The following is a 71,509-nucleotide window of genomic DNA, read 5'->3' on the forward strand; positions in this document are numbered from 1 at the left end:
GAAAATCATTTTTCTCAACTTTTATTCTTCACCGCTCAACCAAAATCATTTCCAAAAGCAGAGGACCACTTTCATAATGTTTTTTAGATTAAAAGCAGAGGAGCACAATAGGAGATTACATGGGGCAGAGTGGGCTTGTTGAGAGGAAATGGCCCATGTTAGAAGCTCCTCTGAACTTTGAACCTTCCTGCCACATACAGTACGTCAACCTTCCTCTGAACTCTGAAGTCTCAACCCGCCATCTCCCTCTGCCATACGTTTCCTTGCGCGTTGCTGCCCTCTCCTTGCACCGGATCTGGTGATGGACGCCATGGAAGACCCCAACCTGGAGCCTGCGATTGGATGGCTTTCCGATACAATCCTTGCAAATCTCGCAGCCGGCGGCAAGCTGGATTCATGGATTCGCCAGGCGGGCCTCGGCAACGACGTCGGGAAGCTCAAGTCCGAAGTCGAGGAGGTGGAGATGGTGGTTTCTGCTGTGCAGGGGAGGGCGACTGGGAACAAGCCGCTGACCCGATCTCTCGCTCGTATCAAGGAGCTGCTCTACGACGCCGACGACGTGGTCGACGAGCTCGACGGCCACAGGCTCCAGCACGAGCTCGAACCTGGTAATTTCGGTGATAAATTTAGATCCAAGTATCTGCTGATTTTCTTGCTAATTGGAAGTTCCAATTCATGAGCACAACGACTATGCTAAATATCTTGTCCACCTTTTCTTCTGCCTCAGAGACGCTGCTCGAAATGGATGGACAAGGAACGCAGCAAGTTGAGAGATCTAGAGAAAATACTGCTGATGTACAGAGCAGCAGCAATGGCCGGTTACGTTCCAAGGAATGGAATCACTTTGACATCACACAGTTTGAACAAAACGGAGGGCCTGCCAGAGCAAAATGTAAGTACTGCAAAACAGAGCTCATGTGCACAACCAAAAAGGGAACATCAGTTTTGCGCAATCATCTCAAGAGCAAAGGTTGTAGCCACAAACGTGGAGCAACTCACCCTTCTTCAAGGTGCCTAGATTTTTTTTCTACATCGCACCAGCACACTTTTGCGAGTCTTTTTTTAATACGCATGTGCATAAGAGTATATTAATGGTCTCACTGCTAATCCATGATCTATTTCTCCTTGCAGCACTGCTGATGCTACCACGATTCCTACGCATGTTGCAGCTGGTAATTTGTCTAGCAGAAAAAGGATGAGAATCAATCAGGAGTCAACACACATCAATGCAGCTAACCCAAACGGTTGGAGTAAGGATGCATTGAACATATAAAGGATGAGGGAATGCGCCCAACTAGCGTCTATGGCCACGTCTCCTTTTTTGCATCTATAAATAGTGGGAGGAAGGGATAAGCCACGAGCGCTGCGTTCGGCTGGATAAGCCCCGAGCGCTACAAGACATCACTAGTCAGCTGCAAGGCAGGCGAGAGGCTATCACAGGGCTTCTGGAGATACTTGGGCCAGACTCGAGTGTTGCAAGTTCAATTCACTGTCAGAATACTATCTTAGATCCATGCTGAATAACATCAAGTCTTGTTCAAGGAAAAGTGTATGGGAGAGCAGCAGAGAAGAGATCCATCAAAAAGTCGATAGAAGAACACAAATCAACTACCGGTGTAACTGTTCTGCCTATTGTAGGCATCGGAGGAGTTGGTAAGACAGCTCTCGCTCAGCTTGTATAAATTGATCCAGCTTTGGAAAGTCAATTTTACCACAAGATATGCCTCTGGGTCTCTAACAACTTTGATGAAATGAGACTCACAAGAGAGATGTTAGATTACGTCTCACACGAAACACATGATGGCCTATGCAGCTTTCCCAAGCTTCAGGAGGCCTTGAAGGGTCGTATTAAATCAAAGAGGGTTCTACTTATTTTAGATGATGTTTGGGATGACAAGGATCAATGCCGATGGAACCAACTATTAGCTCCTTTCAAATCTGACAATGCAAAGGGCAACATGATAATCGTGACAACAAGAAAACCTTCTGTTGCAAAGAGTAGAGGTACAACTAGACCAATTATCTTAGGTGGTTTGGGAAAGGACCATTTTTGGCAAGTGTTTAAATCTTGCACGTTTGCTAATGAGATTTACAAAGTGCAAGCAAATCTAACTAACTTAGGACAGGAAATAGCACAAAAATTAAAAGGAAATCCATTAGCAGCACAAACCGCTGGGGTAATATTAAGACATTGTCTTACTGTGGATCATTGGAATAACATTCTAAAGACCGAAGCTTGGAAATCCCTGGAACACACTGGTGGCATCATGTCTAGTTTGAAGCTTTCCTATGATGAGTTGCCCTACCATGTGCAGCAATGCTTCTCGCATTGTTCTACATTCCCCTACAACTATCAATTTCTTGCTGAGGAGATAGTTTGTTTTTGGATTTCACTGGGATACGTGAAGCGTGACTATTCAGGTAAGAGTTTGCAGGAGATAGGACAGTACTATCTAACTGACTTGGTGAACTTGGGTTTGTTTGAAAGAACAAGATCATCTCCTGGTAGTCAAACTTGGTATGCTATGTGTGGCCTGATGCATGAATTTGGGAGGCTAGTTTCAAGAACTGAGTGTGCAACTTTGGATGGTTTGTTGTGCAATGAATTTTTTCCAAATGTACGTCACCTGTCCATAGTAACTAGTTTTGTATATATCCGAGGGATAAGCAGACTGGAAACATACCGCGTAGTGAGAAGTTTGAATCTTTTCTTGCAAAATATAGTCGCATCAGTGAGAAAGTTGAAGACATTGCTGTTAATTGGGGAGTATGACTCCTTTTACTTCAAAGCATTCCAAGATGTGTTTGGAAAAGCACATAATCTGCATCTACTGCAAATGTCTGCAACATCAACTGATTTTGATTCCTTCATGTGTAGCTTGGTAAATCCTACACGTCTTCGCTATATAAAACTTCAGGATTGTCATACTGATTAACAAAAGATTTTGCCTCATGTTTTGAGCAAGTTTTTCCATTTTCAAGTATTGGATTTTGCTTTGTTTCTGTCATTGCATACGGTTAGTATAGACAACTGGAGAGAAAGGATAACATTTCCATCTCTGGAAATGCTTCGGTTTCTCAAAAGGTTGAAGTTGAGCAACATGCAAAGAGTAAGGGAAGTACCGCTTCCATCATTGGAGGAGCTGATTTTAGAGGGAATGCAAGATTTACAGAGATGTTCTTGCACTTGTTTGGGGGATATGAAGTCTAGTTTAAGGGTGCTGTAGATCCAGAGATGCCCTGCACTTCATGTGTTTGATCTGTTTCAGAAATGTCATAACTATGAACCTGAGCATAAGCCCTGGTTGCCTAGTTTGAGGAAACTCATTATGTGTGATTGTCCTCATTTTCATGTACAGGTCCCCCTTCCACCTTCAGCCACATTTTTCGAACTATTAATCAGTGGAGTTTCAACAATTATGACAATGGAGGGATCTTCCATGGGAATATTCAAAATTGACGGAAATGGACTTTTGAATGAGGTGACGTCACTCAGTGACAAAATTTTGGCATTCCATAATCTTAAGCATATCAAATACTTGGAGATATCATCATGCATCAGCCTAAGGTCCATTTCATTCATAGGCTTAAGTCAGCTAATCTCTTTAAAGAGTTTGAAAATAGTGGAATGCGGAGAACTTTTCTCTTCAGATGATGTGACAGAGCAGACCCATGAAGACATGATAAATGTTTGTGGTGTTGCTCTTCGGTCTCTTGAAAGTCTCTATATTAAAGAATGTGGAATAACGGGGAAGTGGCTATCTCTGATGTTGCGACTTTCGCCAATCCTGAAGGAATTAGATTTAATTGGCTGCCCACAGCTGAAACGGTTAAACTTTCTCCCATATTTCATGACTTTGTCATTAGGTTATGCAGATGCAATCGTGCTCATTCCATTGAATCTCAGAAAGAGAATTGGTGGATGCCCTCATCTAATATTTGATGGGAGTAGGGAAGGCTTTGCTGGATTTACCTCCCTTGAGGATGAAGTAGAGGAAGACTGCCAAGAGAACGACAGATGTCTCGTCCCGCAATCACTTGAACATCTTGATTGGTTTGATTATCCCCGAAAAGCTCTGCGGCCCTGCATTGTGGGTAATCTCACCTATCTCAAAAAGTTAGAAGTAACCAGCAAAAGTTTGGAATATCTACAGCTGGATTCCTGTACGGCCTTGGAAGATTTGGAAATTAGATGTTGTGAATGGCTCGTCGCATTAGAGGGCATGCAATCGCTTGGAACCCTCAGGTCGTTGGTACTATATGGAAACTCAAGATTGGAATCACTACAGCTGCATTCCTGTACGGCGTTGCTAGATTTGGAAAGTCGTGATTGCGATCAGCTCGTCACATTAGAGGGCATGCAATTGCTTGGAACCCTCAGATCTTTGGAATTATCTAAAAACTCAGGATTGGAATCTCTACACCTGAATTCATGCACGGCGCTAGTACGTTTGGAAATTTGTTGGTGTAGTTCGCTCGTGGCATTAGAAGGCTTGCGATCCCTGGTGAACCTCAAGCATTTGGTAATACTCGGGCCAACTGAGGGGATTTCAAGTCATAGCTATGAATTATTCCCTGCACTGGAAAGTCTTATGATCAATGACTTGTCTCTCCTTAACACGTTATTCTGCAAGGGCCTCACCCGCCTATACATTGCTTCTTCGGAAGCAAGGATACAGAGACTAACAAGTGAGCAAGAGAGCACGCTTCTGCTCCTCAGGTCCCTGCAAGAGCTCCAATTTGAGGATTGGTGGTATCTTATAGATCTTCCTGCGGGGCTGCGCGGCCTTCCTTCCCTCAAGAGGCTGGAGATCATAGGTTGTAAGCGCATCTCAGGGCTTCCGAAGGAGGGCCTCCCACCTTCGCTGGAAGAACTGGTAATCGACCAATGCAGCGTCGAGTTTTCAAAAGGATGCAGATCGCTAGCAACAAGCAAGCTAGAGGTCAAAATTGATGGGGACTATGTAGACTGATTACAGAATATCTTTCTAAGGTATGCTTCTACCATATACCCAGTCATTTTTTACTAAACACAAAAATTGTAAATTTATATGCAATTGGAGGGATTGCCCAAGTCATCCCTGTCCTGGGTCACCTGTTACAGTACTTATATTTTAAGTGGAGGAAATGCTTAACGTATTTTTCTTGTGATATGAACAGGTTTTCTTGTGATCTTTCATAAGGTGCCTCCCCACCCCACCGAGGGAAAAGAAAGAATCCATTGCCCGCTTGTCTGTCTAATGCGCTTGTTCTGTTCCAGCCTTTTCAATATGACCATTCAGAATTTTTTTGGTGATTGCTGAATGAATCCATTATCTCACTCTCAGGAACCTCCTGTGCAGGTTCCAGTGGGCCAAACAATAAAACTGGATTCCGCTGTAAGAGATTGTAGTCTGAAACCCGTGAGTGGAACTGTATAAGTAAATTATTCTGCAGTGATGCTGTATTTTTAAGAATGGATGCAGATCTGGTTGAGCGCTTCCAATTTTTTTAGGCCGGCCGTGTTGTCCGGGGTTGATACCACAACATAAAAAACAGGATGATTCTAGCACTGTTTGTCCTGCAAATTTAAATCTCTGTTCATGGATGATCTATACTCGATTTTCTCGGAATTTCTTGAAAATGATTCTGAGCACCTTCAGATGTTTGGAGTCCAATAGAATGTTTGGGGTGTACAATACAATCACAACAGATGGATTTTTCTAGCTCCGTTTGTGCAGAAATTTTTAACAGTCCGCACTGAAGGTATTAATCCTTGATTTGTTTTTTCAGGAATTGTTTCAGTCCGCACTAAAGGTTCTCAGTGAAATCATAGTCAGTCCACTCAGGGCCCTATTCTTTATAACTGTGAATTCCTTCAGAAAAATCGAGCACTCTGTATGTTTTGCAGTCCGGTGGTGTTTCCACGGTGTGCAACAAACAGAGGATGCATGTTTCCAGATGTGTTTCTGGTGAAGTTTTTTTGTTGTTGAGAAACTCGAGTAAACGAATTACTCAAGTGGGGGAATACATTCAGACTGCATCAACTGTCGTAACCTATCAGGGCATCCGCGATGATCATCTGGTCTCCTCTTTGTCTGGCCTCGGCAACAAGTTCATGAGCCGAAGAATTACATTCAGACAAGAACACCAGCCCCCCTGTAATCCCTGGCCACCACACCCGCTCAGCACTGGCCACTGTCAGGGAGAAACGACGCATCAGTGTTGATTTTAACAGTTCCCCTATCCGGTGCACTCCATTGGTTGATCGCCTTTGCAGACTGCAAGTTCAGATTAGCACATTTCCACTCCTCGTACCTTGTCAGCAAAATCGCTGAGCTCCTGATTGGTTCCCTGCCACTTCCATGGCTGCAGTCATCTCCACAGCAGGAGCTGCAGGACTTTAGCACGCATGTCATCGGATACAGAATCCAACAGTACCTGCAGCCAATTGCATCCAGTGAACCGGAAGTCTTTTTCAGGTGGAAGATTCCACACTTCTTCCATAGCATATTTTAAGGCTCTACTTTTTCTGCATCCATTGATTGCGTGGAAGTCATCCTCCTCTCCATTACCACAAATATTACAGGCACCATCATGGACAATAGTTCGTCTGTACTTATTCTTTTTGGTAGCAAGAGGATTCGCAGCAACCCTCCACCCGAAGATTCTGACCTTAGGCGGGACATCAACTCTCCAAATGAGGTCCCAAATACTCCGGTCTGAGGACACTAGCTAGCCAAATCCATCGAGTCCTCCTCCTCCCGCGTCGTCCCCGCGGACGACCGGGGGGAAACCCTAGGGCGTCGTCGGCCGGTTCCCCTCCCCTCGTCTTCCTCCCTCGCCGCCGCCCGTGCGCGCCGGCGGGCGAAGCCCGTTTGGTGCTGGCGGCGGCGGGGCCTCGTCTCTCCCTGCTCGGGCGGCGGCGGCGCGGGGCGCCCTGCTCGGACAGCGGCGCTGCGCTTTCGGGGGGCACGGCGGCGTGGCTGCTTGGCCCGGCGGCGGGGCTGCTGGTCCGGGGTGGCGGCGTGGAGGGCCTCGAGGTGGTGGGCGCACCCGTGGCGGCGGCGGATCTGACGCGGCGGCGGCGGTGATGGTGGTTGCGGACGAGCCGGTTTCCGGCCAGATCCGGTTGGATCTGTCGCCGGGGACCCGGCTGGTGGCGCAGGGCGGAGGCCGGGGATCGCCCTGGGCACGGATTCGGGAGGGGACGGCGGCGGTTGCCGGCCTGCTCCCTGGCTCTGGCGCTGGGCCATCGGCGGGCGGCTCGGAGTAGTCCCTCGGGGTCCCGGCGTGGATGTGGGGTTCCACGGCGTGGTGGTGGCCCATGGCGGTGGTCTGGGTCGTTTCAAGGCGGCGGCTGGACTTCTTTGGCGTCTGCCTGTCGGGGAGCGCCCTTAACGACCTTCGATTCCTCTCCTCGTCGTTCAGGCGCTACCTTCATTGGAGGGTTGGCCCTCTTCCAGCGGCGCCCACCGCCCGTCTCGCGCCCGGCGACAGGACCGAGCTCGTCTCGCGCCCGGCAGCAGGACCGGACTCGTCTCGCGCCCGGCAGCAGGATCTGACTCGTCTCGCGCCCGGTTGCTGGACCGAGCTCGTCTCGCGCCCGGCAGCAGGACGGGTCAATGGTGGCCAGGTTTGGCCGGACTTCGGGTCTCGACGCTGGGGATTGCTCAGGAGTGCGAAAGGCGGTTCCTTTCCATTCGTCTCTTTGGTTGGGGTAGCGGTGGGTGACGGGTGAGGTGGCGTCAAGGTCATGGATGCTGGGGCGGCGGCCCTGGTGGTGGTGTCGCGGTGCTCCTGGGCAAAGCTCGTGACATGGTGCTGCCTGGTGGCCATGGCCGTGTGGGCGGCGTGGTAGCCAGGGTGCGGCGTTCGGTGGCGGTGAATATTGGTCGGGGTGAAAACTTGTTCTATCTTCGGACTGACCGGCGACGGCGAAGCTCGTTCCCTTCTTGAAGGCGTCGCCGCGACTCTCGCTGCCCATCGTGTTGCTCCAGGGGAAACCCTGATCCTTGGGTCGGGCGGTGGCGGCACTTCGGTGTCGTAACCTTTCTGTTGGCACCGCCTTGGAGCCCACGGAGCGTCGTATGTAGCTTCTTCTCTTCGCGGTGGCGTGTTCACGGTTGTGGTCCCCGATGGCTATAGTAGTGCTAGGGGTGGTGTTGCTGCGCTCAGCGTCTTTGTATCCTGCCTTGGGTGTGTGCGTGTGTGTTGGTGATGTGTGCTGTACTGGATTGTTGATGATCTGTGCTTTATATATAAAACGGGGCGAAAGCCTTTTTTGACAATACTCTGGTCTATTGCGCTTCTCAAATAACTTGACGGTTCAAGCCGGGTTTGATTTTGAAAGGACGCAGCGAGCTTGTAAGCACTCCTTACAAAGAAAACACAATTCTTTTCATAAGGCCACTATTCCATTCTTTCCTGTCCAGGAGCATGAGCTGGTTCACTCATCTTAATCTCCCCCCCCCCCCCCCCCCCCTCCCACATACCATATAATACCCTTTCTCAGCAGCTCCGGCGCGGCCTCGTTTCATGTATTTGGAAAAAAATATATGTTAATCATGTATTTAAAAAAATCAGTATATATAAAAGTAATATTTCTGATGTATACAAAATATGTATAATGTATAAAAAGTAGACATAAAACATATACTTAAAAAGTTAAATCATGTATTTGAAAAACTTTAATATAAAAAGAACAAATGAAAAAGAAGAAAAACAAAACCAGAAAAACGAAAGAAAGAAATAAAGAAAACAAAGAACGAATAAAAGAACCAAAGAAAAAAGAAAACGGAAAAACCAAAAAAAGGTATAAACCGAAGAAAAAAGCTGCAAAACCGCTCCTCGATGCGGCCATTAATGTGCCAACCCACAAGCAACAAGCGGGGCTGGCACAGTAGTTGTGGGGCTGTTAGAATGTTGTTTGTCTAAAAATTGGTAAAATTGTCTATTTGTCTCTTGAGAATGCCGGCCAATCACAGGTCACCGTAGCGATTGGGCGAGATTTTGCTAGTTTGTTTAGTCACCAATTATTTGTCGTTTTCTTTTGTTTTTTATTTTCCTTTCTCTTTTCTTCTCTCTCTTACTTCAAGAAAGTTTTAAAATACAATAAAATTTATAAAATTTAATAAAATTTCGAATTTGTGAGAATGGTTTCTAATATTGGGCAATATTTTAAAAAATAGGCAAATCTTTTTACAATTTGAGAAAACTTTTGAAAACACAAACATTTTTTAAAATTTGAGAATCATTTTAAATATCGGGAAAACATATTTTTATGGCATTTGTTTTCCAAAAATCAGTACATTTCAAATTCTATGACTTTTTAACCTTTTACTGTAGCTCATATTTTCAGGTTGAAATAATTTAAAACCTAAAAAACAGAAGAAAATTCTCTTGTCCTGATCACGAGTGTGGGCTGGTCGACATCACCGGCTCTTGTGCGATACCTCGAAACTTTAATGCAACTAGCGTCATATAGGAGACCCCCTACTTGGGTAGCTTCCGTGAGAATTTTCTAAAGTGTTGACGATAATTAACAGTGCAACAATACTCTGGGCCCCGGACAGCTGCCCTTGCTCCCCCCAAGGCCATGGGTTTAGATGCAGCTCCCCGCAAAAAAAAAAAGGTTTAGGTGCAGCTCTCGAACAATGTAAATAGTAAATTGTCTTTTAAGCGTAAACAAGTATTAATCTGATTAACTATTTGCACATATTTCTATATTGCGTGATTGCAAAAGTAAAAACAATAAAAGGTAAAAAGTGAATCAGCTGTATTTTTGCCAACTTTCGAAATGAATAGACTATATAACACCCATATAGGCCAGATTAGCTCGTTCCAAAAAGAGCTTAATTATTTACATAAATATATCTATGTACACAACATACCCCTAAAAAATGTATGTATACAAAATTTTAAATAAAGATTTTAGTTTCTTAATACATATTTAGAAAGAAATACTTCAATTTTAAAAATATTCGATTATTTCAGGATTAAGTATTCCTTTTTAGGAAACAAAATTCATACATTTGAAATGTTTTATGTACTTTTGAAAAATGATCATGTATTAAAAAATATTCATGCTTTAAAAAATGTTCTTATGTTAGCTACATATTAAAAAAACTTTCATGTGCTTTAAAAATGATGATGTGTTCTGGAAAGATATCATGTATTTTGGAAAGATTTTTGCTATGTGTACAACACATTGTACCCGATAAATGTATGATATTGTAGCCGTTCATGGTGATCACTATGCAGTTTATATTTATTGGGCTTTTTTTGCGGGGTTATTTTTATCATATGCAAAGTAGTTCAGTTTAGGGGGGAAAGTATTCCATGTACTAGGAAAAACGAAATATGAAAAAGGCAGATTAACTGGTGGGAAAAAGGGGAAAATATTGTGAAAGAAGAAAGGAAAGAAGGGAGAAATAGGCCAGCCCATCTCGCGGAGTTGTGCATCATATTGTTGCAAAAGGTTACACTAGGGAAAAAAAGATTTCCCCAACTTTTGTTCTTCACCGCTCAACCGAAATATTTTCCGAGAACAAGGGAACACCTTTATAATGTTTATGCGGAAATACTTGACCTCACCCGGCCGATAACTAGGCGCACGTAGATCGCCTCTGTGACTGTCTAGTCAGATTTTGATCGTGCGTCGCACAACAACCCTGCCCCATGTACTGGTTTGAAACACCCCCGTTGTGACAAGACATGCGATAGCAACAAGGGGTCTGTTGTAGACCGGCAAATCGATCGGGTCTTCTTCCTCCAGCCTCCTCCCAATCTCATCTCCCCTCCACGCCCGATCGATCGCCACCAGCCCTTGCACATGCGTGCGCTCCACCCAACACGACTTTTTTTTAAGGGAAAGAGGATACATAGCGAAAGTGTCATTCCGCTTGCAGGCTCAAATGGTCCTCATGAATAGTAAAATAAAAAATGTAATTTTTTTGACAATAAATATTGACGAATTTTCTATATATTTGCAAAATCATTACTCCAAAATGCTTGAAAAAACATTTCTAAATAGGCGAAAGTTAAACCTAAATTTTCTCTTGCGGTGAAAAGTGTAAATCCTATTTGAGGGGAGCCTTGATGTATGATGATTTAGGTCTATGGGAGCGATGGTGGTGATAGTCTACCATGGAGAATAGACTCGATCATGGAGTTACTCTTGCGGCGGAAGGTTCCACCTGCCATTGGCCATCCATGCTAATTGATGTGAGTCATAAATCAAATAGTATTCATTTTTTCCTTGAGCCATATTTATTGTGTTATAGGCAAGTGCCATAATTATTACCGTTACAATGCACATGCATATGTAATAGGAGTAGTAAAAGTACTCATATATTAAATATTCGAGTATTTCAGGATTAAAGTGTTCATTTTTAGAAAAAAAATCCATACATTTGAAAAAAAATCAGGTATTTTTTGAAAAAAATGCTCATGTATTAAAAAATACTTATGCTTTACAAAAAACTTATGTTAGTATTGTATTTGAAAAGAACAGTCATGTGCTTTAAAATTTGTTGATGTGTTATGGAAAGAGTTCCCTTATTTTTGAAAGAGTTTTGCTATGCGTACAACATATTGTATACGATATATGTATGATAAGTTGATAACGCATGTCAGTCATTCGTGGTGATCACGCGAAAGAACAAAGGAGAGAAGGGGGAAATAGGCCAGCACATGCCACGAAGGGGATGATGGGGTGTTCGTTATATTGTGAAAGGAAAAAAACGTGTTTTTTTCGTTTCCGAAAGGCACGGCCGTGACTCTCGCTAAAGCACAACCATGCCTCTCGCGGAAGAAAAACCGTGACTTTTACGAAAGGAAAAAAAAAGAAAACACGTTTTTTCGCGTAAATTTTTTTTATCGAAAAGCTAAGGAAGACCGGGGAAAATCAAAATGTCGAAAAAACCCGAAAAAAACAGTTTAAAAAGCCGTAAACACGTGCGGAAAAATAAAAAAAATCTGGAAGGAGCGTCCAGAGCGCAACACGTAGCAAATGGCTGAGAGCGCGTCAAGTGCCGCTGATCGTTGCTAGGCTCCCAAAGGAGCGCTTGTTAACTAGTTGCTCTCCCTGCCTGCCACATACGTCAACCTTGCTTATCCTCTGAGGTCTGAACCCGTCATCTCCCTCTGCCATACGTTTCCTTGCGTGTCCTTGCTTCCAGCTCCTTGCGCCGGATCTGGTGATGGACGCCATGGAAGACCCCACCCTGGAGCCTGCGATTGGATGGCTTGCCGATACCATCCTTGCAAATCTCGCAGCCGGCGGCAAGCTGAATTCATGGATCCGTCAAGCTGGCCTCGGCAACGACATCGGAAAGCTCCAGTCCGAGGTCGAGGAGGTGGAGATGGTGGTTTCTGCTGTGTAGGGGAGGGCGACCGGGAACAAGCCGCTGACCCGATCCCTCGCTCGTATCAAGGAGCTGCTCTACGACGCCGACGATGTGGTCGACGAGCTGGACTACTGCATGCTCCAGCAGGAGCTCCAGCCAGGTAATTTTGGTAACACATTTTTTAGATCCAAGTATCTGCTGAATTGCTTCCGATTTTTTTTCTGGAGCACAACGACTATGCTAAATATCTGGTGCACCTTTTGTTCTGCCTCAGAGACGCTGCTCGAAACGGATGGATCGCAGCAAGTTAAAAATTCCAGAGAAAATGCTGATGATGTACAGAGTAGCAGCAATGGCAGGTTACGGTCCAAGGAATGGGTTCACTTTGACATCATAGACACTGAACAAAATGGAGGGCCTTCCAAAGCAAGATGCAAGTACTGTCAAACAAAGATTATGTGCCCAACCACAATGGGGACATCAGTTTTGCGCAATCATCTCAAGAGCAAAAGTTGTACCAAGAAACGTGGAGCATCTGACCCTTCTTCAAGGTACCTAAATTATTTAGTGCCCTGCACGGCACATTTTTTAGAGCCTTCTTTCATACATCTGCTTAAGTGTGCATTAAGGCTCACCCAATCCATGATTTGTATCTTATTGCAGCACCGCCAATGCTACTACATTAAGTCCCATGCCTGTTGCAACTGGCAGCAGAAAAAGGATGAGAACCGGTCAGGAGTCAACAAACGTTGCCGCAGCTAACCCAAACAGGTGGAACAAGGACACATTTCCCGAAAGGATACAAGACATCACTAGTCAGATGCAAGTCAAACGAGAGGCGATCACAAAGCTTCTCAAGATACTTGGGCCAGACTCAGGTGGTGCAAGTTCAAATCATTGTCAGAGTACAAGCTCAGATCCACGCCGAAGAACATCAAGTCTTATTCAAGGGAAAGTGTATGGGAGAGCTGCAGAGAAGAGTTCCATCAAAAAGTCGATCGAAGAACACAAATCAACTGCCGGTGTAACTGTTTTGCCTATTGTAGGCATAGGAGGAGTTGGGAAAACAGCTCTTGCTCAGGTTGTGTACAATGATCCAGCTTTGGAAAGTGAATTTGATCACAAGATATGGATTTGGGTGCCGAACAATTTTGATGAAATGAGACTCACGAGGGAGATGTTAGATTGTGTCTCCCAAGAAGATTGCATATGCATCTTTCCCAAGCTTCAAGAGGTCTTGAAGGGTCATATTAAATCAAAGAGGATTCTACTTATTTTAGATGATGTCTGGGAAGGCATGGATGACGGCCGATGGAACAAATTGTTGGCTCCTTTCAATTCTAATGGTGCAAATGGCAATATGATTATTCTGACAACTAGAAAACCGTTTGTTGCAAAAAAGAGAGGTACAACTGGACCAATTTACTTACATGGTTTGAAAAATGATGATTTCTGGCTATTGTTTAAGGCATGTGCATTTGGTTATGAGAATTACGAAGAGCAAGCAAGTCTAAGTAACATGGACAGAAAATAGCACAAAACTTAAAAAGAAACCCATTAGCAGCACAAACTGCTGGGTCACTATTAAGAGATCAACTTACTGTGGATCATTGGAGTAACATTTTGAAGACAGAAGATTGGAAATCCTTGCAACACGCTGGTGGCATCATGTCTGCTCTGAAGCTTTCCTACGATGACCTACCATACCTTGTACAACAATGTTTCTCATATTGTTCCATATTCCCCTACAACTATTAATTTACTGCTGAGAAACTAGTTTGTCTTTGGATTTCACAAGGATTTTTGAAGCGTGATCATTCAAGCAGCAGTTTGGAGGAGATGGGACAGTACTATCTGACTGATTTGGTGAACCTGGGATTGTTTGAGCAGGTTAAAAGTCAAACTTACTACACTATGTGTGGCCTGATGCATGATTTTGCACGGCTAGTTTCAAGAACTGAGTGTGGAGCTTTGGATGGTTTGCAGCACAATGACATTTTCCCAACTGTACGCCATTTATCTATAGTAACCAATTTTGTATATCGGAGGGATGGCCAGACTGGGAACATACCTCGTAGTGAGAAGTTTCAATTTTTCTTGCAAAATATAGTCACATCCGTGAAAAAGTTGAGGACATTGGTGTTGATCGCGAAATATGACTCCTTTTTCTTCAACGCATTCCAAGATGTGTTTGAAAAATCACATAATCTATGTCTGCTGCAAATGTCTGCAACATCTATTGATTTTAAATCTTTCTTATGTAGCTTGGTAAATCCTACACGTCTCCGGCATCTAAAACTTGAGGATGATAATGCTGAGCAACAGCCTTTGCCTCATGTTTTGAGCAAGTTTTTCCATCTTCAGGTATTGGATGTTGCTTTCTTTATGTCATTGCATACAGTTCATCTAGAGGATTGCGGAGAAGGGGGGGTACTTTCATCTCTGGAAATGCTTTGGTTTCTTAAAAGGTTGAAGTTGAGAAACATGCGGAGTGCAACAAAAGTATCGTTTCCATCATTGGAGGAGCTTGTTTTATATAAAATGTCAGATTTACAGACATGTTACTGTACTTCCGTGGATGATATGAAATCTAGTTTAAGGCTGCTGGAGATACAGAGTTGCCCTGCACTTGAGGTGTTTGATCTATTTTAGAAAGGTCATAACTACAAAATTGAGTATAAGTCATGGTTGCCCAATCTGAGGAAACTCATTATGCGCAATTGTCCTCATCTGCAAGTACAGACCCCCCTTCCGCCTTCAGCCATATTTTTCTAAACTATCAATTAACGAGGTTTCACCAATTATGACAATGGAGGGATCTTCCACGGAAAAATTAGAGATTAGCGGATATAAACTTTTGTGTGATACACTCGATGACAAAATTTTGGCATTCCATAATCTTAAGGATATCAAATACTTGGAGATATTGAATTGCGAAAGCCTAACATCCATTTCATTCAAAGGCTTAAGTCAGCTCATCTCCTTAAAGAGTTTGAAAATAGTGCACTGCAGAGAACTTTTCTCTTCGGATGATGTGCCAAAGCATACCCATGACGACATGATAACTGCAAATGATGATATTCTCCCGGCTCTAGAAAGTCTTGATATTATAAGATGTGGAATAACGGGGAAGTGGCTATCTCTGATGCTGCTTCATTCGCCAACCCTGAAGGACTTGTATTTATATGATTGTCCGCAGTTGAAACAGTTGAAGATAGAAGAGGCTTTTGAGGCTTCGTCATCAGGGTATCTACATGGTGCGCCATCAGGATATGCAGATGGAGTCGTGCACATTCCACTGAATCTCAGAAAGATAAAAATTGGTGGATGCCCTCATCTAATATTTGACGGGAGTAGGGAAGGCTTTACTGGATTTACCTCCTCCTCACAGGTAGAGAATGGAAGATGTCTCCTCCCGCAATCAGTTGGACATCTTGATTGGTCTGATTATCCCCGAAAAGCTCTGCGGCCCTGCTTTGTGGGTAATTTCACCTGTCTCAGAAAGTTACAAGTAACCAGCAAAAGTTTGGAATATCTACAGCTGGATTCTTGTACGGCCTTGGAAGAATTGGAAATTGACGGTTGCGATCAACTCATCACATTAGAGGGCAAGCGATCGCTTGGAATGCTCAGGTCTTTGAAATTATCTTTTAACTCAAGATTCAAATCCCTATGGCTGCATTCCTGCACGTCGCTGGAACGTTGGAAATTTGGTCCTGCGGTTCACTCGTCACACTAGAGGGCTTGCAATCCCTCGTGAACCTTAAGCATTTGGAAATACGCACATTGAAGAGTTACGATTCAGTTGAGGGAATTCCAAGTCATAGCTATGAGTTATTCTTCCCTACACTGGAAAGTCTTGAGATCGATGAGTTGTCTCCCCTTAACACGTCATTCTGCAAGGGCCTCACCTGCCTCCAAAGCCTAACGCTTACTTGGTTGGATGCAACGAGACTAACAGATGAGCAAGAGAGAGCACTTCTGCTGCTCAGGTCCCTGCAAGAGCTCTGCTTTCACGCTTGTACGCATCTCATACATCTTCCCACGGGGCTGCGGGGCCTCCCTTCCCTCAAGACGTTGAAGATCATAAGTTGTGAAGATATCTCATGGCTTCCAAATGAGGGCCTCCCACCTTTGCTGGAAGAACTGGTAATCGATGGTTGCAGCGTCGAGTTATCAAAACAATGCAGATTGCTAGCAACAAGCAAGCTGGAGGTCAAAATTGATGGGGACTATGTGAACTGATTACAGAGTATCTTTCTAAGGTATACTTCTACCATATACCCAGTTATTTTTTCGACTAACCACCAAAATCATACAATTGTGTGCTACTGGAGGTTGTATAGATAGACTTGTAGAGAATGTATAGATAGAAATACGTGGCAACATGTCACGTATGTGTTGTAGCGCATACAATGTATTTGGTGCGGCAGGTTGTTAGCTAGATAGATCTTATCTTGGTATAGCTTGGAGTAGATGTCAAGTTTAGCAACAACCTGCGCCTTCTTGTAATCTGTCATGACTATATAACATGTATGCGTCCCGCCGAACAGCATACGCTTCTAGCCTTTCATTCTTTCATGGTAATCAGAGCAATCCTCGAGCTCATCCATGGCGACGTCTTCAAGTTCCTTCTGCTCCTCGCCATTCGTGCACGCCTCCACCGAGAAGCTCACCAAGGGCAATCACGCTCTGTGGCGGGCGACCGTGCTCTCCGCCATCCGGGGAGCCCAGATGGTGAAGTACCTCGACGTTGAGCAGCCACCGCCGCCCATGCAGATCGACGTGACCTCCTCCGACGGCAAGACCACGGCGAAGGCGCCGAACCCTGACTTCCAGACTTGGTATACGCAAGACCAACAAGTTTTCTCGTATCTTCTGACGACTCTCCCTCGTGAGATAGCCATCCAGGTTGCGTCCTATCATACCTCGGCGGAGTTGTGGAACACGGTTGAGGGGATGCTTGCATCTCGCACCCGCTCCCAGACCACCAACGTCCGGATCGCCCTCGCCAACTTCCAGAAGGGCAACCTATCCATCACCGACTATGTCGGGAAGATCAGAACCCTCTGCGATGAACTGATCGCTGCAGGGAAGAGGGTGGACGAGGAAGATATTGTCTCCCACATCCTAGCCAGACTTGACGAAGAGTTCGACCCTGTGGCTTTTGCCATGTGCTCCAGGGTAGAACCAGTCACCGCGGCTGAGCTGTTTTCTCAGCTGCTCAGCTTCAAGACGAGGCTGAATCTTCGTGGCGGCGGATCGCAGTCATCTGCCAACGCTGCCACCCGAGGCTGCAGACAAGGCGGCGGCGGCGGTGGTGACCGCGGCCGCAGACAAGCCGACAATGGTGGTGACCGCGGCGGCCGTGGCTACTCCAAGCCAGGAGGCCGCAACGGTGGACATGGCGGCGGGCACGGCGGCAACAACGGCAGCGGTGGAGGCAACTACAACAAGCATGCCTCCGCTCCCAGGGTTCAGTGCCAAATCTGCGGGAAGATGGGCCATCCGGCATGGAAATACTGGAAACGCTATGATGAATCCTACCAAGGTGTGGAGGAGAAAATGGCCAATCTTGCAGCTCCACAGTATGTGGTGGACACCAACTGGTATCTCGACAGTGGTGCCACCGACCATATCACCCGTGACCTGGAGAAGCTGAGCGTGCGCGACCGCTACAACGACAACGAGCAGATCCACACCGCAAGCTGTTCAGGTATGGTTATTGAACACGTTGGTCATTCGGCTATTCACACCCTAGATCATGATCTCTATTTAAACAATATACTTCATGTACCCGAAGCCAACAAAAGTCTCATCTCTGCTAGTCGTCTCGCCGTTGACAATAATACCTTTGTTGAAATTCATCCCTATTCTTTTTTTTGTAAACGAACAGGGAACGAGGAAGGTACTCCTTCAAGGAAAGGGTAGACGAGGTCTCTACCCAGTAATGCACACGGGCACCAACATCAACAAGCAAGTACTAAGTGCCACCAAGATATCTCCGGACAGGTGGCATCGACGCTTAGGACATCCATCTTCAGTTATTGTTAGCAAAGTCATTAGTCAGAATAATCTCCCGTGTGCCAGTGATTTCAATAAAGAGTCTATATCTGACTCCTGTCAAAGAGGCAAAATTCACCAACTTCCTTATCCAAATTCAATAAGTAATCAAAGTTCCCTCTAGAACTTGTGTTTTCCGATGTTTGGGGTCCTGCTATTGAAACAGTAGGAAGAAAGCAATATTATGTGAGTTTCATAGATGATTTCAGTAAATTTACATGGATATATCTTATCAAACACAAGTCTGAGGTGTTTCAGAAATTCCATGATTTTCAGAATCTTGTAGAAAGACAGTTTGATCACAAGATTCTTGCTCTCCAAATAGATTGGGGTGGGGAGTATGTGAAACTAAACTCCTTTTTCACCCGCATAGGCATATCTCACCATGTCTCTTGTCCTCATGCCCATCAACAGAATGGGTTGGCTGAGAGGAAACATCGACACATAGTTGAGGTAGGCTTGTCACTTCTTGCCCAAGCTTCTATGCCTTTGAAGTTTTGGGATGAAGCCTTCATTGCCGCAACCTATTTGATAAATAGGACTCCTAGCAAGGTTATCAACTTCGAAACACCTTTTGAACGACTCTTTCATGAAAAACCCAACTATTCTATTCTTCGTATTTTTGGGTGTGCTTGCTGGCCCAATCTTCGACCCTACAATAATCATAAACTCCAATTCCGATCGAAACAATGTGCTTTCCTTGGGTACATCAATCTCCACAAAGGTTTTAAGTGCCTTGATATCTCCACCGGACGTGTTTATATCTCTAGGGACGTTGTATTTGATGAAAACGTTTTTCCCTTTGCTACACTTCATCCTACCGCCGGTGCACATTTACGTGCTAAGATCCTTTTGCTTTCCCCAGACCTATTAAATCCTACTGATCAAGGGGGTGAAAACACTGCTGATGATCATTTGTTTAATAACCCTAACCATAATGGAGACAACGGTGGAAAAAACGGCGCTCCAAACTGTGATTTTATGCAGCAACAGAGAACTCCTGGCGGCGTGGGACACAAGGCAGATATGCCTGCGGGCGTTAATCCCGCGAGATATGGTGTCAGCATGTAGGCTGACGCGGCGACGGATCCCCAGGCGGATCCCCTGACGCCGCCTGCCTGCCCTGGAGACCGGTCGGATGGGCCGGCTGATGATTGGTCGGGAGGACCCGATGTCCCCTCGCCCTCCTCTGGTGCGCGCCACGCGTCAGGCTTTGGTACGAGAGGGACAGGCGCGCCTTCGTCGTCACGTGCAGCGGGCGGCGTGTCGCCTGGTCCACCTACGCGCTCCTCGAGTCCAGGCAACACGTCACCTATGCCCGTGCGTGATCCGAGCGTGGCAGTCGAGGAGGATTTGCCCGCTAACGCTTCATTGGATGGAGGCGGGCCGGGATCTTCTGCGGCTGTTGATCCAGTACATGGAGACACACCAACACGTATGACTACACGTGCACAAAGAGGTATTTTCAAACCATCAAAGTTTAAAGATGGAACAATAAGGTATGACAAGAATTTCAAGTTTGCAAATTTTGCCTCCACTGGTGAACCACAAAGTTTAACAGAGGCGTTGAGTAATCGTGATAGAAAAAATGCTATGACTATAGAATATGATGCACTCATGAGAAACAAGACTTGGCACTTAGTTCGCTCGAAGCAAGGGAGGAATGTAATAGATTGTAAGTGGGTGTACAAGGTCAAAAGAAAATCTGATGGCACAATAGACAGGTACAAGGCTAAACTAGTGGCTAAAGGTTTCAAGCAACGCTATGGTATTGATTATGAAGATACATTTAGTCCAGTTGTTAAGGCTGCTACTATCAGACTTGTTCTGTCTATTGCTGTTTCCAGGGGTTGGAGTCTTTGTCAATTGGATGTTCAGAATGCGTTTCTACATGGCGTTCTCGAGGAAGAGGTTTATATGCGGCAGCCACCTGAATTTGAGGATGGCTCAAAACCGCACCATATATGTAAGTTGGACAAGGCCTTGTATGGTCTAAACCAGGCACCCAGAGCCTGGTATTCAAAACTGAGCATGAAGCTGCAACAGCTTGGTTTTCGAGCCTCTACAGGAGATACTTCACTGTTCTTCTTCAAGAAAGGGAAGGTGATCATTTATATGTTAATTTATGTTGATGATATAATTGTTGCCAGTTCATCTCAAGATGCTACCTTGGCCTTGTTAAGAAACTTGAGAAGTGAGTTTGCACTCAAGGACCTGAGAGAGTTGCATTATTTTCTAGGCATTGAAGTTAGAAATATGCATGACGGTATTATGTTGACTCAAGAAAAATATGCCAAAGATATAATCAAGCGTGTTGGCATGAAGGATTGTAAGCCTTCCACTACACCTATGTCAACTATTGATAAGTTGTCATCGCATGAAGGAAAAATACTAAGTTCAGAAGAAGGGACTAAGTATAGGAGCATAGTTGGTGCACTTCAGTACTTAACTCTGACTAGACCTGATATATCTTTTGCTGTAAACAAAGTTTGTCAGTTCTTACATGCTCCTACTTTTGTACATTGGACAACAGTAAAAAGGATATTAAGATATATTCAGGGAAGTTCTGGAATAGGGCTAAAATTGTGTAGATCTCCATTAACTGCAATAAGTGCATTCTCTGATGCAGACTGGGATGGTTGCCCAGATGACAGGAGGTCTACTGGAGGTTTTGCCGTTTTTCTTGGGCCTAATCTTATATCTTGGAATGCAAAGAAACAAGCAACCGTGTCACGTTCCAGTACTGAAGCAGAATACAAGTCACTGGCTAATGCAACCACTGAGGTAATGTGGATAGAAACCCTACTTGATGAATTGGGTTGGAAGATCACATGTGTCACAACTTTGGTGTGACAATCTGGATGCAACTTATCTTTCTGCAAATCCTGTATTTCATGCAAGAACAAAGCATATAGAAATTGACTATCATTTTGTTCGTGAAAGAGTAGCACAAAAACTACTAGAAATACAATTCATTCCAACAGAGAGATCAAGTTGCTGATGGCTTCACTAAGCCTCTACAAGTTCGGCAGTTCCAAGCCTTCAAGAACAATCTGAACCTTGACATGGTAAGATTAAGGGAGGATGTTAAACGATAGGCTTGTAGAGAATGTATAGATAGAAATACGTGACAACATGTCATGTATGTGTTGTAACGCATACAATGTATTTGGTGCGGTAGGTTGTTAGCTAGATAGATCTTATCTTGGTATAGCTTGGAGTAGAGGTCAAGTTTAGCAACAACCTGCGCCTTCTTGTAATCTGTCATGACTATATAACATGTATGCGTCCCTGCCGAACAGCATACGCTTCTAGCCTTTCATTCTTTCACACACGCCATCCATGTTCGTCACCTCTTACACTACTTATATTTGAAGGGGGGAAAATGCTTAACGTATTTTTCTTGTGACAGGTTGAACAGGTTGGTTCGCTCAAGCAGTTGAACACCACCGAGGAAAAAGAAAGAATCCGTTGTCTGCTTGTGTGTCTAATGCACTTGTTATGTTCCAGCCTTTTCCATATCGCCTCTCTGAATTTCTTGCTGCTTGCTGAATGAATCCATGGCCTCGCTCTCGGGAACCTCCTGTACAGCAGGTTCCAGTGGGCCAAAACATAAAACTAGATTCCGCTGTAATTATAAGAGGTTGTAGTCTGAAACCCGTTAGTGAAACTTTATAAGTAAATTATTGTGCAGTGATGTTGTATTTTTAAGAACGGATGCAGATTTGGTCCAACTGTCGATTGAACCGAAATGCAATGCAATTCAATCGAGGCCTTGCAAGTCTTGATTAAGAAAGAAATAACTTTTAACAAATCTAAGTCAAGAATTCTGAGACGGAGGTAATATGTAGTACATGATTGAACACATGATAAGTCCCTTGATTAACAAGCGTAATGACTACTGTCATATTGTTAAAAGGGATTGCCCAAAACGTGAACCCCAGTAATTATCTCTTTTGCTTTTAGTTGGAATCCCAGTTATATTACTTAGCGTAATTCGATATTTATGAGTAGGTATTTTCCATGTACGTTTCCTTTTATCCTTCACCCGCGAACCTCACTCATCGCCTCTGTCTCGTTCCCTTTTCGCCGTGTTCGGCGGCCGCCATGGATTCGATCTGCCGTCGAAGCCCACGGGTTCGAGGCCAGCGCCGCCGCCGCAGCCGCGAAGCATGGCGCCCCTCCTCGCCGCCAGCCGCCTCTGCTTTTCCTGGGCGGCGCCTCCGGCGGCCCCGCCGTAGGGCCGCAGCGCGGGCGAGGGTGGCGTGCGGCTCGTAGCGAGGAAGAGAGGAAAGGGGCGTGCGACCGCCGTGCTGGGGCCGCGCCTCCTCCCCGGCGGCGACGCCTAGGATCTCCGAGGTTCGACCTCTCCTCTCCTCTGCACCACCTTCTTCCCCTCCGGCGGCCTGGGGTGCATATATTGATATTAACAATTGTTAATCCTGCCATCGGTGTGAAGCCTAGCATCTAGTGATGAGTCCCACTGTCAATTAATTAAACAAGTACGCGATGCGATCTTGGGTGCTGAACGGGAGCACATGCCACTCGCTAGTCCCAACAAGCATCTACGCAGATCTATAGGTAGGTTAAATTTTGTGTTAGCATGTACTAGTACAATTGCTCGTTGAAGATTGCATTGGCATGTGCCTTCGTAGTAGATCGACAAATAGTGAAACTTCAGGCCTGACGAATCTTGATTAAGAATACTAGAACATGTGAAACGATCGAGGTCGCTAAGTAAACTTCCATTATCTATCTATATAAGCAGGACATAGGGGCTTGAAATCTGCATCTCAGATCCATCCACACACAAATGATCAGAGGAGAAGAAAGATGCTGGAACGGTACTGATGGAGGCCACTGAGGTGAGGATTGGCAAATCCGTGCTGAATGAGTGCTTGGGTACGCCAAATTCGCCATCATGTATTTGGTAGCTGGATTTTCTCACCCAACAAACATAATACAGGAGGATGTTAGGATTGGAAAACCCTAAAAATATTATATGTGGGCACATAAAAGTAAAAACATAGTAGAAATAAAAAAAATTCATACAAATATTAAAAGGCAAGTGCGAACCTGTTAGCAAATATTATCTGACATAAATCAGAATCCATGAAATGGGGCCGGTCAATTCAGATTCTTGCAAGTTTGAGTACAAGCCAGAGATATGGAACTCCTAATTTTGTAAAACTAATATGTTTCAGAATTGTTATGATTTCATCCAATCCAGTATGTAGGTTTTTTTTAGGACATTGGCGTAGTCTTCAGGATGATTCTTTGAACATCAATTCTCGTGAAGACTTGTTGCCTCACATACAAATAACTACATTTTATTAATTATGTAGTTTATGATAAAATTTAGTACTTTTTGTTATCTCTTTTGATTTTGAGTTGGAATCCCAGTTATATTACTTAGCATAACTTGATATTTTGTACTTTTTCATGTATATACATTTTTTTATTCTCCACCCGCGAACATCACTCATCGCCTCTGTCTTGTTCCCTCTTCGCCGTGCGGCGCCATGGATTCAATCTGCCGTCGGAGCCCACGGGTTCGAGGCTGCCGCCGCCGCCACCTGGCCTTAGCCGCGAAGCGTGGTGCCCCTCCTCTGCCAGCCGCCTCTGCTTTTTCCTGGGCGGTGCCTCCGAAGGCCCCGCCGTAGGGGAGCAGCGCGGGCGAAGGTGGCGTGTGGCTCGAAGCAAGGAAGGGAGGGAGGGGGCCGTGGCTGCTCCGACCGGCGTGCTGGGGCCGCGCTTCCTCCCCGGCGAGCGACGCCTAGGATCTGCGAGGTTCGACCTCTCCTCTCCTCTCCACCACCTTCTTCCCCTCAGTGGCGCTGGGGTGCTCTGCACATTGAAGTTAACAATTAGCAATTATTAATCATGTCATCGATGTGAAGCCTAGCTAGTGACCAGTCCCACTGTCAATCAATTAAATAAATTGGTACGCGATGCGATCTTGGGTGCTGAACTAGAGCACATGGCGCACGCTAGTCCCAACAACCCATAACGTGCGTGCAGATCGATAAGTAGGTTCAAATTTGTGTTAGCATCCCCACTTGATCCTTGAACATCGCGTTAGCATGTGCATATGTAATAGATCAATAAATAGTCAACATGAGGCCTGGCGAATCTTGATTAAGAATGGAAGTTTTGAAACGATTGAGGTCGCTAAGTAAACTTCCATTATGTATCTACTAAGCAGGACATAGGAGCCTGGAACCTTGCATCTCAGATCCATCCACCAGCAAACACTCACGGGAGAGGGAGAGGGAGGAACCTCGATCGCTGACGATGGAGGCGACCGCGTTGAGCATCGGCAAGTCCGTGCTGAGCGGGGCCCTTGGCCTCGCCAAGTCCGCTGTTGCGGAGGAGGTGGCCCTGCAGCTGGGAGTACAGCGCGACAAGGCCTTCGTCACGGACGAGCTGGAGATGATGCAGTCTTTCTTGATGGTGGCGCATGATGAGCAAGGCGAGCACAACAAGGTGGTCAGGACCTGGGTGAAGCAGGTCCGCGACGTCGCCTATGACGTCGAGGATTCGCTCCAGGATTTTGTTGTTCGTGTGGACAAACTGTCTTGGTGGCGCATCCCTCGCATGCTTCTCGATCGTCGCCATGTTGCCAAGCAGATGAAGGAGCTGAGGACCAAGGTCGTGGACGTGAGCCAGAGAAACTTGCGCTACGGCCTCATCAAGGGGTCTAGCTCCACTCAGCCTGCTGCTGATGCTGCCCTACTGCTGCTGATGCTGCTATGTTTGGCGTTGATGAAGCAAGGCAAGCTGCGAAGCAACACCAATCAAGATCGGATCTTGCCCGGCTGATCAGCACAGAGGGTGATGACCAAATTGGAGTCATTGGTGTATGGGGAACAAGTGGCAGTGTTGGGCACAGCTCCATCATCTCGGAGGCCTATGAGAATCCAAATATCAAACTTAGTTTTCCATGCCGAGCGTGGGTCAGGGTGGAGCGGCCTTTCCATCCAAACGAATTTGTCCAGAGTATAATGGAACAGTTTCGAGCAACTGCCATAGGTGTGGTTGATTTTCCATTGGAACTAGAGGCGGAGAAGGCGAGGCATGAGTTTGCTCATGAGTACAGTCGATATGTCAACAAGAAGAGGTATCTGATCGTTCTTACCGGATTATCCACCATTGAAGAATGGCATCGAATCAAAACTTGTTTGCTGGAAAACAAATTGGGGAGCCGCATCGTAGTATCCACAGAGCATGTTGAAGTTGCAAGCTTATGCCCAGGCCAGGAAAGTATTGTATCAGAGCTCAAGCAATTGTCTGCTGAACAAACCATCTATGCTTTCTACCGGCAGGTACTACTTAAGTTTTAAACGCAAGTTTACGATTTTCAATAGGACCACCCAAAATATGAACCATTATATCAGTTAGATGTAGTATATAGTGGCGAAGGGTAATCACTATGGAGCGTCTCGTGGGTAGGCTCAAATTAATTTCCGTGTTTGGACAAGGCAGGGAAGGGGGAATTCCTGGTCCAAACCCTCATCTGTTCCATCTTCCATGCGGGAAAGAATAAGTCCCCTAGGTGTGGAACGAAACCAGCTCTCGAATTGGGAACTCCCTGGACTACCCTGATGGTCCTAACTGGATACATTCTCAGCCTCCCTGGATTCCTCATCGACCTGCTGATACAGATGTCCTCTGCCCAGGTCCGTGGACGAGGTAATGCCTGTTCAGTGGAGAGGCATTTAGTGGGCATGCAGTGTGCAGGGAGCTGCCCAGAAAATGGGTGTAAATATGGATATTTCATCTGACAAATAAATGTTATTTGCAATGCTTTGATAAAAGTGTCAACGCAAAGGTTTTTTTTGCATTTGTTTGACATTCAATTGTCCATGCTGTTCATATCATGCTGAGGGCTAAGGTTTTCAATAACTTTATGTTCTCTTGTAGTAATAGTCAACTTTGATGTAATTCATGAATAATTTGGGCTCGTGTTCTTTTTCGCCTTTTAAACTTCTAGACTACTTACATTATTTCTGGCGAAGTTAGCTTGTATACATACCAGTCGAGCTTTATGTACTATTTCTGGATCGTTGTCACATTAATATTCCTGTATAGCAAGAGACACGCTTGAGCTGACCCATCAGTATTATTTTGACTGTCCATCATTACATTTTTATCTAACTCTTGTTTGCTTTTGTTCAGAGTTCTCATGGCGTTACATATCCATCAAAGCCAGCATCGTCTAGCTCAAAGTTACCCAACATCGCTGAGAATGAGATACAAGAAGACCAATCCAATGCTGATGTTGATGGAAATATCACAGTGCAAAAGAGGTTCACACGCACCTACACAATGACAGGTGTTCTGGAGGAATTTTAGCTTATTGGGCGAGAGAAAGAAAAATCTGATATAATTGAACTAATTGGAGAACAAGCTAGAACCCATCAATTTCAGGTGATAGTAGTATGGGGAATGGGTGGTCTTGGAAAAACCACTCTAATAAAAAATGTTTTCCAGAGCAAAGAGGTCAATGGCTTGTTTGAAAAATATGCTTTTGTCACGGTCTTGCGACCTTTCAAGCTTGAGGAGCTCCTTAGGAGCTTGGCATTGCAACTTGATGCAAACAAGGGATCAATGGACTTTGCAGGTGACACCCAAAAAAACATTGCTTTGATGGGAGTTGCAGACTTGATTGAAGTGTTGGGTAGACGTTCAGAAGGAAAGAGTTGTTTGATTGTTCTTGATGACCTCTCATCTACAACAGAATGGGATGAAATACTGCCAAGATTACGTACAATGAGAGATCTGGTCGTTGTGATCACCACAAGGCGAGAGGATATTGCTAAGCATTGTTGCAAAAAACCGAAGTGCATACACTTGCTCAACGGTCTTGAAGAAAATAATGCAATTACCCTGTTCACAAGAAAGGTAACGAAATAGTATTCTTTATATTATTCACCCTATCAGTTAGCAAAGAAAATCATTCCTTTTTATCTCAGTTCAATTTTTAGTTTTGAGAGGTCATTTCAAATTAGTATATTGAAGCAGATCACGACCAACCATCCTTGGAAGATATACTTTAAACTGGGTTGCAAAAGCGTAAGATTAGGGCACCATGACTCATGTTGTAGACTCTAGTTTCAACTATTTTAGTATTAAGCCAAAAAATTGATTACATCACACATTACTCGGGTTAGGACATGTTTGTATTAGCAACAACCCAACAATGTTGCATGAACTCACCACTTTCCTTGTCAAGTTATACACGAATCATTTTCTTTGACAAACCAGCAGGAGCTCTGTATTTTCATTAAGTAGAATAAGAACTGGCATGCTTACATGGAAAACTAGCCAAAAACGAACACATCAACCACACACACACACCGGCCCCAAGGGCATGCAATGCACCAGCCGAGATGACGGCTTCGGCACCCAAGTAACTAGAGCCAACCTTTACAACATGAGAACAATTTCTGATGCCATCAATTCTGCTTCCACACTGGCCCACACACCAATCGAGTCAGCAACTCTTATCACCTCAGTGACCAAAGTCGACACCCTTTAAAGTGCAACAGTCTTTCGAGTCAACGCTCCAGCCTTCGAATCTGAGCAACATGAACAGGCACCTGAGGCCGCGCATCGATTCTGCCACCCAAGCGACTGGAGGTGACACCCTACAAATGGGGAAGATCTCCTGAGTCATCGCTATCGCTTCCACACCGGTCCAAGGGGTAGAGTACCAGCTCGGTCGATGACTTTGTCACCCATACGACTAGAGCTGACGCCCTACAACACCCAAGTGTATCATGTTGGTTTCTGAAGCCACCGCTCCGACTTCATCTCAACACACTCCTGGTGCCCAAACCCATTCCGCCGAAGCTCAACTTTACTAGGGTTTTGGCCTCCTAAGGCGACACCTTAAGAACGAAGCAAAGAGAAACGTTTTGGCCTCCTATTCTAATAAGGTTCTTTTCATGGACGATCCATAAAATATTGTCGGTTGGAGCCTGGAGATGAGATGGAGCATGCCGCATGTAATTAGGAACAATGACTGTGGGCATTGTCATCGTTCGTTTCCACCAAAGTGGAGTTGAGTTTTAACCTTACGCACCATTGTTCCCACAACTGCCACCTGCAAAGCGACATGCCGCGTGATACGTCGTTGTTTGCCATCCATCCACCACTTCCCACACATCACCATTCGATGCCCTGCCGTTCACACCCACACGACTAGCGACCGACACTACAAGCTTCGTGTTCCCCTTCCCTGCCATTCTCTTTCACCGCCCTCTTTCTTCAGAGTTGTCTAGGGCTGCCGACCCAATCTAACGCCTCATCCGATGGCGAAGCCGGCTGACGGTGGTGGCGAAGAGGTTCTCGGGTCTTCCTTATGCATATTAGGATAGTAGTTGTCCTAGTTAATCTTGGCATTATGTCGTGGTTTGGCGATATGCCGTCTGCCTTTGCTTCGTTGCCAGCGAGCTTCGTACAGAGCTTGCCTTCCTCCTCCTCTGGCCGACTTCCATGGTGGATGGTGGCGGCAGCGGGGGATTTTGTGGAAGCATCATCAATAAGCTCGGGAGAGCCCCTGGTCGGCCACATTTGGAACCATCGGTTCTTTTTCACCGTCGTGGTGCCAGGCGGATAGGAAGAGGTGGATCCGGTTGCTTCCTTCGTCGAGCTGGAGTTCTCTGGGGACTACGAGCTGTCTTGTGGATCCAGCATTTCCTTCATCCCACTGCATCAACCTCCGCCACACAAGTTGCAGATCAACAAAGGTATTGCTTCTGGTGTGCCATATTCAACTTCCAAGTGAGGCCGTTATAACCTTGCTTGTCGTTGGCAAGGTTTGTGTCGGAGACAGTGGCCGTGGAGTCTGACGAGGTTGCTACGTGCGATAGGACGCAATTGGGTCCTATTTGCAAAAAGGGAGGACCATGTTGTAATTTCTGTTTCTTTCAAGATCCTCTATGCAGTGTTGTATTAAATTTGATATGAAATGGCAGCTTCTGCCTTCGATCCCCTACCCCTGTTCGTAAAAAAAGCAAGTTGAGGGAGAGGCCCAGCCAGATCTGGAGCCGTTACTCGAGAATAGAGCCACATGGTGCAGCAGTACCGCTGCCACCTGTCGACTTGCACGGTGCATTATCAAACCATGGTTTTTTTTAGAAAAGGAGGATGACCCCCGGCCTTTGCATCTGGGCGATGCATACGGCCACTTTATTAATTATTCTCACAGGACCTTACAAAGAAATACAGCAGTAAGACTAAAGCCGCCGTCTAAGCAACAGACTGTCGTTACACCTATCCAGTTGATGAAGGGGCGCAGATAGCCTAGGCCTAATACCAAACAGGCATCACAGCCAAACCTATCATCTAAGACCTGGGGTCCCATCCAGGACGCTTGCCTGGCATGGGTCTCACCGGTCCGGCGTGCACTCAGAGGCCGCCGCCGCCAGCTGCCACCGCTCCCATCTTCAGAACTGTATTGATGCATCAACCTTGCTCGGTCCAGCTATCGTCGACGTCACCACGGCGCCCAACGGCACCTCCTCCCTGCGCGCAAACAGCTGAGCACGTCGCGGTCGCCACTGATACACCTCAGCACCATGCTGCCAAGTACCACCAGCCGACACAGCTTGAAGTCTTTGGAAGATCTGTCGTGCGTAGCACCTGCCGACCAGGCATGACAAAGCGTAGCACCTGTCGGTCAAGCATGACTTGACATCTCCACTGAAGCTCTGTGCAAGACGAAGCCGCTCCACCTCCAGCCTCTTTGAACGGGAGCACCCCAGGAAGACACGACGAAGAGTTGAGCACCACAATCACCACGAGAGCCGGACCAGCCGACCGCCATGGCGAAGCGACACCACTAAAGCGAGAACCGCCGCCATCAGGAACGCCAAGAACGCGCTGCAGCTATCCCACCTCCCGGCGGACCCAAAGCGGCGCCTTCAAGAAGGTGACGGAGCCGGGCAGTGCCGCCGCCCAACCAAAGTTGTGGGTTTTCACCGGGTGCAGGGGGAGGACGAGGGGGAGGGAGCTGGATCTCGAAGCCGCCTTCAAGAAGGAAACATCGCCCGAAGCGCCGCCGGCGTCGTGGCCGCCGCAGCCGGCCAAGAAATTACTCCGATCCAGAGCTCGCAACCCCACATCCGCGCAATCAGCCACCGGATCCGGCGGGACTGACGAGGAGGAAGCAGCAGCAGCACGAGGGCGCTGTCTTCAGATCTGGCGAAGGAGAGCAACAGGGGATCCCTCCAACGCAGCGCCCGCATCCATCGCCAACTCGCCGCCCACGCGGCTGAGTAGACGCCGCCAACTCGCCGCCCACGCGGCCGAGTAGACGCCGCCCTCAACATCGGCGAGCGCCGCCCGCCTAGGACGACGCCGCCCTCACCAGCAGAGGCCGCCGCCTCAAACCCTAGGCCCGAGCCCGAGCGGCGTCGCGGCCGAGGGCCTCGCCGCCACCCTCATCGGCGGCCGCGCGGGGGACTCGGCGCCCGTCTCCGGCGGCGGCGAGGGCAGGAATCGAGAGGGGGGAGGCGGACGGGGAGATCGGTCGCCCCCGAGTCGCCCTCGAGAGGGCGACGCGAGGGAACGGGGTTAGCGGATGGACCTCATGCTTGGTTCAGTTTTGTGAGGATTCATATTTTGTGAGGATTTTTTGTCTCACATTGTCATTTCCTTTTACACGAGATGAAGATACTTATAAATACGATCCATTCACATGCAAATTTTTCAAGAAAATTTTCATTTAAAATTGTTTGGTTGGTGTATTGACCAATTTATTAGCATGGAGGCTATGACAAACAAGCGCATCCCAATTTGTTTTGCTCAATCTTCTTATTTCATTTTTTAGACCTCGTGATTCATTCGTAGTTTGGTAGATCAATACTTATTACTGTGATTAGCAGATTTTACCGCCTGATTGCACTGATTTTTTTGGTTGAGAATAATCTTTCTACTAGTTACTTAATGTGGAGTACTTTGGAAATGTTGATGAATCTGGAGTTTTAGAAGCAAATATTTAATCATGAACTTACATTTTGCTCGAGATTAATCTTGCTACTCATTACTAAATGTAGTTCATCTTCAGAGTTGAGTAATGGTGTGGAGATGTTCATGGATCTACAATTTTACAAGCGATATTTAATAATGAACACACCAAGATATTTTTTTTTGAAAAGCACACCAAGATATATAGTCAGTTTCTGAGGAACATATCAGTGTTCATTCGGTCATTTTGTTGCTGATATGCATTCAGTATAATAAATTGTACACTTAATGTGGTATTTATAAATATTAATAACCATTTGCAGCAATATACCGTCCGATGTCCATTCGTCCTTCCCGTTGACGTGACCTGCATGTGATGCCGGGAGTGCTTGTTTATGGACCCTGCTGTGCGGATGGTGGGTCCATGAACTGTACGAATTACAAAATGTATGTCTGTTATGTTTATACTGTACTGACCGGGATATGATCTCAATGTGACCAAGCAACCGTGACAACAGAGCTACCTGTCACTCGAGCCTTAAAGAGCATTCTCGTTGTTACATAGTCTATCGTGTACTCGCCACCCAAACTGGGGGAAGGCTAGCTAGCTATTAAGTAAACTAGGAAAAGTGGTTTGGATGCACCTAATTAATTTTTAGTTCAATGACTAATTATATTTCCTACAATTGCAGGTATTTAAGAATATGACTACTGATTTGGCTGAGCAATATCCTGCATTGGTTGAACCAGCAAAACTAATCCTAAAGAAGTGCAATGGACTTCCCCTTGCGATAGTCACCATTGGTGGCTTCTTGGCTGATCAACCAACAAAAACTGCTGCAGAGTGGAGGAAACTGAATGAGCATATCAGTGTTGAGCTGGACATGAACCCAAAGTTTGCGGTCATAAAAACAGTCCTCATGAAAAGTTATGACGGCCTACCCTATTATCTCAAGTCTTGTTTCTTGTACATGTCCATCTTCCCTGAAGACCGCAATGTTAGCCGGAGACGTTTGGCTTACCGGTGGATTGCTGAAGGTTATGCACGAGACAAGGCCACAGCAGATAGATACTTCATGGAACTCGTAGAGAGAAGCATGATATTACCAACTCAGCAATCAGTTTGCAGCATACAAGGATTCGACTCGTGCCAGCTACATGATCTGATTCGTGATATCAGCATTGCAGAGTCAATGGAGGAAAATCTTGTTTTCAGGTTGGAGGAAGGCTGCAGCTCGAACACGCACGGTGCAGTGCGTCACCTTGCCATAAGCAGCAACTGGGAGGGAGATGAGCGTGAGTTGGAGAACACCATGGAGCTGTCCCGTATACGGTCATTGACAGTGTTTAGTAAGTGGATGCCATTTTACATTTCTGACAAGATGAGGTTTCTTCAGGTGCTGGACCTGGAAGGAACAGAAGGGTTAAGAAATCATCACCTTGAGCACATTGGGGAGCTTCTTCATCTGAGATACCTCTCTCTACGAGGGTGTGATGAAATCTTTTACCTTCCAGATTCAGTGGGTAATCTGAGACAACTTGAGACACTAGACATCAAAGGGACGGGTATAGCTATGTTGCCCAGAACCATCAGCAAGCTTAGGAAGCTATGTTGTCTCCATGCTGGTAGAGGCTCAGGGGGTCTTGAGGGTAATTGTTTCTCAAAGTGTATAGACATCTGTGAAATGCAACTTGGTTTATGTGTAGCATGCTGCACACCTGATTTTTCAGAAATGAATGGTTTTGGCAGGCGTGAGGCTTGCCATATTGCTTGCTGCATACTGTACCCTAATACAATTATTAGGGGCATAGATGGTTCTGGTGTTAAGTTGCCAAGAGGGACCAGGAAACTGAAAGCCCTGCGTACACTGCGGTATGTTCATCTTGCTTGGAGAAATGCCGGTATAGAAGAAATAAGAGGTCTTACTGGCCTGCAGAAGCTAGGAGTGGTTGGTATCAACAAGAAAAATGGTCCAGGTTTCTGTTCGGCCATTTCCAGTCTCAGCCATCTTGAATCATTGTCAGTGCGGTCAGGTGATGGCCTAAATGGCTGTTTGGATGGCATGTCCACAGCTCCGGAAAACCTGCAGAGCCTCAAGCTATCCGGCAGCCTGGAAAAACTGCCGGAATGGATCAAGGGGTTCCAGAATCTCGTGAAGCTCAAGTTAGAACTCAGCGGGCTATCAGGGAACCTCGAAACCATGCAAGTCCTTGGGAACCTACCAAACCTATCCATTCTGGGTTTGTGGGATGAACGGTTTAAGATTGATGTACTCCAGTTCCAGACTGACCTTTTCAGCAGGCTCACGGTGCTTGATCTTTTCTACACAAGTATGAAAATTAAATTAGTGAAGTTTGAGAAAGGATCAATGCCCAATCTTGAGTTGCTGACCCTTAGCCTTGGAGATACTGAAGCTGCCTTCTCTGGGCTAGAACTTCTCCAAAGCATCAGGGAAGTATGGCTTAGTGTTCATCCTTACTGGTTTGCTACACCCAAATCATCAAAAAATGGGGAAAGCGAAGGAAGGATGAAAAAAATGTATGAACAGACGAAAGAAGAAGAAAAGAGAAACAAACCCATGCAAGATAAAGTCAGGGAGGAGTTGCAGATGCAGCTTGATAGGAATGAGAATCGATCCGTCTTGAAGATGCAATGAGCTCAGAAACCCAGGGCAACTTCTGTCCTGAATATGCTGACTGAGTGGCTGCCATGCCATGCCATTCCATTGGAAAATCTATCTTTTACCTACCCTCTTTGTTTTATCATTTGCATTCCTTGTTAGTATATTGTAATAATGGTCTGAAATAAAGCCCACGCCTCGACGACATTGTTGTCCTGCAGCTGTTAGAGGTGGTGTTTCTCTTCTCCTTTTATGATTTGGGACTCTTTTAATGAATGGCCACTGCAATACATGCTAGTCTGCAACTGTATCTTCGGACTATGTGTGTACGCCATGGCTGGGCTGTTTAACAAGGGTGTGGTGATATCTTAGGCAATTCTGAACTGTATGGATTAGATGCAAAAAATTCGTCAGTACTCTATACTATATATGTTGTAGTATCATGTGTGATGCTTTGTAACCCTTTTCTTTTGCCCTTTGGTCATCACGCCATTTTCTGCTTTGATTTGGCGAAGAATGACTCGGTACTGCAATATAAGATGCTCTGTATCGTTGGGCTTTCTCTAATAAGGTGGTGGTAATCATACCTTCGGCAATTCTAAACTGTTCGTATTAGATGCAGACACCTCGTCAGTATTTTACATCATATGGGATTGCTTGTTTGCGATCCTTTTCTTGTGTCCTTGGTGATCATCATGTCATCAGTCTCTCGGCTCTGTCTTTCACCTGTCAGCAGAATGAAATGAATGGTGTAACCACATACGGAGTATAATCTAGTCATGTGCAGCTTAGAGATAAAGGGAGGGAGAACCTGCGCACGGCATGGCGGACATGAACAGGGAGGAACACCTGTCTCGAAGGGTCTACGTACTCAGGCAGCTAAACTGTTTCAGATGGCACCATCCAAAATCCAGGCCAGCTATATCTCGCTCGTTCACCTACGGTTTCATCCGTTTTCTTCCTTTTTTTTCACTTTTCGGTTTTCTTTGATTTTTTCTTGCAGTTTTCTCCGGTTATCTACTTTTCATCATTTTTCTTTATTTTTTTCATAGTTTCAATGGTTTTTTTTCTTTTCTTTATTTTTATCTATTGTTTCTTTCTTATTTGGTTTTTACTGGTTTTAGCGCTTTTGTTTTGTTTTGGTTTCGTTTTTTATGTGTTTCCTTTTCAGTTTTTATAGATTTTTTTGTTTTCTTTGTACATTTTTCGCATACACTAGAAACTTTATTTTATGTACATGTTTAACATTTTGAAAATGCATGATTAACAATTTGATTTTTTTTATGTTTACTTTTTTATAAACATTGTAAAAAAATTATATACACCAGGAACTTTATTTTATGTACATGTTTACCATTTTGATAATGTATGATTAACATTTTTTAAACACATATTTTTTTATGTTTACTTTTTCCCATACATATTGTACATTTGTTTATATATTTTTCTTATATATCGGAAACATGTTTTGTATAGACACATAATATTTTTTAAATGTATGATTAAAAATTTTCAAAGCCAATTGAATACCTATAGAATTTTATGATTTCTACTTTTCCCATGTGCATTGTACATTTTTTTGTATATGTCAGAAACATTTTTTCTATAGGCACTTTATTTTTAATCCATGATTAACATTTTTTATTCCGAATTTTTTCCATACGCATTGTACATTTTTTGTGTACGTCAAAAACTTTTTTTCTATACACACTTAACATTTTTTTTAACTTTTTCATATAAAGTGATTTTTATGATAGATATACTCAGAATATTTCGAAATATAAGGAAAAGTAAAAATATAAAACAAAAAAGAATGCAAAAAGTGAAAAAAAAAACACAGAAAAAAGCACTTGAGGCCTGTGTCCGCGCTGAAATGGCCCAATCGGACGGCTGCCTTCAGCGAGACTTCTACTGTCTCGGTTGAAGCAATATACATTCGACCATTATAGAGTAATACATAGAAACAATATACATTTGACCACGTTGTAGGGTAATACTTAGATACTGAAGCTACCTTCTCTGGTCTAGAACTTCTCCAAAGCATTAAGGAAGTACGGCTTAGTGTTGGGCATCCCTGGTGTACACCCAAATCATCAAAAGATGGGGGAAACCAAAGAATGTGGAAAGAAATGCCTGAATGGCTGAAACAAAAAGAACAGGTAAACAAACTCGTGCAAGATAAAGTCAGGAAGGAGTTGCAGCTGCAGCTTGACAGGAATCAGAATAAGAATCAGCCAGTCTTGAAGTTGGAATGAGCTCAGAAACCTGGGGCTGCTTCTGTCGTAAATATACTGAGCGGGTCTCTGCCTTGCCATGCTATTTGAAAATCCATCTGCTACCCACTCTTGTTTTTATCTCTTGCTTGAAATAAAGAGCACGCGAGTCGACGACACTGTTGTTCTGCGGCTGTTAGTGTTAGATTAGAGTTGGCTTTTCTTTATCTGCTCGGGGTATCTCTTTGATTTTCTGAAGAATGACTAGCCACGGCAATGTATGATGCTCTGTATTTGTATTATGTTCCGGCGATGTGTGTGCACCATTGCTGGGCTGCTTAGTAAGGGTATGGTGATATCCTTGGCGATTGTAAACTTTTTGGATTAGATGGAGAAAATTCGTCAGTACTCTACTACTATCTTGCATCATATGCTACTCTTGTAACCCTTTTATTTTGCCGTTGGTGATCATGTCGTTTCTGCTCTGGGGCTCTGCTTCGATTTGGCTAAGAATGAGCCGGCACTGCAATACAAGATGCTCTGTGTCTGTAATTCTGTATGTTCCAGCTGGCGATGTTTTTTTTCTTTTCTTTTTTCAAAAAGGAGGTTAAACCCCCTGTCTCTGCATCAATGTGATGCATACATCCATTTTTATTAATTACTAAGCAGAGTACAGACAAAAGGTAACCATTGTCCGAGTCATTACAAAATACAGACTAAACACATAGGACTTCTTCCACAGCAGCGCCTTCAAGAAGGGATAACCACCCTTGTGCCATCGTCATCACCAAATTGCCGAGATCGGTCAATGAAGACCGATACAATAGCAAGTAGACAATGCCTTCAACAAAGTAACGCCACAAGTTCGTCGCTACTGAGCCTGACCAATAAAGGTTAGAACAAGAGTTTTCACTCCGGACATGAAGCGGTGTTCAAAACAGCATCTTGAAAACGGGTCGTTGATAGTTGCCTCCGTCGGTACTTCACGTCAGGCCAAAAAGGCACTAGCAAACTGATGGGGCGTCTTCCAGCCGGCGATGTGCATGCCATCGTTTGGCTGTTCTGATAAGACGGCAGTAATATCTTTGCTAGTTGTAAACTGTTTGGATTAGATGCAGAGAACTCGTCAGTGTTTTGCATCGACCATATGCGACTGACTTCTTGTTCCGGCCCGCGATGTGCACGCCATCATATGCAGTAATATCCTATTCTTCTGCACTTGGTGATCATTATGTCAGTCTCTCGGCTCTGTCTTTCACGGGTTCACCTGTCAGCAGAATGAACGATGTAGCCTTGTATGGAATATCTATTCTCTTATTTTATCTCTCGCATTCCTTGTTATATTGTAATTCTGGGTTAAAATAAAGCCCATGCATCGACAACATTATTTTGCGGCTGTCAGGGGTAGTTTTTTCTTTTCTGCTTTGGGTCCCTCTTTAATTTTCTGAAGAATGAATGGACACGAGGATGTACGATGCTCTGTATGTTCCGGCGATGTGTACACCAACTTGGGATGTTCATGCAGAAATCTTGTCTGGTATGTTGCATCATATGGTTGCTTGCAATCTTTTTTCTATCCATGGTTACTGTGTCGGACGAGCGGATATCTTTGTTTCATCACAAAATGCAAGCAAGAGAAACAGAACTTCAAGTTCTAGATGTTGTTGTTGGGTTACCATTTCTTCAGAAGGACGCTTCTATATGTTCTTGACTTCTTGTACCCTTCAGATTCGTGGATGTAGCTCCGCCCGCTGTATCTTTGCTGAATCTTCAAGTCGTACATGGTGTTCATTGGGCTATCATTTACTCCTAAGTTGTACTATGTGTACGCATGCCTGTACTCACCAAGTGTTGAACTGCAAACATCGTGGATCCATGCTTGGTTTTCTGGGAAGCTATAAGAACATTCCGAGCACCTTGAGTTTTTGGAGTCCAATAGAATGCTTGGAGGTGTACAACAACATCAGACAGATTTTCTAGCCCCATCTGCGCAGCAATTGTAATACTCCAATGAAGATACAGTGCTTGATTTCAGACCTTCAATTTCCAGTCCGGTGGTGGTGTTTCCCAGCTGTACCTGAACTCAAAGAAAGGATGCATCTTTCTAGCTCTGTTTGTGCTGAAATTTTAAGAACCCAGTCATTGGAATTTGGAATATTAGTTTGTGTCGGAACTTTCTCACTGATTATTTTGACCACTTTGAAACTTTGAGAAAAAGGCTTTCGCCCGCTATATTGATATAGCAACCGCCCGATACAACAAGGAGTCTAATGCTGGGGCAAACAGCACAAGCATGCCCAAAAGAAACAAAAGAGAAAGAAGAGAGAAAATAAAGTCAACAGCGTCGGATCAACGAAAACGATGATAATCCAAAACCGTTGCGCCCACCGGAGATGAACCACCTCGCTCTAGGCACCTCGAACCTCCGCATACCAAGCAGCACCTTCAGGAAGGAACACGACGACGACGCTGCTGCTGCCCGGACAGGTCCTAGGGTTTCCCCCGGTACGCGGAGGGGCGTGGGGAAGGGGAAGATCCGACGCCCTTCAGGAAGGAACAAAGGCGCCCACGGGTGTCACCGCGTCGGTGCCGGCAAGCCGGCCCGGATTTCTCCCATCCGCCAAACACCCACAACCCCGAATGGTCTGACGCACGCCACCAGACAAGCCACCCACGAGCATGCGCCACCACGGTCTTGCCATCATCACCGCCACCTCACCGTGGTCATCGAAGCGATACCGACAAGGACGAGAGGGAGCAGCCGGGAACGAGGAACGACAGCGAGAGCAGCCACGCCGGAGGAGACAACCTCCACCGCCATCGGCGGTCACCGACCGGACGCGGCAAGGGGAGCGTACCAGGCCCTCGAGGCCCGGCCGAGCCCAAACGGGGCTCGTGAAGCACCCTTCACCGAGCTGTAGTAGACGTGCCGCCGTCTCCACCACCCCCCGCACGAGCCGCGCCACCACCGTCCCCGCCGGAGCCGCCGCAGGCGAGACCGAGTCAGGCCCGCCCAGACCCAGATGGGGCCCAAAAGGGCCCAGATCTGGGCCGGGAGGGCGCCGCCACCATCCACCGTGCCGGCGCGCCGCCGCCTCTGGGCCATCCGGAGCTGCGCCGCCAGGAGCACCCGCCGCTGCCGGAATCATCGAAGACCGAGGAGCACCGCCACAGGACGCCACCACCCGAGCCATGGCACCGCGCACGGGGAAGGGACGGCCGCCGCCGCCGCGAACACCACGCGGGCAGGGCCCGGTGGCGCAGGCCGGCGGCAGCGGGAGGAGGGGAACGGGAAGGGGAGGCGCTGGGGGACGGGGAGATGTGCCCCCGGTCGCCTCGCTCGGGGAGGCGACGCGGGGGGGGGGGGGGAGGGGGGGCTGGGAGGCGGGGCGCGGCGCGGCGCGGCGCGCGCGACCAGCGGCCGGAGGCGAGGGAGGGGAGTGGGCCGGCGGCGGCGGCGGAGCAGGGGGAACCCTAGGAGCGGGGCGGAGCGCGGGCAGAGCAAGGGGAACCACTTTGAAACTTTCAAGTTAGGCTGTGTGTCCGAGGTGTACAACCAACAATAGATGCAAGTCCCAGCTCTGTTAATTCTTGTGGATCTTTTTAGTTTTCATTATCTTGCTACAAGTTTCGGTTTTCGTGGGTACAAAGTTTTTTTTTGTGAGTAAAATGTTTTGTTATGCATTCCATGGCATGGGGTCACCATCCTTTCTTATTTTATTTCTAATCCATTCAACGAAGGACTGCGTCAAATAAGCTTTCCACTCAGGAAGAGAGAGGAACAAATAAAACATAGCATAACTGAAACGTGTTTAAAAATGTGTACAGGGGAGCTCTCTCAAAGGGTCCTGCTGTCTGCCAAAGCTTACCGCAGTGATGGCAGTGGTTTTGACGCCCTCAAGTAGAAAGACGAACCTATTTTTTTTTAATTTTCCGTAGCATCTCAGTTCAATTGTTGTGTAAAGTTATTTACATTTAGTTGGCGTTCGTCAATCTTTGCCTGTCAATAGATAGGGGCCTGCACTTTTCCCTGACTTGAAGAACACGGTCAATATGCTGACGATACTATCATGATGATGGAGGGCTCGGAGGAGGATATTATACACCTCAAATTTCTTCTACCATGCTTCCAGGAGATGTCGGGCCTCACTATTAACTTCGCTAAAAGTGAGGTGATGGTGCTTGGGTACTCCGCGGAGGATGCTCAGCGCATAGCCAACCGACTAAACTGTCGCTTGGGATCCTTCCCAACAACCTACCTTGGCATGCCAATTAGTGATACCCGCTTACAGGAGAAAGATCTCCGCCCTATACTCTCCAAGCTCCAACCTCGGATGGAGCCTTGGCAGGGAGGGTGGCTCTCCAAAGCCGCGAGAGTGGTTTTGATGAACTCCTCCCTTATTAGCCTTTTGATGTACATTATGGGATTTTATAGCCTGCATGAATCCCTTCATCATGAGATTGCCAAATATTTATCCCGATTTTTTGGGCTGGGGAGGGTGACAGACAGAAGTACCACATGATTAGATGGCCCGAGATCTGCAAACCCAAGGATCAGGGCGGCCTTGGGTAATTTCATCTAAACAGATGAATATTGCCCTTCTCTCCAAGTGGCTATGGCGCATCGAAACTAGTGAAGGTGGGCTATGGCTGAATATTATCCACCTAAAATATTTGCGTGGACGGGCTCTTGCCTTCGCCACTACAACTGGAGGATCCCAATTTTGGCAATCAATTATTCAATTGATGCCGGTATTGCATATTGGAACCTCGATTAGTGTGGGTTTCGGTTCCAATACCTTATTCTGGATGGATAGATGGTCCGGAACTAGACCGTTTGCGGAACGGTTCCACACTCTATTCTCGATCTGCACCCGCCCACAGCTTACAGTGGGCGCTGCCTTAGATAACCTAGGCTCTATTGCCTTCAGACGCACCTTTGGGGCCGATGAATAGACACAATGGGAGGAAATGCTAGAGTGCATTGCCCTGCACGCGCCTAATTTCGAACCCGACTCCCTTACATGGCATCTCGAGCCAAATGGCGTGTTTTCCACGAAATCCTTGTATCATGCCATTGTGGCCACTCCCGGTCCTACTGAGCTCACGGCGATATGGGAGATTAAACTACCAATGAAGATCTGTATCTTCCTTTCGCAACGGGTGCGTGGCCGTCTGCCCTCGGGCATGGAGGTGCGCAAGCGTAACGGTCCTGGGGACGGGCTCTGCCCCCTATGTAGTGTTCCGGAAGACTCCAACCATATTTTCTTCCATTGCCCGGTGGCACGATTCCTTTGGAGTTGCTTCCGAGAGGTTGTTTGAGGGGTTTTGTGCCATGACAATCTCCCGGACATGTTCGGGGAGATCCTTAGCCTCCCCAATTCTAGGCGTCCCTCCCTTTGGGTAGCCATGGACACCCTTGCGTGGACCCTTTGGAACGTCCACAATAAATTATTCATCGAGCGCATAATTCCTTGCCGTGTAACTGACACAATCTACAAAATGTGTGGCTTCTTACAGCTATGGAGACCGCTTAGCAAGCGGTGCGACCGGGACGCCATTGATGCCATCATCTCGGGTCTTCGCTCCACTGCCTCCGCGTTGGCGCCTCCGCCCCCTCCCCCCACCCCCCACCACCCCCGGAGCCGGATTAGCACCTAGTTTATTTTTTGTTTGGGGCTTGTTATGCTGTGCCCCCAGCTGCACTTGATACTTCTCTTCCCTATCCTCTCTTTGAACTTGAACCTGAGATGTTGTTGGATGCTTGGTGCTGTTGCTTGATAATATAAAGCGGGGGAAACCCTTTTTCGTATAAGGGGAAGATGAAGCATGAGAAAATGGATGTGGAATTCTTATAGTAAGTTCTTCAAGTTGCAATTGTTGCCCACTAGTTACGACGTTAATATAAGATTGCGTGAAGCGTATGCATCTGCAGGGACGCGTTGCGTGTTATATATAGGCAAAGGATTACAAGGTTGGTTGTTAGGTAGTTGGTGAATTGATCTCCAAGCCATATCCTATACAAGATCTATGAGATCGTTCACAACAACCCAACAACCTGGTACAATATGCAACGCCATCATTATCTACTCATGTATACGGTTTATACAAGATACCGTATACGCATTACATCTATACACTTTAACACGCCCCCTCAATCACAATTTTATCAAGTTGAGATTGTTCTCGAAATCTTCTAATTTCTGCCATGACAAGGCTTTGGTGAAGCCATCTGCAACCTGATCATTAGTAGAGATGAATCGAATGTCTAGTAGTCTTTTATCTACTCTTTCTCTAACAAAATGATAGTCAACTTCAATATGCTTTGTTCTTGCATGAAATACTGGGTTTGCTGATAAATAGGTGGCACCAATGTTGTCACACCACAGCCGTGCAACTCAAGAATGTTTTATGCCTAGTTCATTAAGCAACGCCTGAATCCATATCAGTTCAGCCGTAGCATTTGCCAAGGCCTTATATTCAGCTTCAGTACTGGACCTTGACACAGTTGCCTGCTTGCGTGCACTCCAAGAAATAAGATTTGGTCCAAAGAAAACAGCAAAACCTCCTGTTGATCTTCTATCATCAGGACAACCTGCCCAGTCTGCATCTGAGAAGGCACTCACCACAGTTGAAGTTGACTTTGAAAATTTTAATCCTGTACTCATAGTACCTCTGAGATATCTGAGAATTCTTTTAACTGCAGTCCAATGCTGAAAAGTAGGAGCATGCAAAAACTGGCATACCTTGTTAACAGGAAAACATATGTCAGGTCTTGTAAGTGTTAAGTATTGCAAAGCACCTACAACACTTCTGTAATATGTAGCTTCTTCAGCTCCCAAGGGTTCACCTTCTTCCTTGGATAACTTTTCTGTAGTTGAAAGAGGCATGTTGGAAACTTTACAATTCATCATACCTGACCTCTTCAGTATATCTGACACATATTTCTCCTGACTCAGAACTATACCATCCGTTACTCTCTTTACTTCTATTCCCAAGAAATAATGCAAGTCACCAAGATCCTTTAATGCAAAATCTTTCTTAAGATCCGCTAACAATGCATTGGTTGCTTCATGCGATGAGCTAGCTACTATGATGTCATCAACATATACCAACATGAAAATGGTTACCTTGCCTTTCTTATAGAAGAAGAGTGATGTGTCATCCTTTGAGGGTTTAAAGCCAAACTTTTGCAGTTTTTCACTTAACCTAGAGTACCATGCTCTGGGTGCTTGCTTTAGACCATATAATGCCTTGTCAAGTTTACAAACATAATGATTCTTTCCTTTTACCTCATACCCAGGTGGCTGTTTCATGTAGACTTCCTCCTCTAGAACGCCATGAAGAAACGCATTCTGCACATCCAATTGACGAAGGCTCCAACTGTTTGATACTGCAATAGAGAGAACAAGTCTGACAGTAGCTACTTTAACAACAGGACTAAAGGTGTCCTCATAGTCAATGCCATATCGTTGTTTGAAACCTTTTGCTACTAGTCTAGCCTTGTATCTATCAATTTCTCCACTAGCTTTTCTCTTAATTCGATAGACCCACTTGCAATCGATGATGTTTCTACCTCTCTTTGGAGGAACTAGATGCCATGTTCTATTTTTGACAAGAGCATTGTATTCCTCATCCATAGCATTTTTCCAATTATTTTCAAAAGCCTCACCTAGACTATTTGGCTCACCCATGACAGCTAGACCACCAAAACGAGTGTTGACATACCTGACCGTACCATCTGTACGGACTTTAGGTTTTATAATTCCATGTTGCGATCTTGTTCGCTGTGTTGGCACAGGTATAGCAGCAGAAGCCGGTGCCACAGAGGATCCCGGCGAATCTGCCATCACATCCGACCCAGGTGCACCCAATCCAAGGTGGATGCTAGCGGGATTGGCCTGCAGTGCGCACGGATCCCGCGGCTGCGGTTGTTGGGCCGCCGGTTGGCTGGACGCAGGAGACCGCCTGGGCCCCGACGAATGATTGACGGGCGCTGGCGCAGGAGACCGCGCAGGGGACCGCCCGTCACGTGTAGATGGCCCACTACCGAGCCCGTTGTTTGTTGTGGAGCCACCCGCGAGGTCGCAGGAGGACGCGTGGCCGCGCGCCGATGGCCCGCCTGGCCCCAAGGCGGATGCGCCTCCACTGCCTGGCGCGGCAGGCGAGGGAGGATCGCCCCCAGGATCGTTGCCAGGCGAATCTGGCGCAGACCCTGGATCATCCTCGTGTTCCGTGTTTGTCTCTTCCCGCTGCAGAAAATCATGGTGCAAAACACAATCTCCTCCAAAATTTATAGCAGAATTGTCAGGAAAATTACTCGAAAGATCATTAGCTATATGTTCGTCCCCTTGATCAAGAGGTGTAGATGAGGACTGCTCAGAGAGAAGAAGAACTTCGGATCGGATGAGTGCACCGGCGTTTGGATTAAGAGCAGCAAAAGGAAAAACTGTTTCATCAAACACGACGTCACGAGAAATATAGACACGACCAGCAGCGATATCTAGACATTTGAACCCTTTGTGTAAGTTGCTGTAGCCTAGGAACACACACTGCTTAGATCGAAATTCAAGTTGCGGGCATTGAAAGGATGGAGATTAGGCCAGCATGCACACCCAAATATGCGAAGAGCATGATAGTTTGGTTTCTCATGGAACAATTTTTCAAGAGGAGTTTCTAGGTTGATCACCTTACTAGGGGTGCGGTTGATCAAATATGTGGCGGCAATGAATGCTTCATCCCAAAACTTTAGGGGCATAGAAGCATGGCCTAGAAGAGAAAGACCAACTTCAACGATGTGATGGTTCTTTCTTTCAGTTGAGCCGTTTTGCTGGTGAGCATGGGGCAAGAGACGTGGTGTGTGATGCCTATTTGGCGAAAAAAGGAGTTTAATCGTTAGTACTCACCACCCCAATCTGTTTGCATGGTGATGATTTTACGATCAAAAAGTCTCTCAACAAGTGCTTGGAATTCATGAAAAATTTTGAACACTTCAGATCTATGCTTGAGAAGATATATCCAAGTAAACTTGTTGTAATCATCTATGAAACTCACATAATAATTCTTTTTATTGATAGAATCACGGGCAGGCCCCCATACATCGTAAAAAATGAGCTCTAAAGGAGCATTCGAAGTGCTACTAGAATTTGGATAAGGGAGTTGGTGACTTTTGCCTTTTTGGCATGCATCACACACCCCTTCTTTATTCAACTCATGACTAGAAAAGGAAATTTTGTTTTGCCTAAGAACATGCTGAATGATTTGCGAAGACGGATGACCTAGCCGATTGTTCCACCTTGACGGAGATATCTTGGTGGCGCCAAAAGCTTGCCTGCCCGGGCTTAAGGAAGCCGATGATAGGGGGTAGAGACCGGATCTACACCTGCCTTGGAGGAGGGTGTTCCTCGTTGCCTTGTCCTTGATAAAGAAGAAACGAGGATGAGTTTCAAGAAACACTTGATTATCTTGTGACAAACGATGGGCAGAGACAAGGTTTTTAGTGGCTTTAGGAGAATAAAGGACATCTTTAAGATGAAGATTGCGAGTAGGGGTACGGACATATGCTTCACCAATATGAGTTATTTTCATACCTGACCTGTTTGGCATGTTCACTTGGTCGTGGCCGCTGTACCTCTCCCTCATGGTGAGCTTGTCCAACTCGCCGGTGATGTACCAGTTCGTGTCAACACCGTAGGAGGAGTTGGACACGGCGCTTGCACTTTTTTCTTTGGTGAAGGTGATGTCAAAGCGACGGTAGCACTCGAGGGCAGTGTGATTTGGCTTCTTACAGATCCGACAGAAGACCTCCGGGAGCTCGTCACGGCCGCCACCTCCATTGTCGCGGCCACCACCGTGACCACGGCCTCCGCCGTTCCTGCCGCCGCCGCCACGAGGAAATCCACCACGGTCGCCGCGTGAAGCAGCGTTGGCGGAGGAGTGCGACGAAGAGTTCCCCTCGAACATCGTGAGGTGGCTTTCAAAGCTGATCAGCTGGGAGTAGAGCTCGTTTGGCTTGATGGGGATTGTTCTGGCGCACACCAAGGAGACAAACGATATGTAATCGAAGCCAAGCCCGGCGAGGATGTATGACACCATGTCGTCGTCGGTGAGTGGCTTGCCGATGGCAGCCATCTCATCGCCAAGGGCCTTCATGCGGCCAAGATACTCGGCGATGGTGGAATTCCCCTTCTTGGTGGTGGAGAGGGCGATCCTCGTATTGATGATGGCCGCCTGCGTCTGGGAGATGAAGATCTCGGTGATTGCAGTCCATGATGCTGACGCCGTGGTGCAGTTTGCGATCTGAACCATCACAGGAGATGAGATGGAATTAAAAAGGAAACTCAAAACCTGAGAGTCTCGAGCCCTATCGATCTCGTACGCCGGGTTGGGCGTAGCTGTGGGCTTGCCATCCTTGTCAGAGAGGGTTGGCGCCGGTATTTCCCTCTCTGGATCAAGGTAGGCAACCAGCTGGGAGCCACGGATGGTGGCGGGAGCCTGCGCACGCCCGGCGTTGAAGTTGGAGCGGTGGAGCTTTTTAGCAATGGGGATGAGGACGGATGGTGTGGCAACGGTGGAGCTTGAGGACGACATGGCTGCGCGAGGAAGATGTGCTGTAGAGGAGAATGGCTTTGAATACTATATAAGATTGCGTGAAGCGTATGCATCTGCAGGGACGCGTTGCGTGTTATATATAGGCAAAGGATTACAAGGTTGGTTGTTAGGTAGTTGGTGAATTGATCTCCAAGTCATATCCTATACAAGATCTATGAGATCGTTAACAACAACCCAACAACCTGGTACAATTAGCAAAGCCATCATTATCTACTCATGCATACGGTTTATACAAGATACCGTATACGCATTACATCTATACACTTTAACAGTTACGAGAGATTCAAAATCTCTTGCGATATTTTATATTTTACTAGTTGTGCTCAAGTGGGGGCTTTTCCGCTTTGCCTTTGACGGGGCCGCTTTTTCCAGGGATGTGGGCATGGTGGGGGATCCTACTCTGCTACATGAAGCGTCTTCCTGAAGCTTTTTTGTGATCTTCCCAGCTCGTCAGCCGTGTCGGGGCGTGGAAACACATATACCAGGTGAGGACTCCCCCTTGGATTTTGTGGCATTTCAGGCCAAGTATTATTGTGCAACTTTGATATAGCTCAAGATTGCAGTTCATAACTAACATGTTGTCTTCGAGAGAAGAAAGAGGAAAAAATTGCACCTAGCTGCGAGTACGTACCGTCTACTGATCAAGCCATAGTATGTTACACTAACAAAAACATAGTAATATGCACAATTTTTCTGATGGATTCCTGTTTTGAGTTCAACCATACAGAGAACTCATTTTGTATCTCTGGTGTTTTTACAGTAACGTGGTTGGGGGCTTGGGGCACATGATAAAGCTGGAGTTAAAATGGTGAGAATTTGAATACCAATTATACTCTCCCATACCTTGCATGCTTTTATAATTCATTGACACATCTTCATGGTTTTTGAGAAGATCGACCTGCAAAAGACATGGTGGCGCGGGGTACGTTTTGACAGTTTTATTTAGCTGTTGAACTAGAAGCAGATACAAAAACAGTCCGAACACAAAATTTAAATCGTTCCAGACCACCTTAGTTCATAATACAATCAATGCTACTGTTGAGCGAGAGATCGATGGTGGAACTGAGACAGTCTGCTTGGATTTATGCGTAGTTATCACGTATGTTCTGTAACACGTCTTTGTTTCTTATTTTCAGTAGATTGCTCATTGGTCATGCAAGCACAGTAGTACTCAAAGCTTCTTTCCATGGAGAAATGTTTCAGTTCTTATGCTTATGCTTTTTTTATTTTTTGAGTAAATAGCATAAAACTACTAGTTTACAGGCTAAGGTTTCAAAAAACTACCACTTTTTAATTTTTCTCAGAAAGCTACCAAACGCGCGGTCCGCTGTTTCAAAAAACCCAAACCCGCGGTGACTAGTGATTTAACCGTTTTTCTGACGGCCTGGGCCCATCTGTCAGCCCACGTGGCCACGCGCGCTCACGGCGCGGCAGTTGACGGCCGTTAGCCGACCGGCCCGGTCGGAATTGGGGTAAATATACCCGCTCGGTCGGTCGGGATCACACGCTCGCTCACTCTCTCGTGCTCGCTCACTCCCCTGCTCCCAGTCCCCTGCTCCAGTACGAGCTCGCCGCCGCGTGCCGTCTTCGAGGCCGGTGGCCGTCGACCTCCTTGCCGCAATGCCTTCCTGGAACGACGAGGAAACCAGCTCGGAGGAGGAGTGCGAGGTTGTCAGCATGGACATGGGACTTATAGTAAGTTCTTTGCCACCTAGGGTTAGGGTTAGGGTTAGGTGCTAGTAGCTTAGGCTTCAGCCATGGATGTTGCTTAGTGTAGTGTTGTTGTTGTTGTTGTGTGTGTGTGATACTGTTCTTGATTAGTGAGGGTGGGGTTTGATTGTAGGATTGAGGTAACTTAGGGTTCATCTCTGTACAGTGTTAGGGTTCATGCTAATTTGGGGATTTAATGAACAGTGCAAGTTGATTCTGGTATTGAGTGAAGATTGAAACCAGTGTTTGTTGGTTATTATGGTTGTAGGAGGAACCAGACACCACTGTGGAGCCCCTTTTCTGTGGCCAACTTGAGCTTGCTCATCCCAAGTGCATTCTGCACCAACTGAGGCCTATTAAGCGTGTTGCTTTTGAAGGGCCTGTAACAGGGAGGCGTTTCTATGGCTGCCCAGTCCAGGTTAGATGCCAATTAAGTTTTCTGCTATGGATGTTCAGTGACGTTTGATATGATGCAGCAGTTTGTTTGATATGACAGACACATATGTATTTTTGTCACTTTGGAAACTTAATCATGGCATTGTAATAACTTATCATATCTCATTTATGTTATTAATAGTTAGAAAATCTTAAGTTTATCAAGTTAATCATGGAATTGAAATAAGGTACTGGTCCTTTTGTAATAACTTATCACATTTACAAATGCAGGAAAATGGTGTGAATTGTGGTGTTGTAGAGTGGGTTGATGGGCCTTGGCCAACTGTTCTTCAGAGATGTTTGTGCAAGCTATGGGAGATGTTCCATGAGCAGAACTTTGGAAGGGTACATGACAAGGAAAAGTTTGAGAAGGAGTTGGCCAGGCTTAAGAGTGAGCATGAAAGGGAGTTGGCCAAGCTTAGGACTGAAAATGACAAGCTTTGCATTGAGTACACCAAGCTTGTTGATGATGTATCCAAGATGTTTGATTGGCAGGATGGTAGGGTGGACAAGCAGGTGTACCAGAAACAAGTGGAGGAGGAAGAACTTGAGAAGACGAAGAAGGAGCTAGAGGAGAAAGCCATGTTGGAGGTGTAGATGGAAAAGCTCAAACTTGCAAAAGAGCAGAGGTGCATTTTGCAGAGCCAAGCTGATATCATCAAGAACACCAGGAAGGCTATGAAGGATGTTGAAGTTGACAGAGATGTTCTTAAGAAGGAGAAGGCAAAGCTTGAGCTTGTTGTTGCTGAGCTGCTGAAAGAAGGGTATGGCAGCAAGGAGAAGTTAGAGCAAATCAAGGCCATCCTTGAGTCTTGAACTTACTGTGATATGTTGGTGAAGTAAGTACATCCAAAGGCCTTTATATAAGGATGTGGCCTGGCATGACTTCAAGTGATTATGGGTGTACATTTTGGGGGAATGTGAAGTTTAACCTAGTGTAAGAACCTTATTTGCTATGTTGTTAAGTTGTAATGGATCACCTATGGTATTAAGTGTTGTAATGGATCACCTATGCTATTAAGTAGTGGAAATGGATCTCTTATGCTACTAAGTTGTGGATCTTTTATGCTATTAAGTGTTCAACTTGATCTTATATCTTTTATATGTTATTTGTTAGCCTACATATATTATTTCTGTGGGTAATTGGGCTTAGTGGCCCACTACTCTCTGACCAAATGCAACCCTAGGCCTACTAAACCCAACCCCCCATCCATCTCTCAATATAAACCCCTCCCCACCCCCACCCTTTCCCAGTGACTCCACCAGCCGCCACCCAAAAGAAACCCTACAGATGGATCCTGACATGGGAGATGTCACAGAGGAAGAGGGGGAGGCTGTGGAGGTTAGGACAATAGCAGCTGCACAGAGGAGGAGGAGGAGGCGCAGGCAGAGGGCCCTAGAGGCGGCCCAGGATGAGCAGCAAGAGGAGTTCAACCGCCGACTCTCCAACAAGGTACTGGAGAAGTGCAATGATGAAGAACTAGAGCTGGTTTTCACTAGAGGCAGGGGAAGATCATTCATGGAGATCATTAGGTGGGCAAGGATTAGGGCAGTCATGGCTCCTCATCCAGCAACTAGGGCCAAGTGGGTCCGTTTCTTTGAGCGCTATGACTGATCTAGCTATCTATCTTTCTATCTGTAAGTCAATTTGGTAGTTTTTGTGAGATTTGGATGTAATCTATGAGACTATCTATCTATGTAATCTATGAGACTATCTATCTATCTAGACATCTATCTATGTAACATGTGGATGTTTCTGAATAAATGTATGCATTTGGTCAGTGCTCTCAGTACCATATAATGCACTTGGTCAAATAGATATCTTTCTATCTAAGAGACTATCTTTCTATCTATGTTTCTATCTGTAAGGTGTATATCAAGTGTTGAATCCACATATAGATAAAAGTTGCAGATGAAATGAAGTTGCAAACAAGTGCAGAATCCACATATAGTACCATATTACAAACCAAATCAAACAGTGCAGTATCAAGTACTTAGTGAGGCAATGTTATTACAAACCAAATCAAACAGTATCAAGCACTTGGAGTTCAACAACTTCAGCTAGTTACCACTTGCATAAAAGTAATCTTTCAGCCTATTAGATGGCTTCCTGACCCTCTTTGACCCATCCTGCACAGCACTTGTACCAGATTGTCTAGGAGCAATGAAAGATCCAGTGCCAGCTCTATTGGCAGCAGCTGACCTGGTGTTCTTTGCTGGAGAAGACCTTGATGACCTGATGTTCTTTGCTGGAGAAGACCTTGATCCATTGCTAGAAATAGTTGTGTTCTTCTTCTTGGGAGGTGGTACTAATGTTGCAGAAGAGGTGTTGGTCCTGCTTGAAGGAAATATGCCCTAGAGGCAATAATAAAGTTATTATTTATTTCCTCATATATCATGATAAATGTTTATTATTCATGCTAGAATTGTATTAACCGGAAACATAATACATGTGTGAATATATAAACAAACAGAGTGTCACTAGTATGCGTCTACTTGACTAGCTCGTTAATCAAAGATGGTTATGTTTCCTAACCATGAACAAAGAGTTGTTATTTGATTAACGAGGTCACATCATTAGTTGAATGATCTGATTGACATGACCCATTCCATTAGCTTAGCACCCGATCGTTTAGTATGTTGCTATTGCTTTCTTCATGACTTATACATGTTCCTATGACTATGAGATTATGCAACTCCCGTTTACCGGAGGAACACTTTGTGTGCTACCAAACGTCACAACGTAACTGGGTTATCATAAAGGTGCTCTACAGGTGTCTCCAAAGGTACTTGTTGGGTTGGCGTATTTCGAGATTAGGATTTGTCACTCCGAATGTCGGAGAGGTATCTCTAGGCCCTCTCGGTAATGCACATCACATAAGCCTTGCAAGCATTACAACTAATGTGTTAGTTGTGAGATAATGTATTACGGAATGAGTAAAGAGACTTGCCGATAACGAGATTGAACTAGGTATTGGATACCGACGATCGAATCTCGGGAAAGTAACATACCGATGACAAAGGGAACAACGTATGTTGTTATGCGGTCTGACCGATAAAGATCTTCGTAGAATATGTAGGAGCCAATATGGGCATCCAGGTCCCGCTATTGGTTATTGGCCGGAGATGTATCTCGGTCATGTCTACATTGTTCGCGAACCGTAGGGTCCGCACGCTTAACGTTACAATGACAGTTATTATGAGTTTATGTATTTTGATGTACCGAAGGTTGTTCAGAGTCCCGGATGTGATCATGGACATGACGAGGAGTCTCGAAATAGTCGAGACATAAAGATCGATATATTGGACAACTATATTCGGACACCGGAATTGTTCCGGGTGATTTCGGATAAAACCGGAGTGCCGGAGGGGTTACCGGAACCCCCCGGGGAAGTAATGGGCCTTATTGGGTCTGAGGGGAGAGAGAGGGCAGCAGCCCAGGAGGTGGCGCGCCCCCCCTCATGGGGAGTCCAAATAGGACTAGGAGGGGGGGGCGCGGCCCCCGTTTCCCTCTCCCTCTCCCTCTCTTTCCTTCCCCCTCCCTATTCCTAGTTGGACTAGGAAAGGGGGGTCCTACTCCCACTAGGAGGAGGACTCCCCCCTCTCCTTGGCGCACCAAGGGCCGGCCGGCCTCCCCCTTGCTCCTTTATATACGGGGGCAGGGGGGCACCCTAGAACACACAAGTTGATCTTCGTGATCGTTCCTTAGCCGTGTGCGGTGCCTCCTCCACGATATTACACCTCAATCATATTGTAGCGGTGCTTAGGCGAAGCCCTGCGACAGTTGAACATCAAGATCGTCACCACGCCGTCGTGTTGACGGAACTCCTCCCCGAAGCTTTGCTGGATCGGAGCCCGGGGAGCGTCATCGAGCTGAACGTGTGCTAAGAACTCGGAGGTGCCGGAGTAACGGTGCTTGGATCGGTTGGACCGGGAAGACGTACGACTACTTCCTCTACGTTGCGTCAACGCTTCCGCTTCGGTCTACGAGGGTACGTAGACAACACTCTCCCCTCTCGTTGCTATGCATCACCATGATCTTGCGTGTGCGTAGGAATTTTTTTGAAATTACTACGTTCCCCAATAGTGGCATCCGAGCCTAGGTTTCATGGTTTGATGTTATATGCACGAGTAGAACACAAGTGAGTTGTGGGCGATATAAGTCATACTGCCTACCAGCATGTCATACTTTGGTTCGGCGGTATTGTTGGATGAAGCGGCCCGGACCGACATTACGCGTACGCTTACGCGAGACCGGTTCTCCCGATGTGCTTTGCACATAGGTGGCTTGCGGGTGACTGTTTCTCCAACTTTAGTTGAACCGAGTGTGGCTATGCCCGGTCCTTGTGAAGGTTAAAATGGCATCAACTTGACAAACTATCGTTGTGGTTTTGATGCGTAGGTAAGATTGGTTCTTGCTTAAGCCCGTAGCAGTCACGTAAAACTTGCAACAAACAAAGTAGAGGACGTCTAACTTGTTTTTGCAGGGCATGTTGTGATGTGATATGGTCAAGACATGATGCTAAATTTTATTTTATGAGATGATCATGTTTTGTAACCGAGTTATCGGCAACTGGCAGGAGCCATATGGTTGTCGCTTTATTGTATACAATGCAATCGCGCTGTAATGCTTTACTTTATCACTAAGCGGTAGCGATAGTCGTGGAAGCATAAAATTGGCGAGACGACAACGATGCTACGATGGAGATCAAGGTGTCACGCCAGTGACGATGGTGATCATGACGATGCTTCGGAGATGGAGATCACAGGCACAAGATGATGATGGCCATATCATATCACTTATATTGATTGCATGTGATGTTTATCTTTTATGCATCTTATCTTGCTTTGATTGACGGTAGCATTATAAGATGATCTCTCACTAAAATTATCAAGAAGTGTTCTCCCTGAGTATGCACCGTTGCGAAAGTTCTTCGTGCTGAGACACCACGTGATGATCGGGTGTGATAAGCTCTACGTTCAAATACAACGGGTGCAAAACAGTTGCACACGCGAAATACTCAGGTTATACTTGACGAGCCAAGCATATGCAGATATGGCCTCGGAACACGGAGACCGAAAGGTCGAGCGTGAATCATATAGTAGATATGATCAACATAGCGATGTTCACCAATGAAACTACTCCATCTCACGTGATGATCAGACATGGTTTAGTTGATTTGGATCACGTGATCACTTAGAGGATTAGAGGGATGTCTATCTAAGTGTGAGTTCTTTAAGTAATTTGATTAATTGAACTTAAATTTATCATGAACTTAGTACCTGATAGTATCTTGCTTATGTATGTTTGATTGTAGATAGATGGCCCGTGTTGTTGTTCCGTTGAATTTTAATGTGTTCCTTGAGAAAGCAAAGTTGAAAGATGATGGTAGAAATTACACGGACTAGGTCCGTAACTTGAGGATTATCCTCATTGCTGCACAGAAGAATTACGTCCTGGAAGCACCGCTGGGTGCCAGGCCTGCTGCTGGAGCAACACCAGATGTTATGAACGTCTGGCAGAGCAAAGCTGATGACTACTCGATAGTTCAGTGTGCCATGCTTTACGGCTTAGAATCGGGACTTCAACGACGTTTTGAACGTCATGGAGCATATGAGATGTTCCAGGAGTTGAAGTTAATATTTCAAGCAAATGCCCGGATTGAGAGATATGAAGTCTCCAATAAGTTTTATAGCTGCAAGATGGAGGAGAACAGTTCTGTCAGTGAGCATATACTCAAAATGTCTGGGTATAATAATCACTTGATTCAGATGGGAGTTAATCTTCCAGATGATTGCGTCATTGACAGAATTCTCCAATCACTGCCACCAAGCTACAAGAGCTTCGTGATGAACTATAATATGCAAGGGATGAATAAGACTATTTCCGAGCTCTTCGCAATGCTGAAAGCTGCGGAGGTAGAAATCAAAAAGGAGCATCAAGTGTTGATGGTCAACAAGACCACTAGTTTCAAGAAAAAAGGGCAAAGGGAAGAAAAAGGGGAACTTCAAGAAGAACGGCAAGCAAGTTGCTGCTCAAGAGAAGGAACCCAAGTCTGGACCTAAGCCTGAAACTGAGTGCTTCTACTGCAAGCAGACTAGTCACTGGAAACAGAACTGCCCCAAGTATTTGGCGGATAAGAAGGATGGCAAGGTGAACAAAGGTATATGTGATATACATGTTATTGATGTGTACCTTACTAATGCTCGCAGTAGCACCTGGGTATTTGATACTGGTTCTGTTGCTAATATTTGCAACTCGAAACAGGGACTACGGATTAAGCGAAGATTGGCTAAGGACGAGGTGACGATGCGCATGGGAAACGGTTCCAAAGTCGATGTGATCGCAGTCGGCACGCTACCTCTACATCTACCTTCGGGATTAGTATTAGACCTAAATAATTGTTATTTGGTGCCAGCGTTGAGCATGAACATTATATCTGGATCTTGTTTAATGCGAGACGGTTATTCATTTAAATCAGAGAATAATGGTTGTTCTATTTATATGATTAATATCTTTTATGGTCATGCACCCTTGAAGAGTGGTCTATTCTTATTGAATCTCGATAGTAGTGATACACATATTCATAATGTTGAAGCCAAAAGATGCAGAGTTGATAATGATGGTGCAACTTATTTGTGGCACTACTGTTTAGGTCATATCAGTGTAAAGCGCATGAAGAAACTCCATACTGATGGACTTTTGGAACCACTTGATTATGAATCACTTGATACTTGCGAACCGTGCCTCATGGGCAAGATGACTAAAACACCGTTCTCCGGTACTATGGAGAGAGCAACAGATTTGTTGGAAATCATACATACAGATGTATGTGGTCCGATGAATATTGAGGCTCGTGGCGGATATCGTTATTTTCTCACCTTCACAGATGACTTGAGCAGATATGGGTATATCTACTTAATGAAACATAAGTCTGAAACATTTGAAAAGTTCAAAGAATTTCAGAGTGAAGTTGAAAATCATCGTAACAAGAAAATAAAGTTTCTACGATCTGATCGTGGAGGAGAATATTTGAGTTACGAGTTTGGTGTACATTTGAAGCAAAGCGGAATAGTTTCGCAACTCATGCCACCTAGAACACCACAGCGTAATGGTGTGTCCGAACGTCGTAATCGTACTTTACTAGATATGGTGCGATCTATGATGTCTCTTACTGATTTACCACTATCGTTTTGGGGTTATGCTTTAGAGACGGCCGCATTCACGTTGAATAGGGCACCATCGAAATCCGTTGAGACGACGCCTTATGAACTATTGTTTGGCAAGAGACCAAAGTTATCGTTTCTGAAAGTTTGGGGCTGCGATGCTTATGTGAAAAAGCTTCAACCTGATAAGCTCGAACCCAAATCGGAGAAATGTGTCTTCATAGGATATCCAAAGGAAACTATTGGATACACCTTCTATCACAGATCCGAAGGCAAGACTTTTGTTGCTAAATTCGGAAACTTTCTGGAGAAGGAGTTTCTCTCGAAAGATGTGAGTGGGAGGAAAGTAGAACTTGATGAGGTAACTGTACCTGCTCCCTTATTGGAAAGTAGTACATCACAGAAAACTGTTTCTGCGACACCTACACCAATTAGTGAGGAAGCTAATGATAATGATCATGAAACTTCAGGACAAGATACTACTGAACCTCGTAGATCAACCAGAGTGAGAACCGCGCCAGAGTGGTACGGTAATCCTGTTCTAGAAATCATGCTGCTAGATCATGATGAACCTACGAACTATGAAGAAGCAATGGTGAGCCCAGATTCCGCAAAATGGCTTGAAGCCATGAAATCTAAGATGGGATCCATGTATGAGAACAAAGTATGGACTTTGGTTGACTTGCCCGATGATCGGCAAGCAATTGAGAATAAATGGATCTTCAAGAAGAAGACTGACGCTGACGGTAATATTACTGTCTACAAAGCTTGACTTGTCGCAAAAGGTTTTCGACAAGTTCAAGGGGTTGACTATGATGAGACCTTCTCACCCGTAGCGATGCTTAAGTCTGTCCGAATCATGTTAGCAATTGCCGCATTTTATGATTATGAAATTTGGCAGATGGATGTCAAAACTGCATTCCTGAATGGATTTCTGGAAGAAGAGTTGTATATGATGCAACCGGAAGGTTTTGTCGATCCAAAGGGAGCTAACAAAGTGTGCAAGCTCCAGCGATCCATTTATGGACTGGTGCAAGCCTCTCGGAGTTGGAATAAACGCTTTGATAGTGTGATCAAAGCATTTGGTTTTATACAGACTTTTGGAGAAGCCTGTATTTACAAGAAAGTGAGTGGGAGCTCTGTAGCATTTCTGATATTATATGTGGATGACATATTACTAATTGGAAATGATATAGAATTTCTGGATAGCATAAAGGGATATTTGAATAAGAGTTTTTCAATGAAAGACCTCGGTGAAGCTGCTTACATATTAGACATAAAGATCTATAGAGATAGATCAAGACGCTTAATTGGACTTTCACAAAGCACATACCTTGACAAGATTTTGAAGAAGTTCAAAATGGATCAAGCAAAGAAAGGGTTCTTGCCTGTGTTACAAGGTGTGAAGTTGAGTCAGACTTAATGCCCGACCACTACAGAAGATAGAGAGAAAATGAAAGATGTTCCCTATGCTTCAGCCATAGGCTCTATCATGTATGCAATGCTGTGTACCAGACTTGATGTGTGCCTTGCTATAAGTTTAGCAGGGAGGTACCAAAGTAATCCAGGAGTGGATCACTGGACAACAGTCAAGAACATCCTGAAGTACCTGAAAAGGACTAAGGATATGTTTCTCGTATATGGAGGTGACAAAGAGCTCATCGTAAACGGTTACGTTGATGCAAGCTTTGACACTGATCCGGACGATTCTAAATCGCAAACCGGATACGTGTTTACATTAAACGGTGGAGCTGTCAGTTGGTGCAGTTCTAAACAAAGCGTCGTGGCGGGATCTACATGTGAAGCGGAGTACATAGCTGCTTCGGGAGCAGCAAACGAAGGAGTCTGGATGAAGGAGTTCATATCCGATCTAGGTGTCATACCTAGTGCATCGGGTCCAATGAAAATCTTTTGTGACAATACTGGTGCAATTGCCTTGGCAAAGGAATCCAGATTTCACAAAAGAACCAAGCACATCAAGAGACGCTTCAATTCCATCCGGGATCTAGTCCAGGTGGGAGACATAGAGATTTGCAAGATACATACGGATCTGAATGTAGCAGACCCGTTGACTAAGCCTCTTCCACGAGCAAAACATGATCATCACCAAGGCTCCATGGGTGTTAGAATCATTACCGTGTAATCTAGATTATTGACTCTAGTGCAAGTGGGAGACTGAAGGAAATATGCCCTAGAGGCAATAATAAAGTTATTATTTATTTCCTCATATATTATGATAAATGTTTATTATTCATGCTAGAATTGTATTAACCAGAAACATAATACATGTGTGAATATATAAACAAACAGAGTGTCACTAGTATGCCTCTACTTGACTAGCTCGTTAATCAAAGATGGTTATGTTTCCTAACCATGAACAAAGAGTTGTTATTTGATTAACGAGGTCACATCATTAGTTGAATGATCTGATTGACATGACCCATTACATTAGCTTAGCACCCGATCGTTTAGTATGTTGCTATTGCTTTCTTCATGACTTATACATGTTCCTATGACTATGAGATTATGCAACTCCCGTTTACCGGAGGAACACTTTGTGTGCTACCAAACGTCACAACGTAACTGGGTTATCATAAAGGTGCTCTACAGGTGTCTCCAAAGGTACTTGTTGGGTTGGCGTATTTCGAGATTAGGATTTGTCACTCCGAATGTCGGAGAGGTATCTCTAGGCCCTCTCGGTAATGCACATCACATAAGCCTTGCAAGCATTACAACTAATGTGTTAGTTGTGAGATAATGTATTACGGAACGAGTAAAGAGACTTGCCGATAACGAGATTGAACTAGGTATTGGATACCGACGATCGAATCTCGGGCAAGTAACATACCGATGACAAAGGGAACAACGTATGTTGTTATGTGGTCTGACCGATAAAGATCTTCGTAGAATATGTAGGAGCCAATATGGGCATCCAGGTCCCGCTATTGGTTATTGACCGGAGACGTATCTCGGTCATGTCTACATTGTTCTCGAACCGTAGGGTCCGCACGCTTAACGTTACGATGACATTTATTATGAGTTTATGTATTTTGATGTACCGAAGGTTTTTCGGAGTCCCGGATGTGATCATGGACATGACGAGGAGTCTCGAAATAGTCGAGACATAAAGATCGATATATTGGACGACTATATTCGGACACCGGAATTGTTCCGGGTGATTTCGGATAAAACCGGAGTGCCGGAGGGGTTACCGGAACCCCCGGGGAAGTAATGGGCCTTATTGGGCCTGAGGGGAGAGAGAGGGCAGCAGCCCAGGAGGTGGCGCCCCCCCCTCATGGGGAGTCCGAATAGGACTAGGAGGGGGGCGCGGCCCCCCTTTCCCTCTCCCTCTCCCTCTCTTTCCTTCCCCCTCCCTATTCCTAGTTGGACTAGGAAAGGGGAGTCCTACTCCCACTAGGAGGAGGACTCCCCCCTCTCCTTGGCGCACCAAGGGCCGGCCGGCCTCCCCCTTGCTCCTTTATATACGGGGGCAGGGGGGCACCCTAGAACACACAAGTTGATCTTCGTGATCGTTCCTTAGCCGTGTGCGGTGCCCCCCTCCACGATATTACACCTCGATCTTATTGTAGCGGTGCTTAGGCGAAGCCCTACGACAGTTGAACATCAAGATCGTCACCACGCCGTCGTGCTGACGGAACTCCTCCCCGAAGCTTTGCTGGATCGGAGCCCGGGGAGCGTCATCGAGCTGAACGTGTGCTAAGAACTCGGAGGTGCCGGAGTAACGGTGCTTGGATCGGTTGGACCGGGAAGACGTACGGCTACTTCCTCTATGCGTCAACGCTTCCGCTTTGGTCTACGAGGGTACGTAGACAACACTCTCCCCTCTCATTGCTATGCATCACCATGATCTTCCGTGTGTGTAGGAATTTTTTTGAAATTACTACGTTCCCCAACACTGCTCTTCTTGAGAGGTGGTGGTGCTGCTATTGTAGCTGGTGCTGCCCTCTTCCTTGACCTAGAAGCTGTCTGTGTTGACTCAGTTGTTGTTGGAGGAGGAGTTGGTGCAGTGCAGAGGCAGCAGGTACCCTTGGTGGCCTTTGTGCAGTTGCAGCCATTGAAGAACCAGCCTCAGAGTAGTTTGCTCTATTTTCCTACACAACAATATTAGTTAGAACTATTTTCCTACAAATGAAAAGAATGTAACAATGCAATGAATGTAACAATGGAATGAATGGACATACCTGGTGCTTGTTCAACCTCATCTGGAACTTAGGTTTCAAAGGGACACCACAATTGTTGATCCTGTGCCCTTGCTTCTTGCAGTTGCTGCATGTCACTATACCAATCCTAGAAGTATCCTTTTTAGCTGGCACCTCAAACATGCCTTTCCTCCTGGCAGTTTTTTTACCTTTCTTTTGTCTAAATACAGGGGGAGAAATATCATCACCAGGTGTATGAGGCCAATGGTCAGGACCTGGCACAGGGAATATTATGTGCTTATATGTTTCACAATACATGGGTTTCTTGAAAAAAGCAGAAACATAGTCTTCAGGGTGTATCTTCACTTTCTGCATTGCAGCAATGGCATGACTGCAGGGGATAGCTGTCATGTCCCACCTCCTACAGTCACAGGTCTCATTGTTCAAATTAACACAATATGTGTTTTCAGAGCTACTTGTGACATGCCATATCCCTGGCCCTGCCATGTATGCTTCACAATATTTAGCCCACTTCTTCCCCTCTTCTAAAATCTCTGAATAAGTAGGTGTGATTTCCCATCTGCATGTCTCTGTCTTCTCTCTGATCTTCTGAAACTTAATCATCAGCTTTGTTCTTATGCCCTCTAACATAGTCCTGATTGGCTTGTTCCTAACATCCAATATCATTCTATTGAAAACCTCACTAAGGTTGTTTATTACCAGGTCTGTTTTGCACACAATGTCCATTTTATACCTAGCCCAGGTATGCTCTGGTATCTGTGACAACCACTGCCAAGCTTCTAAACTTTCTTTTCTCAAATTCTCCATGCCTAAATCATGTCCATGTTTGGTAAAGGAATAGGCAGCCTGATCTAAATGTTTCTTAAGTTCCTCTCCTCTGGAACCAGTAGATTGGAAATTGGCATAAATATGTCTAAGACAAAACCTTTGTGGAGAGTCAGGGAATACATCATCTATTGCATTCAACAATCCCTGTTCAATGTAAGGTAATCTTAAGTGTTACTCATCTACTGAATAACATTTTACTCATGGCAAATGTAAAGGCAAATGTAAAGACTAGGTTCAGAACAATACCTTCTGCCTGTCAGACATAATTGTGTATTTGCCAAACTTATTGCCAGTTCCAATGACTGTTCTCAACTGTGTGAGAAACCATGTCCAACTGTCTGTCTCTTCCTTATCAACAACACCAAAAGCTATTGGGAAGATGTTATTGTTGCCATCCCTCCCTGTAGCTGCCAATATCTGCTGACCAGTGCTTAGCTTGATGAAGCAACCATCCAGACCTGCTAACATGATAACATGAGTGCCTAAGTACATCAATGTTTAAAAAGCATATAAATTTCTGAATACTTACCTATAAATGGCCTGCATCCATTCAGAAAACCCTCCTTGCCTGCAAACAAGCAGTAAAACATATAGTGAAACCTTGGGGTAGGAGCTGGGTTAAGTGGGTCCTCATGTGTTGTTACTATGCACCTACTGCCAGGGTTAGTATCTAGCACACACTGCAGGTAGTCCCTTATTCTGTGATACTGGAGTTTGTGATCTCCTTGCACAACCTCAACTGCTTGCTTCCTTGTCCTATATGCCAAGCTTTTAGGCACATGCACACCAAACTTCTTCTTTGTGTATGACATAATTGTGTCAACACCAGCTCCAGGGTTGGATCTGACTGTATCCTCACAAACCTTAGCAACCCAATTGACTGTCACATTTGTGTTCTCTCCACTTGCTCCACAAGTGTGATCCAGGTTCATCTTCTTGATACTAAAAGTTGCCTCATGAGCTATCTTGGAGGCAACTATGTAAAACTCACAACCATGTTTTCTGTCAGAGCACCAAGCAATAACCCTAGTTGGTTCATTTTTGTGATACTCAAAATTCCTAAGAGTCCTCACATGAAAATTTCTAAGTGCTTCTCTGAACTCAACTACATTTTCAAAGCACAAATGCATTGCAAACTACTCATGTGCATCAGGCCTTGATGGATCATACCATATCCTCTCCTTCTTCTTCTTCTTCCTACTCTTCCTTGCAGATGGCAGCCTTGGTGCATCATCTTCATCACTTATGCCAAAATCATCTGGAAAACAGTACTCATCAGCTTCAGGGACATAATCTTCAAACTTGATGTGCTCAGGCTCACTGTGAGACTTGCTAGTTGGGCCAGGTTTTCTAACTGGCTTAAGATTTTTGGCTGCTTTTGTAGTTACAGCAGGATCCTCTACTACTTCATCTTCAGAAACAACTGGTTCTTTCTCCCAAAACTCAGAAGGTTCTGAGTTAGCTGCACAAAAGTGCTCTACAGTATTAGTGCTAGCCTCATCTTCACCCCTACACCAAGCTTTGTAAGAAATTTTCTCCCCTCTGTAATCACCCCTAAAGAACTCAAAATCTGAAGATGATTTGTCATCTTCAACTTCATCTTCTTCCTCTGGTACATCTTCTTCTTCTTCATCTGCTTCTTCTTCTACATCTTCTTCTTCCACAACTGTTTTCCCTTTGTTAAAATTGTTGCTTTGCTGTGTGTTCATGTAGGGCTCATCAAGGGTTAAACCTGGCAAACTAGCATTAGAGGCAGGGTACAGAACACCTTCTTGTGAAACTCTGTAAACAACAGGATCACCAACATGATCAATGGGGATCTGTTCCTCATCTGCTGGGTTTGGATCAGTAGCTTTTCTGACGCTGATGTTCAGTACCTTATTATCAACAAATAAGTCAAGCATTTCCTCTAATGCCTCCTCACTATCCAGGGCCTCCACACCCTCCAGCCCCTTTCCCTCTTCCTTTACATATGTCAGAAATGCATCCATGCCATAGCCCTCCAACTCAACCAATGCTAATATGGTCAGATAACTGATATCTGAGGAAACTGAATACTTTTTCTCCATATTATCTATTCCTTGGAAATGTAGCCTCAAGTCCCAAATCTCTTCATCTAAGCTGTAGGATTAAATTGACAAACAACCGTTTTTTAAGTCACTGACCATTACTGAACTTTCTTCTAATTACAGTGAATGCACTGACCAAATGAACTAACCAAATGCACTTTCTTCTACACTGACTTAACCAATAAAATACAGTAGCATGCTAAGAACAAACAATTACTATCTCTAGTTCTAATTTGAACTAAAGCACCCAAAATTTTTAACTAAAGGACCCAGACCAGAAACATTCACCAGTGTTTACCTCACTCCACCAAAGGACGACGCCCAATGGTGGCCGCCTGCTGGATCAGCGTGGATGCGCTTCGCCACTGCCCTGGCCGCACGGACTTCCGGATCTGAGCTCGCCGGATCCACAGGAGCCGCGGGCGGTGATGGCTGCTGCGACCGCTGCGCCGGGAAGCTCGAGCTGCCTAGCCATTTGTCCACCTCTGACTGTCCACCGCCCTCTTGGCCGGTGCCGCCTTGGCTCAATAGCTCGCCGCCGACGACATTTGGCTGCGCCGCCGCCATCGCCCACCTAGGTTACTGCGGGGGAGAGGAGGGGGAGTGAGAGAGTGTGTGGCCCGACCGCCTACTTTGGTTCCGACCGGACTGCGTCGGCTAACGACCATTAACTGCCGCGCCGTGAGCGCGCGTGGCCACGTGGGCTGACAGATGGGCCCAATCCATCAGAAAAACGGTTAAATCGCTAGTCACCGCGGGTTTGGGTTTTTTGAAATAGCGGACCGCGCGTTTGGTAGCTTTCTGAGAAAATTTAAAAAGTGGTAGTTTTTTGGAACCCTAACCTGTAAACTAGTAGTTTTATGCTATTTACTCTTATTTTTTAGAAAAGGAGGATGTATCCCCGGCCTCTGCATCTGAACGATGCATGCAGCCATATTATTAATTATTCACAAAGACCATATAAGGTGATACATCAATAAGCATGAAGCCACCATCTTCGCAACATTGTTGCTACTCCTATCCCCTTGATAAAGGCGTGTCGAATGTCCGGGCCTAATACCAAACAAACATCGCACCAAAGCCTAACATTTAAAGTCGGGTGTCCCATCCAAGCCACTAACTGGATTGGGTCCCACACCGGTCTGGCACACTCCCAGTGAGTACCGCACACTGTAAGGGCCGTCACCTCCATCTTCTCTCGGTCCATCCTCAGAGCAGAACTGATGCAACGACATTGCCAGGCCTCTCTACCATCAACGCCATCATGACGTCAGACAGCTTTCTCCTCCTTCGCGAGTCCATCTCCAATACGCGCCAATTGCCGAACCTCCGCGGCGCCATGCCGCCGGGTTCCGCCGTCGTCCTTGCGGTAGATGTAACACCGCTCCTCCTCTTGTCCCCTCCAGCCAGCACGTGCTCCAAAACGATGCCCCCAGGAGGGACAACGGTATCGAAGGTGTCATCATCGTCCGATCTGGTAGACCCGGATCTAGGGTTTCTCCCGGAGCATCACGAGTGGGGCACCATGACCTACAACAACGATGCGTCAAGAAGGGAAGGACATCATAGACACCGCCATCGTCCGCCATGACCGTATCGGCGCGATTTTCACCGGAAATCACGCCCCCCCGGTCTCGCAGCTGAGTGAAACCAAATGGAGCTTCGCCGTGACCAAAGCCGCCGTCGGCGCGCCAGCAGGTAGCCTCTAGCCGCCCATCACCGGTCCTCCACGCGCCACCGGTTGCCACGCCAGGGCGGATCTGGACGGGACGCCAGATCCATGGATTCCGTCGCCCATCTCCAGGCATAGACTCCACCGAGGGGAACATCTCCAGGCATCCATGGCCTTGTCTAACGCAAAAAGGACATCGAGTACACCTGAAGAGGTAGGCTTTTAAGAACATGTGCATGCTTAAATGGATGCTGGGTTGATCAGAACGATTGGGAGTTGGGCGGTGGGGGGTTGGGAGTTGGGAGGTGATTCTTGCTGTATGCTGGGCCATGCGCCTGACACAAAAAGGACAACCAACAATGTCTATAGGCCAGATCTGATTTGATTCGAGCAGTGGTACTTTTATTTGGCGCTTGTACTATTACGACTAGTGGTGCTTTTCCACACTTCCTAGATTTATTTGGCACACTTCGAATACTTTCAGGACCTCTTTGGACTGAAGTATTTTCATGGGAATTGTGGAGGCTTTGAATCCTAATAATTTTTCCCTATGGAATACTCATTTGGGTCATGGGATTGAGCCTACAAATTCCTATGGAATTTATTCATATGTCGTCATTCAGTAGGAATTCTAACATGAGCTTAGACCGCTCTTTATTTTTCCTTAGAGAAGCCGAATGCACGTTCACTCTATCTCTCTCTACTCTCTCGCCTCAGTCCTCTAGAAATCACTTGTTTCTTTCTTATCCATCATCCAAAGTCACTCGTTGCAGGATTCATGTGTTTTGAAATTCTATAGGATTCAACAGTATGTGACATTTGAATCCCGCGTTTAACCTAGTTTTACATTTTGTATTCCTGCAATCCAAAGAAGCCCTTAGTACCTACCTTCTATACATTTTATCATGTCGAATCATGAAATATAATATGACATATAAGTAAATATACACACCCACGTTCTTATTTGTGTAAGGACGTGAACATGGCATGTCACCGTCGTAGGTTTGCTTCGTACAACACAACATGACATGTATGCAAGAGAGAATGCACATCAAGGATTTTGCAAAACAAAATGTGTAGCAATGACATCAACAGTTTAAATGTTATTCGAAACAACAAAACCTTTAGTCCAAACAAGTTGGGGTAGGCTAGAGGTGAAACCCATAACATCTCGGGATCAACTCATGGTTCTGACATATGGATAGCAAGCTTCCATGCACCCCTGTCCAATTTAAATGTTATATGAAAACTTAAGAAAAAATTAACTCACAAACCATTAATATTGTTTACAATTTTTTATGGTTGACTTTTTCTGGATGAGAGCTTCAATACTAGATTCCATATAGGTATATTCTGACTTAAAACATTTTTTGCCATAAAAGTTACTACCAACTATTCATGAAATAATCATTTTATTGATACAAAAGTTACCACGTGCCAATCTGCTACGTAAATTCTAGTGACTATAGATTACTATGTGGTAAGAAACAAAGTAAAAGAAATTGTCCAAACATAAGTCACCATTTGACCTTTTTGTAATTTGCCATTGTATTGACGCTAAAATTACTATATGGTAACAACCTACCACAGAGATAGGATAGTAATTAGCATATTATCACGTGGTAGTTTTTTCTCCGAAAATAGTTTGTCAAAACATATGCATGAGAAACATAGTTTGAAAGTCCTCGATGATACAAAGCCAATAGTGAAAATGGATTTTGAATGAGACATAGTTTGATCTATAAAACATTTGTTATGCAAGAAATCAACTTGAATACACATACGTCACACAGTTTCCTTTTTATATGTGCATGTAGCATGATTGATCTTCTTATGCAATAACTGTAGTTGAAAGGGGCATCTGATTGATCAATGCTTCAAACGCGTGACAACAACACTACGACACACACAATGTAAATAAATAGCGGAGATTGCACTCTCTGCATGTGAACACCATAGTTGAAAGGGACGTCTAACCAATCAAGCTTTGAATGCATGACAATGACGCCACACAATGAAAATGAACGGTGGGGAGAGAGCCCCTAGAAAAATTCCTTATATTTATCATAGTTTAATAGAAACGAGAGGTAAGCATTATCCCACATGCATATTTGTTGAATACAAGCATGTTTTTTTTTATAATTCTTTTAGCTTAATAAGGAGTTCTTCTTGTCGTCTTGGCAATGTCTATAGGCCAGGTCTGATTTGATTGGGACATGAACAATATTGAATCACTTATATACTATTAGGATTAGTGGTGCTTTTTCCGCAAAAAGAGAACTAGTGGTGCTTTTCCACAATTCCTAGCTCAGTAGCACGCGACACATGTATGCATGAGAGAATGTATAACTATGGTATCAACAATTTTTAGTTGTGTTCAAATTGTTTTAACTAGCAAACTATCAATCCGATTTATAATCATTTTATGGTTAGCTTCCTCCCAATGAGAGCTTCGATACTAGATCCCATATGGATACAATCTTATTATAAACATTTATCATCATAAAAATTGCCACCAATAGTTCATGAAGTGATCATTGTATTGGTACACAAGTTATCACGTGCCAATCAGCTATGAAAATGATAGTGACTAGAGGTTACTGTGTGGTAACAAGATAGTAAACAAAAAGTTTGTCCAAAAATAAGTTGCCATGTGACTTTTTTTAATTTGCACTGTATTAATGATAAAAATTACTATATGGTAACAACTCGTTACAAAGATAGGATGGCAATTTGCATATTATCGTGTGGTAGTTTTTTCTTTCTGAAAACAGTTTGCCAAAATGCATGTAAGAGAGATATATTTTGAAAGCCCTTGATTATACAAAGCTAGCAGTGGAAATTGATTATGAACGAGAAAAATAGTTTGAGGAATAAATATTTGTTATTCGAGAAATCAACTTGAATACATAAATGCCACTCGATTTCCTATTTTTTTAATGTACACCCAGCAATTTTTATGTGTTTTACTATGAGTGTAGCATGGCTGCGCTTCTGATACAGATACTGTAATTTTCTCATCAAGGTTGGATAGCTTACCCTATGCAGAGGACCGACGGAGGTTATCCTCATTTTCAAAAAGTTGTGTTGAAAGAGACATCTAACGAATCGATGCTTCAAACGCATGACAACAACACCACACAACGTAAACAAACAGTGATGAATACACTCTTCACATGTGAAGAGTACGGTTGAGAGGAGCATCTAACCAATCAATACTTTGAATGCATGACAATGACACCACACAATAAAAATAGATGGTGGAGGGAGCGTCCTTCCAAGATTCCTTACATTTTTCGTAGTTATTTTGGTTGGTACATTTTTCGTAGTTTGATAGTATAGTGGAATAAAATAGGACCGATAGGTAAGCATACGCCCATGTGCAGATTTGTTTAATACAAACATGATTTGTTTGGAATTTGTTTAGCTTGACAAAGAGGGATTATTGACTTGAGATGACTAGGTTTCTTTAGTGCCAAATAAAAAGACCAGCTGGCTCTCCACCGTACCTCTGCTTCAGTTCTCGCTCCCGCATCCCCGCTCAGCGCTCACCCTCCAGTCTCCACCACGCCGCCACCTCCGGCCACCGCGGATCCTCCTCTAGCCAGCCCCTTTAGGCGCGCAAGCCGCCGCGTCGTTCTCTCCTCCGGACTCCAGGTCTCCGGGTCGCTGCCATCGGTGCATTTACCTCGCCCAGATCCGTCCGGCGATTCGTCCGTTCCACTCCCCCGACCTCGCTGACGGCGGCGGCGACACGGAGGTGGGTTGCGCTGGGTGGAGATTAATGATTTAGGCACCTCCGCTGCATCGTGGTTTCACCATTTCGTGTCCGGCAGATTGATCCAGTTCAGGCATCGATAGCTGCTGCATTGTGGTCGTTTCAGTTTTAGGCATCTGTTTCTGTCAGTATGTCATCTGAACCTGATTCATTCTAGGTATCGTTGCCTGCTGCGTTTGTGGTTTCAGCCTCCAGCATGATGCATTTTATTTGGTCGAAGCACTGATTGCTTCACTGATTCGCTGCAGGGCGGTCGTGGGGAAAACAGGATCAATTGCCTCAACACACCCTGCAAGAGAAGGCTCTCTGATCCTGATCCATCCGCTCAACGCCCGTCAGCTAGCTCAGAGAAGGAGTACAGAGGAAGCTTTACCGATCGGTACTCATGGAGTCCACTGCACTGAGCATCGGCAAGTCCGTGGTGAATGAGGCGCTTCGCTACGCGACATCTGCCGTCGCCGAGGAGGTGGCTCTGCAGCTTGGAGTCCGACGTGACAAGGCCTTCGTCACGGATGAGCTGGAGATGATGCAGTCTTTCCTGATGGAGGCGCACGAGGAGCGAGACGAGCACAGCAAGGTGGTTAGAACCTGGGTGAAACAGGTTCGCGATGTCGCCTATGACGTCGAGGATGGCCTCCAGGATTTTGCCGTCCGTCTGCAGAAGCAGTCCTGGTGGCGTATCCCCCGCACGCTCCTCGACCGTCGCCATGTCGCCATGCAGATGAAGGAGCTGCGAGCCAAGGTCGAGGACGTGAGCCAAAGGAATGTGCGCTACCGCCTCATCGACGACAGCTCTAAACTCACTAAAGCTTCCGACTACTCAACCACTGCTGCTGCTGCTGCCATGTTTGGTGTTGATGAAGCAAGAAGGCGTGCTATGAATCAACATCAATCTGGATCAAGGTTGGATCTTGTCCAGCTCATCATCAACAACACAAAAAGAATGGGCTCAGGCCAAATTGGAGTGATTGGAGTGTGGGGAACAAGTGGCACCGTTGGGCATACCTCCATCATCTCAGAAGCCTATGAGAATGAAAATGTGAAACTCAACTTCCCGTGCCGAGCGTGGGTCAGAGTGACACGCCCTTTTCACCGAAAAGAATTTCTCCAGAGTATAATTGAACAGTTTCAAGCAACCACCGTAGGGGTGGTTGATTTTCTGCTGGAGCCGGAGGTGGAGAAAGCGAGGCATGAGTTGGCTCATGAGTACATTGGATATGTCAACAAGAAGAGGTACCTGATCGTGCTCACCGAACTATCCACCATCGAAGAATGGCACAAGATCAAAACGTGCTTCCCAGAAAACAAACTGGGCAGCCGGATCGTTGTGTCCACAGAGCATGTTGAAGTTGCGAGCCTATGCCCAGGCCAGGAAAGTACTGTATCAGATCTCAAGCAATTATCTGCTGAACAGACCATCTATGCTTTTTACCAGCAGGTAACACAACTTTTTTTTGTTATCCATCTAGTTAGAAATCTGGAGGTTTTTTTTTTAATATCGCCCAAACTATGAACCCTTAAATCAGCTTAAATGCAGTATATAGTTGCCAGGGAGCATGTTCTCTGCAGGCTTAGATTAATATGTGTGTTTGTACAAGGCCGTTAAGGGAAAATTCCTGGTGCAGTCCCTCCCGTTCCACCAAGAAGAGAATAATCCCCTAGGCATGGAAGGAATCGCACTCCTTGGATTTTCTTTGACAGAAAATAGTTAGGACTCTACTCCATGTATTTATATATTTTTGCTTTTTGTAATATATACAGAGAAGAGAAAGACAAAAAGACCAACTCTACATAAAAAAATTGAAAATTTACAAGAAACCGTCAACCTAAGAAAGTAAGTTGATATACGCTTTCCTAGACTCCTCGGATTCCTTGTCGATTATATATATTTAAAAAGGCTAATATTTCTTGCGGATATGCTTCCTCTGCCCAGATCCCTAGTAGCAATAACTGCTGTCCTGTGGAGAGGTTATTTCTGCCGTCCTGTGTAAAGAAACAAAGCCTCCCTGCCACCCGCTGGAGCTTCACGGCAAGGATGCTAGGAGTCGTGCACTAAAGTGGTGAAAACAGGGATATTTCGTCCCAGATAGAAGCATTATGCCACAACTGTTAGAATTGAAACTACAAGGATTTGCTGCAATGCTTTGGTCAAGCAATCGTCCAAGATTTTGCTAGTGTTGTAGGTGGTCATAGTAGCGGAGCTGGAATTCAGACATGGGGACGGTGAACACTGAAGAAACGGGCATTAGTGCCTGCCTTCTATGCAAGGTTTACGAGTCGACAAGTCATTCCAAGGTTGAGACTCATAGACTAAGCGTAACTAATCGACACTAGTCGACACTAAAGTTGCGACTCATAGAATAGACGGCACTGAAGTGTAGTCGGCCCTGGAGTTGAGACTCATAGACTAGTCCTTGGACTCATAATCTATGCTTCTATGTAACTAAGGACTTAATAGTTAGTAGCGCATAAGTACAAGTAAATATTTAGAGCATAAATACTGGCACTGCTGATTCATGAATAATTTGTGTTTGGCTTCTTTTCCACATTTAGAGCATAAGTTCAATAAGTTTATGTTCTCTTGTAGTACTTGTGAACTTTTTATGTGATTCATGAATAATTTGTGTTTGGCTTCTTTTCCACATTTTTAATTCTGGACCGCTTGACAAGGAGGTCTCAATTTTCTTTTGACTTATATATACATGCCATTCGAGCTTGATTGACTACTTTTGGTTCATTGCGCCATTAACATTGTTGTGTAGCAACAGGACATGGACTGAACTTATTTTGGTAGTATTTATTTTTGGAGTGATCATTAAAAAATTATCTAACTGTTTTTTTTGCTTCGTTTAGAGTT

The 71,509-nt window shown here is 45.3% G+C and overlaps 4 protein-coding genes and 4 pseudogenes across 9 annotated transcripts; 7 read left to right on the forward strand and 1 right to left on the reverse strand.

Annotated features, from left to right (window-relative positions):
• The first annotated feature begins 301 nt into the window (after positions 1–301).
• On the forward strand, positions 302–4,973 carry LOC125515594 (uncharacterized). Its single transcript, XM_087527438.1, is given in 7 exon segments — positions 302–608; positions 728–1,010; positions 1,132–1,258; positions 1,383–2,645; positions 2,648–2,704; positions 2,706–4,323; positions 4,447–4,973. Coding segments are annotated over 7 exon segments (4,182 nt in total).
• Positions 4,974–12,094: 7,121 nt separating this feature from the next.
• LOC147967013 (uncharacterized) lies at positions 12,095–16,863 on the forward strand (annotated as a pseudogene). The gene is made up of 3 exons (XR_015609133.1): positions 12,095–12,489; positions 12,604–12,880; positions 12,993–16,863. The product of XR_015609133.1 is annotated as an uncharacterized LOC147967013 (transcript).
• A 563-nt stretch (positions 16,864–17,426) lies between these two features.
• On the forward strand, positions 17,427–17,565 carry LOC125541912 (small nucleolar RNA Z247; annotated as a pseudogene).
• A 4,760-nt stretch (positions 17,566–22,325) lies between these two features.
• Positions 22,326–34,252, forward strand: LOC125515595 (disease resistance protein PIK6-NP-like). 5 transcript variants are annotated; one of them, XM_087529238.1, is made up of 6 exons: positions 22,327–22,751; positions 22,852–22,973; positions 23,161–24,182; positions 24,598–25,717; positions 26,571–27,296; positions 32,060–34,243. In XM_087529238.1, the coding sequence occupies exons 5-6, from the start codon at positions 26,841–26,843 to the stop codon at positions 34,022–34,024; spliced, it is 2,421 nt and encodes an 806-aa protein (XP_087385364.1). In that variant the 5' UTR covers positions 22,327–22,751; positions 22,852–22,973; positions 23,161–24,182; positions 24,598–25,717; positions 26,571–26,840; the 3' UTR covers positions 34,025–34,243. The 5 variants fall into 5 exon arrangements, with proteins under 5 accessions (XP_087385365.1, XP_087385364.1, XP_087385363.1 ...); XM_087529237.1 differs by lacking the exon at positions 22,852–22,973 and having other exon boundaries at positions 22,330–22,751; XM_087529239.1 differs by lacking the exons at positions 22,852–22,973; positions 24,598–25,717 and having other exon boundaries at positions 22,326–22,751.
• LOC147967014 (disease resistance protein PIK6-NP-like) lies at positions 24,687–25,214 on the forward strand. The gene has a single exon (XM_087531013.1). The coding sequence runs from the start codon at positions 24,687–24,689 to the stop codon at positions 25,212–25,214; it is 528 nt and encodes a 175-aa protein (XP_087387139.1).
• Positions 34,253–48,432: 14,180 nt separating the features above from the next.
• On the forward strand, positions 48,433–49,773 carry LOC147967015 (uncharacterized; annotated as a pseudogene).
• A 10,295-nt stretch (positions 49,774–60,068) lies between these two features.
• LOC147967016 (uncharacterized) lies at positions 60,069–62,065 on the reverse strand. Its single transcript, XM_087531014.1, has 6 exons — positions 61,789–62,065; positions 61,663–61,701; positions 61,380–61,615; positions 61,231–61,277; positions 60,327–60,705; positions 60,069–60,236 (listed from the first exon to the last, which is right to left on the reverse strand). Exons 1-6 carry the CDS (start codon positions 62,063–62,065, stop codon positions 60,069–60,071), a joined length of 1,146 nt encoding a protein of 381 aa, XP_087387140.1.
• A 6,972-nt stretch (positions 62,066–69,037) lies between these two features.
• The window catches only part of LOC147967017 (disease resistance protein Pik-2-like), a 5,936-nt pseudogene continuing 3,464 nt past the window's right edge, over positions 69,038–71,509 (forward strand).

The sequence above is a fragment of the Triticum urartu genome, chromosome 6A, assembly GCF_056163025.1.
Source record: "Triticum urartu cultivar PI428250 chromosome 6A, HENAU_Tu73, whole genome shotgun sequence".
NCBI lineage: Eukaryota > Viridiplantae > Streptophyta > Magnoliopsida > Poales > Poaceae > Triticum > Triticum urartu.

Coding starts and splice junctions, on each gene's coding strand:
- LOC147967016 (XM_087531014.1), bottom strand. CDS start 62,065: ATGAACCTGGATCACACTTGTGGAGCAAGTGGAGAGAACACAAATGTG. Junction 61,702..61,788: donor GCTAGATACTAACCCTGGCA/GTAGGTGCATAG, acceptor GCTTGTTTGCAG/GCAAGGAGGGTTTTCTGAAT. Junction 60,706..61,230: donor TTCCCTGACTCTCCACAAAG/GTTTTGTCTTAG, acceptor CTGTGACTGTAG/GAGGTGGGACATGACAGCTA.
- LOC147967014 (XM_087531013.1), top strand. CDS start 24,687: ATGGAGGCGACCGCGTTGAGCATCGGCAAGTCCGTGCTGAGCGGGGCC.
- LOC125515595 (XM_087529239.1), top strand. CDS start 26,841: ATGGGTGGTCTTGGAAAAACCACTCTAATAAAAAATGTTTTCCAGAGC. Junction 27,297..32,059: donor TTACCCTGTTCACAAGAAAG/GTAACGAAATAG, acceptor CTACAATTGCAG/GTATTTAAGAATATGACTAC.